At 43.5% G+C, this 61,565-nt stretch overlaps 1 protein-coding gene across 1 annotated transcript; it reads left to right on the top strand.

The window, feature by feature from the left end:
- The first annotated feature begins 3,455 nt into the window (after positions 1 to 3,455).
- LOC129812056 (calmin-like) lies at positions 3,456 to 48,168 on the top strand. The gene is made up of 13 exons (XM_055863965.1): positions 3,456 to 4,252; positions 31,218 to 31,279; positions 34,583 to 34,678; positions 34,956 to 35,039; positions 35,260 to 35,352; positions 35,520 to 35,713; positions 35,899 to 36,092; positions 36,397 to 36,479; positions 36,981 to 39,533; positions 42,234 to 42,418; positions 44,555 to 44,645; positions 44,798 to 44,856; positions 46,881 to 48,168. Exons 1-13 carry the CDS (start codon positions 4,162 to 4,164, stop codon positions 47,020 to 47,022), a joined length of 3,927 nt encoding a protein of 1,308 aa, XP_055719940.1. The 5' UTR covers positions 3,456 to 4,161; the 3' UTR covers positions 47,023 to 48,168.
- The last annotated feature ends 13,397 nt before the right edge of the window (positions 48,169 to 61,565 follow it).

Genomic DNA, 61,565 nt, shown 5'->3' with positions numbered 1-61,565 from the left:
ACCATGCCGGCAGACTCGGAGGACCTGCAGTAAAATCTCGTACACCCAAGTACTTCCCTGCGGCTGCCACTCTTTTCTGTGATTTACGTTCCATTTCTGCCGTACAGTTGATAGCCATGGCTATGAACTCTAAGAAACCAACCTTACTGAAGTACATTTCATTCCTATCACTCTTTATTGACCTTGGCCTACTCACAGGGAGCCTCTTAGGATCCTTTGCCCTGGCCCCATCTTCCTCTAATTCTCTATTCACCTCCTCAGCATATGACACCTTCTGTACTACTCTGACCCTGGCATCCTCAACCTGCCTTTCTCTCCCCGGAAACCTCTGATCTCCAGCACCATGGGTACCCCTACAGTTAACACACACCGATACCACACATTCCTTTGTCTCACGCCCTCCAGTACACTTCTCACAACTAGGAATCTCCCTCCTACACACTTGGGAACAGGAAGGGAAGAGGGGAGTTTTCTCACCTGCCCTCATTCCTCAAGACAACAACAAATTCTGCAAAAGATGTCAGGTTGACGAGGAGAAAGGTCATTAAGAAGGGTTCCTCATACCCAAGCTAGCCTCAATATAGTGCTGTGTGTGTGTGTGTGTGTGTGTGTGTGTGTGTGTGTGTGTGTGTGTGTGTGTGTGTGTGTGTGTGTGTGTGTGTGTGTGTGTGTGTGTGTGTGTGTGTGTGTGTGTGTGTGTGTGTGTGTGTGTGTGTGTGTGTGTGTGTGTGTGTGCGTGTGTGTACACTAAGCCTATCGGCTACTCTGAGGAGGTGACAAATGATTCATTCTGCAAGGCATTCTATACTGCTGTTGAGAGCTGAGTTGCTATGTTTCTGTGCTTCTGACTTTGCTGCCCTATCTGTCTGCTCTTTCAACACTCCTCTCGACGCATCTGTCTAACTGCCTGTCTGTCCTCTCTGTGTGCCTTATTCGAACCAGCAGCAGCTGGTGCCCCGCCTTAAGCTGTGCCTCCTATTGCCCAGATGGGACCTAGCTAGCAATGAGTTTGTCAACAAACAAACAAACAATGCTATACAGTCATAATGTAAATCCATTTCTACTGCGCCCTGCTCTCCTGAATTCTCCTGGACTTTCTTAATTAACGGATGTTGAAAAAAGATGTGTTATTCCTCTCATTTACCCAGAACAACATGTCCATGATATGGACATAAAAACAGAACCAACACTTCCTTATCCACTTTAGTTGACCCTCTCTGGCTGACGAATAATTGCTTCATAAGCAATCCTAACATTTCACACACACATGGTATGACTGCTCTACTGGAGCACAGCGTGAACTGTAGTGTGTCTTTAAAGCGATCAAATGTACCGTTTCTTATCAAAAACACTCTGACGCCTGTTTCTTACAGTACTTGAGCGACTGTCTCCTCCTCCTCCTACTATGTGTCAGACATTGTATAGGCTGTATAGTACTGTAGACATGGAAATAGCTGTCCTCGGGAACTACCCTGCCCTGCATCGTGCTGCATAAACACTCGCTTCACTAATTATTGATTCACATTTCCTGAGAGGCAAAGCACAGCACAGTACTGTACAAGCCAGACAGACACCACCGCTAAGGCTTTATGACTTCAGTCCTGGAAGGAGAGACCAACAGAATTGAATATCCACAGCTGACAAAATGTTGCTTATTTATACAGTGCCATTACAAAGCATGTGAACAGAGAAGAGATTAAAATACATTCTGTGAGTGCTTGGGGATGTAATGAATTGTTTAATTAAGTAACCAAGTGCTACTATAAAAATGTATAATAGAATATGTCCATGCTCCCTGTGGGAGAGGGATGTCAGCAGGAGTCTGCTGAGCTCATCTCCATGTAAGGGCTTTTAATCTAAAATTGATGAACCACCTGCAAGGTATAGGATTGTTCAGTGTTTGTAAACTGTGTGTGTGTGTGTGTGTGTGTGTGTGTGTGTGTGTGTGTGTGTGTGTGTGTGTGTGTGTGTGTGTGTGTGTGTGTGTGTGTGTGTGTGTGTGTGTGTGTGTGTGTGCACGCGTGCGCAGGGGCGTCATGCATCTCAAAACTCTGAGGGGGCACCAAATATGTGAGGATGGCTTTTTTCTGCATATCTAAGCATACCCCTTGAGCTGTATGTATCCTGGTTATAACAATAAAAAAATACAAAATATGCTTGCAACCCTAGTAGCAACGTTGCAAATTGTGTATATTTGCTCCAGCAGTTTCATATTTTCTAATGGGTTTACTTATTGTATTTACACTATAGAGTTCAATCATCCTTACTGTAAGAAAGCACCCACTATGAACAGGTACACACTGCACACTAGCCATTTAGAGGGTTGTTAGATAAAGATCTGAAATACTGTAAAACATTATACCAACAGGTGTTGGTTGTACATGATTCAGGTGAAGGCAGGTGTCAATACAAGTGGTAGTGGTACGTCTCAAGTGAAGGCACGTGTAACATTTAGACAGAGCGTTTAGAAAGAGTTGAAAATGGCATGCAAGTTCATATCAGTAATACAAGAAGGGCTTTCATCTGTTTCTTTAAATCTTTGGCTCTTTTCGTCGTTAACCACTGTTGCAAGTTGACTCCCGTCTACATTTTATTACAAAGTAGGCCTACGGTTTCCTCTGTGCATGAAGTTCCTATGGACTGGACATAGAGACCTGTAGTTTTTCAATATCTTACAGTGCATAATCCTGGTTAAACCTTATAATTACCAGGGCTTTAATAACTTTAGTAACTTTAATAACGCCTGCTGGCATACAGAGCACACATCATAAGGCCATTCTAATGACGTGGCCCTACACAGGAGCCAGGTTATATGGGCCAGCTACCCACAGAGACCTGGTGATATCCCAAATGGCACCCTATTTCCTACAAAGTGCTATACTTTTTACCAAAGCCTTCTGGGTTCTTGTCAAAAGTAGTGCACTGTGTAGGAAATAGGGTGAGTCTTTGATCCAAATGACCACTGAATGTAGTGGACTCTTTCCTCCCCTCAAGGTGGGATAAAGGTTCTTTTTACATTTCAGAATGTTCATACGCTCCTCATGTGGCTTCATATTTCTATTTTCCTCATAGCTTGATCAAAGGGGGCGTGCAGATTAAACCAACAGTGGTACAGTCAGTAGTTCTGTAATGTATTGCACTTGCAAGCCACCGAAATAGGCTACAGTAGGCCTACATTTGTTCCTGTACTAGTTTGTATGGGCTACAGTAGTAGGCTTAGGGGTAATTCATTGGCCAACATTCCTTACACCTGTTGGACATCTCCTTTATAGTGCTCCCCTGGAACTCTGTCTCTCTCTCCTCTTGACAATATCAATGTTGATGTGTGAATAGCAGGTTCTACTTTAAATTGTCCTTGATGGCGAGTGAAATGAAAATGAGTTGTTTGAATGAGAGAGGTATTGAGTACAGGATATAATGCAGTAACATACGGGTGGCGCCCATGCTCGTTTAGTGCTGATGCGGTATATAACTGTAGCGTTGTGGTCCATCAGTTGTTTTGTAACATAAACGTAGTCTACCGGCAGAAGAACATGTTTATTATTATCTCGGGCATTTAATCATACTAATGCGCAGTGCAATTTTAACATAATGCAATTATGTTTCTAGCGGGAACGGTCTATCTATGGTCTTATTCATAGCCATTCTGAGAACCATATCAGTCCTTTTCTCTCTCTCTCTCTGAGCTGAGACTGGCTCTCCTTTCCTCGACTATACAGTGGCGGGATGGTGGGTATATACACTGTAAGCTACAACAGCCCACCTCGAAAATATTATCCAGGTGCTGTTATTTCCCTTCCTCTTTCGTTGTAGTTTGGTCATCGGTGTCATTTTCCGCGTCCTCGCTTTGCGCCGTAGTGCTAGGTGGGTGCTTTCTACGTCACCAGGGGGAAACTCAACGAAAACAATGATCCTCGGCCAGAAACCGTATCTACGGAATAGCAATAGAGTAGATTAGACCTCCTCTATGCTATAGCCTACCCCACTCATGGCTCAGCGTCCGGCGACCGCCACAATAGCCAGCTAGACAAGGGTAGGAAGAAAAGGGGGTAAATAGGGTTGCCATCTCAATCGCCTCCAGATCACACGGGACTGGATGTAGTTTAGTCTGTTGTTTTATATCGAAGTCCAGACTGCAGCTTTCCCCAGGGTACCGTCCTGATGGCTGGACACGAGTGGGAGTATAAGGACTGGTTCGAACGGGAGGAATTTATCGGACAGATCAGCGACATCCGAGTGCAGAATCTGCAAGGTATGTGGGGCAACGGTGGCTACCATGTGAAATAGGATGGAACCACTGCGTTCATTAGGCTTTATGTTAAAGCTTTCCTTTGGTTGGTTAGATTGAATCGGGGGACCCATAGTAAGTCAACCTCATCCGAATACCTTTCATGGTTGTACAAAAAGGTTTGTAAACATTCCACCGGTGCCATGCACAGACGGCTGAAGTTTGAACTTTTTGGGGTTTGTATTTTACGACACTCCGTCCGCGGCTATGGTTGATCTCATATCTCCCATTTAATTTCATCAAATCAGTTCGCGACGTGAAGGAATCTGAAAGGGCGAAAACGTGACAATGGTGATAAACCGAAGACGGCTATGCACCACTAGAAACCTCAAAGATAGGGAGACCATGTTTTTTTTTTATAGCAGACAATACACTTTCAATGAGTGGGCAGCCAATCATTTCGTGCTAATTTACAGCTGCGTGTCTGTAAAACTTCTAGAGCTTGTTATTTTTTGTGTTAATTTTTATTACATTTTTTACTTTCTTTTATTTAGTAAATATTTTTTTAACTATATTTCTTGAACTACGTAGTGGTTAAGGTCTTGTAAGTAAGCATTTCACGGTAATGTCTACACCTGTTGTATTCGGCGCATGTGACAAAAACAATTTGATTTGACGTGCAACTTTGTAGCTCTAGAAGTTTTACAGACACGCAGCTGTAAATGAGCAAGAAATGATTGGCTGCCCCCTCATTGAATGGTACCGAGTCAATGTGCGGGGGTACAGTTTAGTCGAGGTAATTTGTACATGTAGGTAGGGGTAAAGTGGCTATAGATAGATAATAAACAGCGAGTAGCAGCAGTGTAAAAACAAACGAGGGGTGGGGGGGACGGTTGGTCAATGTAAGTAGTCCGGGTGGCCATTTGATTCATTGTTCAGCAGTCTTATGGCTTCGGGGTAGAAGCTGTTAAAGAGCCTTTTGGACCTAGACTTGGCACTCCAGTACTGCTTATCTTGCGGTAACAGAGAGAACAGTCTATGACTTGGGTGACTGGAGTCTTTGACAATTTTTTAGTCCTTCCTCTGACACCGCCTAGTATATAGGTCCAGGATGTCAGGAAGCTTGGCCCCAGTCATGTACTGGGCCGTACGCACGACCCTCTGTAGCGCCTTACGGTCTGATGCCGAGCAGTTATCATACCAGGTGGTGATGCAACCGGTCAGGATGCTCTCGATGGTGCAGCTGTAGAACTTTTTGTGGATCTGGGGACCCATGCCAAATCTTTTCAGTCTGCTGAGGGGGAAAAGGTGTTGTTGTGCCCTCTTCAGGACTGTGTTTGGACTATGATAGTTTGTTGGTGATGTGGACACCAAGGAACTACAGCCCCGTCGATGTGAATGGGGGCGTGTTCAGCCTTCCTTTTCCTGTCGTCCATGATCAGCTCCTTTGTCTTGCTCACATTGTTGCATGTGACATTGTTACTTCTCTTCACCCTGTTGCTTCTGACAGTTTCCCTGTGGTGTCAGTCTGAGTCGGTAGCCTATAGCCTGCCCTACGGTAGCCTAGTCTGTAATGACTAGGCTATGTGCAGTGAATAAACAAGAATTGGGCAGCAAAGTGGAAAAAAATGTATTTAATGAGTGTTGAGAATGAGAGCTTTGTCTCAGTCTCCAGAGGACGGATCACACATTAACTGAGGCCTCCGCAATGGACACACACACACACACATAAATATATATATATATATTTATATATATATATATATATATATACACACACACACATTTCTCCAGACAGACATATGAGCCTTCAAACACACTTTGTGGCTGCTATAGCCTGCCAAGTGATTTTCACTGTAGCCAGATTGAGCCATCCACTACAACAAACCATATGTCTGTCTCTGTGGTTCACCTAGTAGTGCAATGAAATAAATGTAAAACGGTCTGATAATGCATAAGATATGTAAGACGTGTTGGATTGTTTGTGTGTGTATGTGTGTAATGCACACGTTATAGGCCTATGCATTATATCCATGAAGAAGAACCTAAGACATGCTCATGACATTTGAAGTGTGAAATGGTACATGAGGAGGGGTACCTGTACCTGTTCTGCTCTGGTTCTGTCAAGCATCTGGGGTTGCTCCCCCCAGCTCTCTGTCTTTTTATCTTCCCCACTTTCTCTCTCCTTCCCTCTCATAACACCAACTGGTTTGACACTTCCATCTGATGACTAGCTGGCCCTGGAGGCTTTGTGGTCGGAAGAAAACATACTGAGGAGAACCCAGTGCATTAAAACAATGCTCTGAAGGGCCATACATAACTAATACTCTCTCACCCATCAGAGAAAAGAGCAATGTCCCCCCCCTCTCTTTCTGTCTCTGCATTAGAGCGCTGAAATCTCAGAACTGTACGTCCCACACAACACACACACTCACTCACTCACTCACTCACTCACTCACTCACTCACTCACTCACTCACTATGGTCCACGCACACCAACACAGTCATGAAGAGGGCATGACACGCCTCTTCCCCCTCAGGAGACTGAAAAGAGTTGTCATGGGCCCTCAGATCCTCAAAGAGTTCTACAGCTGCACCATTGAGAACATCTTAACTGGCTGCTTCACAGCTTGGTATGGACTAGAGGTCGACCGGTTATGATTTTTCAACACCGATACCGATTATTGGAGAACCAAAAAAAGCCGGTACCGATTAATCGGCCGATTAATTTTTTGTAAAATTTGTAATAATGACAATTACAATAATACTGAATGAACACTTATTTTAACTTAATATAATACATCAATAAAATCAATTTAGCCTCAAATAAATAATGAAACATGTTCAATTTGGTTTAAATAATGCAAAAACAAAGTGTTGGAGAAGAAAGTAAAAGTGCAATATGTGCCATGTAAGAAAGCTAACGTTTAAGTTCCTTGCTCAGAACATGAGAACATATGAAAGCTGGTGGTTCCTTTTAACATGAGTCTTCAATATTCCCAGGTAAGAAGTTTTAGGTTGTAGTTATTATAGGAATTATAGGACTATTTCTCTCTATACGATTTGTATTTCATATACCTTTGACTATGGATGTTCTTATAGGCACTTTAGTATTGCCAGTGTAACAGTATAGCTTCCATCCCTCTCCTCGCCGCTACCTGGGCTCGAAACAGAAACACATCGACAACAGCCACCCTCGAAGCAGCGTTACCCATGCAGAGCAAGGGGAACAACTACTCCAAGTCTCAGAGCGAGTGACGTTTGAAACGCTATTAGCGCTCACCCCGCTAACTAGCTAGCCATTTCACATAGGTTACACCAGCCTAATCTCGGGAGTTGATAGGCTTGAAGTCATAAACAGCGCAATGCTTGAAGCATGTGAAGAGCTGCTGGCAAAACGCACGAAAGTGCTGTTTGAATGAATGCTTACGAGCCTGCTGGTGCCTACCATCGCTCAGTCAGACTGCTCTATCAAATCATATTCTTAATTATCACATAATAACACACAGAAATACGAGCCTTAGGTCATTAATATGGTCGAATCCGGAAACTATCATTTCGAAAACAAAACGTTTATTCTTTCAGTGAAATACGGAACCGTTACGTATTTTATGTAACGGATGGCATCCCTAAGTCTAAATATTGCTGTTACATTGCACAACCTTCAATGTTATGTCATAATTACTTAAAATTCTGGCAAATTAGTTCGCAATGAACCAGGCGGCCCAAACTTTTGCATATACCCTGACTCTGCGTGTAATAAACGCAAGAGAAGTGACACAATTTCACCTGGTTAATATTGCCTGCTAACCTGGATTTCTTTTAGCTAAATATGCAGGTTTAAAAATATATACTTCTGTGTATTGATTTTAAGAAAGGCATTGATGTTTATGGTTAGGTACACGTTGGAGCAACGACAGTCCTTTTTCGCGAATGCGCACTGCATCGATTATATGCAACGCAGGACACGCTAGATAAACTAGTAATATCATCAACCATGTGTAGTTATAGCTAGTGATTATGATTGATTGATTGATTGTTTTTTATAAGATACGTTTAATGCTAGCTAGCAACTTACCTTGGCTTCTTACTGCATTCAGTAAGAGGCAGGCTCCTCGTGAGGCAGGTGGTTAGAGCTTTGCACTAGTTAACCGTAAGGTTGCAAGATTGAATCCCTGAGCTGACAAGGTAAAAATCTGTCGTTCTGCCCCTGAACAAGGCAGTTAATCCACAGTTCCTAGGCCGTCATTGAAAATAAGAATGTGTTCTGAACTGACTTGCCTAGTTAAATAAAGGTGTAAAAAAACAAAAAATCGGCGTCCAAAAATACCGATTTCCGATTGTTATGAAAACTTGAAATCGGCCCTAATTAATCGGCCATACCGATTAATCGGTCGACCTCTAGTATGGACACTGCTTGGCATACGACCGCAAGGCGCTACAGAGGGTGGTGCATATGGCCCAGTACATCACTGGGGCCAAGGTCCCTGCCATCCAGAACCTCTATACCAGGCAGTGTTGTCAAAGACTAAAAATTGTCAAAGACTCCGGCCACCCAAGTCACTTTTTTTATTAATCACATAGGCTGCTCCTACTGTTTATTATCTGTCACTTTATTCCTAGTTATATGTACATACAGTTGAAGTCAGAAGTTTACATACACTTAGGTTGGTGTCATTAAAACTCGTTTTTCAACCACTCCACACATTTCTTGTTAACAAACTATAGTTTTGGCAAGTTGGTTAGGACATCTACTTTGTGCGTGACACAAGTTATTTTTCCAACAATTGTTTACAGACAGATTAGTTCACTTATAATTCACTGTATCACAATTCCAGTTGGTCAGAAGTTTACATACACTAAGTTGACTGTGCCTTTAAACAGCTTGGAAAATTCCAGAAAATGATGTCATGGCTTTAGAAGCTTCTGATAGGCTAATTGACATCATTTGAGTCAATTGAAAAGACCTCAGAAAAAGATTGTAGACCTCCACAAGTCTGGTTCATCCTTGGGAGCAATTTCCAAACGCCTGAGGGTACCACGTTCATCTGTACAAACAACAGCACGCAAGTATAAACACCATGGGACCACGCAGCCATCATACCGCTCAGGAAGGAGACGCGTTCTGTCTCCTAGAGATGAATGTACTTTGGTGCGAAAAGTGCAAATCAATCCCAGAACAACAGCAAAGGCCCTTGTGAAGATGCTGGAGGAAACAGGTTCAAAAGTATCTATATCCACAGTAAAACAAGTCCTATATTGACATAACCTGAAAGGCCGCTCAGCAAGGAAGAAGCCACTGCTCCAAAACCGCCATAAAATAGCCAGACTACGGTTTGCAACTGCACATGGGGACAAAGATCATATGTTTTGGAAACAAAAATAGAACTGTTTGGTCATAATGACCATTGTTATGTTTGGAGGAAAAAGGGGGATGCTTGCAAGCCGAAGAACACCATCCCAACCGTGAAGCACAGGGGTGTCAGTTTCATGTTGTGGGGGTGCTTTTTTGCAGGAGGGACTGGTGCACTTTACAAAGTAGATGGCATCATGAGGAAGGGAAATTATGTGGATATATTGAAGCAACATCTCAAGACATCAGTCAGGAAGTTAAAGCTTGGTCGCAAATGGGTCTTCCAAATGGACAATGACCCCAAGCATACTTCCAAAGTTGTGGCAAAATGGCTTAAGGACAACAAAGTCAAGGTATTGGAGTGGCCATCACAAAGCCCTGACCTCAGTCCTATAGAACATTTGTGGGCAGAACTGAAAAAGCTTGTGCGAGCAAGGAGGCCTACAAACCTGACTTAGTTACACCAGGAGGAATGGGCCAAAATTCACCCAACTTATTGTGGGAAGCTTGTGGAAGGCTACCCAAAATGTTTGACCCAAGTTAAACAATTTAAAGGCAATGCTACCAAATACTAATTTTGTGTATTTTAACTTCTGACCCACTGGGAATGTGACGAAAGAAATAAAAGCTGAAATAAATCATTCTCTACTATTATTCTGCAATTTCACATTCTTAAAATAAAGTGGTGATCCTATCTGATCTAAGACAGGGAGTTTTAACTATGATTAAATGTCAGGAATTGTGAAAAACTGAGTTTAAATGTATTTGGCCAAGGTGTATGTAAACTTCCGACTTCAACTGTATCTACCTCAATTACCTCATACATTGACTCGGTACAGGTACTCCGTGTATATAGGCAAGTTATCATTCCTCATTGTGTATTTATTATTACTTTTATTATTATCTTTTTAGATTAATTATTTATTAATATTTTACTTTTCTCCTATTTCTTTTTTCTTTCTCTCTGCATTGTTGGGACGGGCCCATTAGTAAGCATTTCACTGTTATTCTACACCTGTTTACGAAGCATGTGACAAAAACTATTTGACTTGATTTGACCCTGAGAGGCTCCCAGCTCATTGAGATGCTCATGGACCTCTTTCTGAGCTGGTGGGTAGTAGTGCTGTTCTCTGTACTGACCTGAAGCATCTTTCATTTGAAACACTCAACTCCTCACTAGTTTACAGAGAAGAATGACTATTGAAACATTTCAACTGCCTGCAGTATATAGGGAATAGGGTGCCATTTGGGATGCAGACAGTGGATGGAGGGGGGATGTGTCTCTGAGCTCAGCATAAATAAATGACGCATAAAAGAGTTAATCAATATCGGACATGTTGTGCTGGTCACTTGCACGGCTCAGAAGTGCATGTGTGTGTCTGTTTTGTGTACGTGGGCACACCGGCTGCTAAGTAGAGAGACCAGCCGGCAACAGCAGTGTGTACACTCTACCTTTAGGGACTGGACATCTGTTGAAATATTTTATGAAAGTCCTCCACTGAACGGAGCCTTCTGCTGCTGCCATGCAGTACCTCACAAAACGCTCGTTGGTGGAATGAGTGGACCAAGGTGCAGCGTGGTAGGCGTACATTTTAATTTATTAAATGAACACCGAAAAAACAACAAATACGAAACGTAACGTCTAGTAGGGCTAAACAGCACAGTACCAAAAACAAGATCCCACAAACTACAGGTGGGAAAAAGCTGCCTAAGTATGATCCCCAATCAGAGACAACGATAGACAGCTGCCTCTGATTGGGAACCATTCCCGGCCAACAAAGAAATAGAAAACATAGATTGCCCACCCTAGTCACACCCTGACCTAACCAAATGTAGAATTAAATCAAAACAAATCAAGTTTATTTTATATAGCCCTTCGTACATCAGCTAATATCTCGAAGTGCTGTACAGAAACCCAGCCTAAAACCCCAAACAGCAAGCAATGCAGGTGTAGAAGCACGGTGGCTAGGAAAAACTCCCTGAAAAGGCCAAAACCTAGGAAGAAACCTAGAGAGGAACCAGGCTATGAGGGGTGGCCAGTCCTCTTCTGGCTGTGCCGGGTGGAGATTATAACAGAACATGGCCAAGATGTTCAAAATGTTCATAAGTGACAAGCATGGTCAAATAATAATCAGGAATAAATGTCAGTTGGCTTTTCATAGCGATCATTAAGAGTTGAAAACAGCAGGTCTGGGACAGGTAGGGGTTCCATAACCGCAGGCAGAACAGTTGAAACTGGAATAGCAGCAAGACCAGGTGGACTGGGGACAGCAAGGAGTCAGCATGCCCGGTAGTCCTGACGTATGGTCCTAGGGCGCAGGTCCTCTGAGAGAGAGAAAGAAAGAGAGAAGGAGAGAATTAGAGAGAGCCAAGATTTTCAAAATGTTCATAAATGACAAGCATGGTCAAATAATAATCAGGAATAAATGTCAGTTGGCTTTTCATAGCCGATCATTAAGAGTTGAAACAGCAGGTCTGGGACAGGTAGGGGTTCCATAACCGCAGGCAGAACAGTTGAAACTGGAATAGCAGCAAGGCCAGGTGGACTGGGGACAGCAAGGAGTCATCATGCCCGGTAGTCCTGACGTATGGTCCTAGGGCTCAGGTTCTCAGAGAGAGAGAAAGAAAGAGAGAAGGAGAGAATCAGAGAGAGCATACTTAAATTCACACAGGACACTGGATAAGACAGGAGAAGTACTCCAGGTATAACCAACTGACCCTAGCCCCCTGACACATAAACTACTGCAGCATAAATACTGGAGGCTGAGACAGGAGGGGTCAGGAGACACTGTGGCCCCATCCGATGATACCCCCGGACAGGGCCAAACAGGAAGGATATAACCCCACCCACTTTGCCAAAGCACAGCCCCCGCACCACTAGAGGGATATCTTCAACCACCAACTTACAATCCTGAGACAAGGCCGAGTATAGCCCACAAAGATCTCCACCACAGCACAAACCAAGGGGGATCTAAAATTAAAAGGATTAAATTAAAATCTAAATTAAAAGGATCTCTAAGGTCAGGGCGTGACATAGAGCCGCTGAGCCAGAGTGAAAGTCTGCAGTCACTGCTGCGGTGGACTTGACTTTCTACTCGGAGAGAGAGAGAGCGAGAAGGCTTTTCTTCTAAAGCCCAGTGACAGAACAGATTTTCATACAATGTGTGAGGCGAGGAACTGCCTCAAACACTCACACTTGTTTGAATGTGATGTTCTTGAACGCTCACCAGGCCAGTCGAGTCCCCCACATCTCAGCACTTATTCAACACAAAGTGATTAAGGGGGAGAGGCTGAGCACACACAGTGCCGCTTCCCTCACATTCTGGTATGAGTTTGAGGGGGGTAGGGTATAGAGAGAGATGGGGGTGGAGGCTAAAGGACAATGGTCTCTTCTCTTTTACTCACCCCCTGGCTTATTCTAATTTTTGTTCCTCCTAAATTCTGTGTTGGTACTCAGGCAAGGCAAGTAAACTAGCTCAGATGTCCTCTTGATTCAGAACAAATTCAATGTCCCTTTGATTCTCCCCCTGAAGCCCCCCATGTTTATTCAACTATACTGAAATCGTTGGTGAGACACACGAAACGCATTGAGTAATCACTATCAATGCACGCCATCCATCGCAGTGTTTCGGTAACCTAACAGCAGTACAACCTTACATTATTGACTGTGTTCCGAATGGAACCCTATTCACTATATAGTGCACTACTTTTGACCGGGGCCCATAGGGCTCTGGTCGAAAGTAGTGCACTTTCTATGGATTTGGGTACCATTTGGTTTCCATACGTTGTGCATGACCATCACTGACCTTCAGCTTGGTTTTCTCTTGGACAGAGCCATTATATTGCAGTGTAAAAAGGGAACTAACTCAGATTAAATCAGTGCAGAGGATTTTGATATTGCTCTGTATTATTGCAGCCTATCCTGTCTGCCTGTACAGAGTGAAGTTCATACAGTATTCAGACATTATCATGCAGTATTCATTTGCTTAGACAGTTCTGCTGCTGCCTTCGCCTCCTCGTCGTCTCTTTCTCTCTTTTTCTCTCTCTCTCTCTCGCTCCCATCCACTCTGAGCCTCTATGTAAAACCGTGGGATCCGCTGTGGGTAAAAGAAATTCAGAATTAAGGTCATGTGCACTCTCTCTCTCTCTTACAATGCAGTTCTTGGAAGCACAGGAGAAAGAACCACTTTCATCCTCCCCTGCTCCTCCTCCACCTGCTCGTTATTCGAGGATTGCCTCGCTGCATGGTTCTCCAGAGCATCACTGATGTAGCGAGGTTCCGGGAGGCCGTAGATGTACAGCAGTAGACTTCTGAGTTCTGACGTCTATATTTAGTCTATTTACCACTTTCTCTGAGTAGCATGCATGAGGGGCTGACTTCCCTGACATGTACCAAGTGTGTGTAGTGTGTGTGTGTGTGTGTGTTGAAAAATATGCAGCTGAGAGCTAGAAGCCTGCGTAGCAGAGCTATTATGTAAGCCATGTTAACCCTGTCATATCTGGATACAGTAGCATACTGTTGCTGACATGTACTAAGCGTGTGTGTGTAATGTGTGTGTGTGTGTGTGTGTGTGTGTGCATGTTAGGACTAGGTTGAAACCAGTATCGCGATACTCGTTAGTTTCGTGGCAAGGAAACAAAACACGAAGCGAATTCACATTGATTCATTTTCCAACTATAGCACACAATATTTTACATACAGAAGGTTTTTTAAAGGACTAAAGAGTTAGATCTGCTTCGTGTTGTCATTTTTGCCTTGAAAAAGATATTGCAATACTGTTTATCGTCCCGGCCCTAGCGCGCGTGTGTGTAGTACAGAGGTTCAGGAGCATACTGTCGCTGTAGCAGCCAGACAGTGAATGTGGAGTGTATCAAATATGGACGATTGCATCACTATTGCAAAGTCTCAGTGACATGCAGGAAGGGGAACAATGTTATTGTGAACTGAATACTGAATAAACTCAACTGAATGGTGTCTGTATCTTTGAAGAAGCAAGTATAATGTGGAGAACACTGTCCTCATAGCGGTGGTTTCCTAATGGGCAGAGATATTGCTATGGCTAGACCAACAGTTTCAGGATGATGGTCGGTCCAATCAATTGTTCTTATTTTATCTTGAGTGATGATAAGTCTAAAGTTACGGTTTATGCTTCAAAAAGTACTCCTTTTGTAAGAGGCCCATTTTCCACTCAAAAAATACCATGGCGCCTATTAAAAGGTCAACGGTTATATTGTCAAATAAACCTGCGGAGAGAGAGAGAGTGACGTACACGGGGTGAGTTCACTCTACTCTTTGTCTGAGGTCTGTATAAGTGCCAGTTTTATTAGACGCAGGTGTTTCTACCAATGGGCTGAAGAAAGAAACGGTCCAACAGAACTTTGAATATGTTGTGTAACTCTCATGGATTGCAGTGAGGATGACAAAGCAGGGCTGTGCTCTCTCTGCCTACAGCTCTGTTTTTATAAATAGCAATTAATGTTGTTCTCAGGTTGACCTGTAGCTGTCAGGGTAAGGTAATCAGGAACCAGGTTTCTATCCAACCTTTTTATGCGAGTAAAGTACATGTGGGGGGAAAAATGTAATGACAGGGCGGATGGAAACAGAACATTTGTCGGTAAACTTTTAAATGTCGACAAAACAAAATACGCTAGACGAGATGGGATCTTTTTGTGTCGGTAAAATGTATTATTCAAGAAATGTGAATGGAAATGCTTTTACGCATGTTGTGTGGTCCTCCCACTATGACTCGTGAGGAAAGCTTGCAATTTATTAGGGTACAGATTAAATAGTTTATGATGAACTTCACAGGGTGGTGAAAGTGCCAGGTGATGAGCATGATACTCCTTTGCAATAAATATCGGTGGTCTTATTCTGGTGGCATGATCATTGATGCTTGTCTGCCGTTGGACAAATACAAACAATATCGCTCTTTTGTCTATAATAATGTAACATAGATGCTCGGAGTCGAGAAGCAGATGCAGGTGGTAAGTTTAATTAATATAACAAGCAACATGGAACGATACAATGTAGGAGTAGTGTCTAGACATGAACAACAGAAACAGTACTGCCTGGGGAAAGAACCTAAGGGAGTGCCAGATAAAGGGGTGGTAATGAGTGAGGTAATAGAGTCCAGGTGTGCCTAATGATGAAGCGCAGGTATGTGTAATGATGAATGCCAGGTGCGTGTAATGATGGTTCCCAGGATCGGCGGTTAGTAAACCGGCGACGTCGAACGCCGGAGAGGAGGAATTGGAGTAGACGCGACAAAGAATCTCATCATGTAGGCTGTACCCGTACTGTATCTGTGAGCTGTTGGCTACAGCACACATGCCAATACCAGAGTGGTATCGCTATATAACACAACCTTTTTTTGTAAGAAAACCATCAGTAGAGTTGAAAATGCGATGGAAACCCATTTAACTTGTATTTGTAATTGGGGGGGGATTTAACCGTTCATTTAATTTTTTTGTACACTACGTCATCACAGTCTTTTATCCCAAACTATTCAATTTGATGGAAACACATCTCTGATGGGAAAATGCGCATATTGTTTTTATGCAGATTTTTTATTTTTTTGCATGAAAGTCTGTCGCTAATTGCATGGAAACCTAGCTAGTGAGTAGGTACGATCGCAGGAAAGAAAAACCAACACACAAAGGCTCTTTTTCATTACTTCTTCTTCTGACCAAGTTATGCTCTACTTGCATATGATCTGATGTGAACTTCTCTTTTAAAGTTTTTTGAAGGCATTACTGATTTATAGTGCACTGTATTTGTGAAGACAAAACAAATATTTTTTTCCCCTTCATATTTTTTTTACCAAAGATGAATCCTTCCACCTGATCCCTCGAAGTCATTCATGATTTGAACTTCACTTTTCATGTAGGTTACATGAATGTCATTACTACATAATTACTGATGCGGCAAATATTTAGCATGGGCCCTCAGATCCTCAAAAGGTTATACAGCTGCACCATTGAGAGCATCTTGACTGGCTGCACCACCGCTTGGTATGGCAACTGCTTGGCATCCGACCGCAAGGCGCTACAAAGGATAGTGCGTACGGCCCAGTACATCACTGATCACTGACCGACCTTCATGTGTTAAAGTAATGATGGACTGCTGTTTCTCTACTTATTTGAGCTGTTCTTGACATAATATGGACTCTTTTACCAAATAGGGCTATCTTCTGTATATCACCCCTACCTTGTCACAACACAACTGATTGGCTCAAGCGCATTAAGAAGGAAAGAATTTCCACAAATTAACTTTTAAGAAGGCACACCCGTTAATTTAAATGTCTTCACTATTAATCTACAATGTAGAAAATAGTCAAAATAAAGAAAACCCCTTGAATGAGTAGGTGTGTCCAAACTTTTGACTGGTACTGTCTATATTTAACATTTGTACCCAAATTCACCCTAACTAACTGATCTGTATATGAGCAAACAGCACAGTGCGTACAATAAGCATAGGCTACGTTGGTTTTTGTTCAAAATGCGGACTAGATTTGTATCTTTTTGGTCTAGTTTTGTGGAAGCTTGTCTTTTGCATCTTTGTGACTGTACTTATCTTGTTTAGATATTTCGTCTGTTTGGAATGAGGAAGATGCAGCCTGTGACATCAGCACGTCTTTTCTTTATCTTCTCAAACTATTCAATTGCCAGTGTGGCTAACATTTTCTGTAACTCAATCGTCTTTGAGAACAATCATCTTGTTCTTCAAGATAATGCCACTGTCAAAAAAGACCTCTGTGATTTGAAGAATCAATCAGCACATTGTTGCCATTTACGTGTCTTTCTGTCTCTGTTCTCCTTGGAAGTCTTTCTGTCGTCACCCAAAGCATGGAGAGGTAGAGCCCACACTTTTAACCCTGATCTCTGTAAAAGGAACCTACCTGCACATCAAACAAATGACACACAAAAAAAGGTGGGTTTCCTCAAGGGTTCTTTGTGAAGGGCGAGGGTTCTATGTGGGACCATAATGACTCAAAGGACCCTTTGAGCTCTTCAATGGTCCTTTACAGTTCACAAAATTATTTTTTGTTCTGTTAGTGATAATTCAAATGGTTTGCGCACGGCTCTTATTGTGAAACTGTGAGTGAGAGTGTCATTCCAGTTTTTCTAATGTGCTGTGGTATGCCGTTACGTAGTAAGTCTTGTGCAAGACTCATGTATGGGCTTGTGTCAATTGAGAACGGTTGACTAAATCAGTCAGTGGCTCTCTCCTCAGGGACCCCCAGCTGTTCCAGAGCTGCCACACCTGATTCAACTAGTCAATTAACACAATAATAACAGCTACGGAATTTTCCAATATAATATGGCTGACCAGAATAGGTTCTATAAAAAAACAGGAAAAAGGGTTCTACATAGCCCCAAAAAGGGTTGTATCCATAGTGGAACCCTTTTTTGGTGTTTCTTTATAGACTCTTAGGAAAGGGTTCTTTATAGCGCCATACAGGTACCGTATGAGCATGGTTCTAGAACCGTATGAACCGTATGAGCATGGTTCTTTACAGATCCTTCAAAAAAGGGTTCAATATAGCACCAAAAAAGGTTCCGCTATCTTAACAACAAGCCAAAAAAACCTTATCTGGTACTACAATATTTAGAACCATTTTTTGGGGGTGTGTAGCTTTGACCTCACAAACACACTGGCTGAGTCCCAAATGGGAGTCACATTTAGATGCAATACAAAATCCTGGAATTGTTTGCATATGGAAATGCTTCCGTGAGAGTGTTTTGGTTTCCCGGTATTGTCCATGTTGGATTCCCGGCACTCGCATTTAGGTAAGGTTTGAACAGAGGCTGTGTCCCAAATGGCACCCTAGTAGACGGTGCCTTTTGAGACACCGACAAAACTCACTTAATATGTTTAGTAATGTAAATGCAATTCCCTTAAAATGCCATGCAAACCTCTGTTGGGTCGGAGGGGGGTGGGGTCTTAGAATTAATCCTTGGGCTATGGAGTTTAATAAGCTACAGGTCTGTACTTCAAAAGTAGTGGACCCATGCTTTCAGCTATTCAACCATGTTGGACCAGCTACCTCAAGGAAGAACGCATGCCTTTCTGGTATGTAGAGTGATTCGTTCCAGTCGCAGGCAGCAGAGAACTGGAAGGAAAGGCGTCCAAATTAGGTTTTGGCTTTAGGGATGATCAGTGAGATACACCTGCTGGAGCGCGTGCTACGGGTGGGTGTAGCCATCGTGACCAGTGAACTGAGATAAGGCGGCACTTTACCTAGCATAGCCTTGTAGATGACCTGGAGCCAGTCCTTCCAGACTCATATCAAACATCTCCAATCCAAAATCAAATCTAGAGTCGGCTTTCTATTCAGGAACAAAGCCTCCTTCACTCACGCCGCCAAACTTACCCTAGTAAAACTGACTATCCTACCGATCCTCGACTTCGGCGATGTCATCTACAAAATAGCTTCCAATACTCTACTCAGAAAACTGGATGCAGTTTATCACAGTGCCATCCGTTTTGTTACTAAAGCACCTTATACGACCCACCACTGCGACCTGTATGCCCTAGTCGGCTGGCCCTCGCTACATGCTCGTCGTCAGACCCACTGGCTCCAGGTCATCTACAAGGCTATGCTAGGTAAAGTGCCGCCTTATCTCAGTTCACTGGTCACGATGGCTACACCCACCCGTAGCACGCGCTCCAGCAGGTGTATCTCACTGATCATCCCTAAAGCCAAAACCTCATTTGGACGCCTTTCCTTCCAGTTCTCTGCTGCCTGCGACTGGAACGAATTGCAAAAATCTCTGAAGTTGGAGACTTTTATCTCCCTCAACCACTTTAAAAATCTGCTACCCGAGCAGCTAACCGATCGCTGCAGCTGTACATAGTCCATCTGTAAACTACCCACCCAATTTACCTACCTCACCCCCATACTGCTTTTATTTATTTACTTTTCTGCTCTTTTGCACACCAGTATCTCTTCTTGCACATGATCATCTGATGATTTATCACTCCAGTGTTAATTTGCTAAATTGTAATTATTCGATTTATTGCCTACCTCATGCCTTTTGCACACATTGTATATAGATTCTCTTTTTTCTACCATGTTATTGACTTGTTTATTGTTTACTCCATGTGTAACTCTGTGTTGTTGTCTGTTCACACTGCTATGCTTTATCTTGGCCAGGTCGCAGTTGCAAATGAGAACTTATTCTCAACTAGCCTACCTGGTTAAATAAAGGTGAAATAAAATAAATAAATAAAAATTGTGAAACATAAGCAAATACTAGATAAGGTGAAGGAAGGAGTGAACACACTTTTTAGTTCAGGTATAGTTCAGGTTCACAGGTCTCTGTCTCACCCAGCTAATAATTGGTGATGTCTAATCACTACACCCCTATCTCCTTTTATAATGGTGTGAATGGCTGCGTTTAATAGGACCAAAAAAGAACCTGATTGATCTGGGCTCTGTGACAATGAATCTGCACCAAGAATCACAATGAATGCATCCCACACTTACTGCTGATTTGTTTGCTGTATTAGTGATTGTAGTTCAGAAGTTGTAGTTATTCTTCAGATTAAGTAGGCTAAATGTTGATTTCCTGGCTGTCAATTATGCAAGCAAAGGCAGCATTAATTCACAGTATATGCAGAAACTGGCCTGCAAGATCACATCCCTGGATTTTTTTTGTGTAGCCTATGCATGTGCACATGAATGTGTACAGTCTGTGTCTGTGTGTGTGTGTGAGAGAGAGTAACAACACTTCTAGAAGGATAGATAAGGAAATTGATTTCACAAACCTCTGTCTGAACTATTGGTTACCTGTCAAATAATGTTGAATCACGCTTGGAAAGAATCGAAATGTTCTTCTTCTTTTCTGTTCGCTAATTTTCCCCAGTGGAGGCATACAGGCAACAAATGAACACTTCCTCTTGAGTCATGTTCGGTTACATAAGTGTGCTTCATCAAAAATGTCTGCAACCATTTCATCTAAAGGGGCCATCCGGGATTGGTACAGTACATCCATTTCTGGACTTTTAAATTAATGCTTTATAGCCATTGACTCGAGTGACCGCTTTGTTGTTTTTCGAATCCCAGATGGCCCCTTTTAAGGTGTGAGCTGAGGTATTTTTTTATGACACTGGACTGTTTCTATTGTAAATCATATACTCTGTTGGGCATTGTTATTTGTATCCCATTATCTTCTTACAGGAAAATACACACGCTGCATCTATATTGGCTAATCCCAAACATGTAGAATAAGACAAAGTCATTTTTCAATTAGACGTGGATGGTGAGGCCTGTATAGAACAAGGAAAGGCACTCTAGAATGTGAACTAAAGAAAAGAGATATTATACACCTCAGCAACTCTTCTAGTTATATAACCCCTTTGGTTAAGAGTAAGACACCAGCAGCAGTGTCTTTAGGGAATCCCCTATCATGGCAGTTTTAGTTTTAATATTTTAATATAAGATGAGCTCCACTTTGTTCAGCACAGTTGTATTGTTACTCTACACGGTGCAGAACGCAACAGCAGTAATGTGGTGAATCCGAACCAACACGCCGGGCACAGACGTCAGTTCGTCCTGTAGTTTTACATTTGAAATCAACAAAATATTTCACCGTCTCGTTGGATTTAGGGTGAAAGTTGGGTGAAGAAAAATACGAAATCCCCTTACGTTGATGGCTTTTTGCAAATCCAAATCAGTTGTCCATGTTGTTTCAACGTCATCACATTGAATTTGTGTTGTTGAAACGATGTGGAAACAACATTGATTCAACCCGTTTTTGCCCAGAGGGGACCTCATCTTAATGCAAAGCAACATGAATCAACAGCAGGGATATATTGAGGGAGAGGGAACCCGGTACCCACCCGCCCAGCATATTTAATTTCATCCCTCTTTCTGTTGATTTATCCAGCACATTTATTTCATCTTTCTCACCTACTTTCAAACGGATTCTGCACTTTCTGTTCCTTCCCGACTGTTCTGAGGTGCGTAGGAGGTGGTGCCAGGCAGTCAACCATGGCTTCTTCCGAAATGGCACCCTATTCACCCTATGCCCCCATAGGGCTCTGGCCAAATGCAGTGCACTATATAGGGAATAGGGTGCCATTTGGTTTGAGATGCACCCCAGGACATCTGGAGACATTCTGTTACCCAGGGAGGAAGATTCCTGTACCCCCTCCTCCCCGTGTTTTTCCTCCTTGTCTTCACAGCCTCTAATTGGCTGGCAGTGAGGCGGAACTCTGGAGAGGCGCTAGCTGCCCACAGGATCGCCCACAGAATTGCCCCCAATCAGACTTTGTTTTGTTTATTAGTGGTAATTACTCTCAGATGGAGGAATGGGACTGTTTGTCATATGGTGCACTTTGTTGGTGGTGCTGTTGGTGTATCTATTGAACAGACTCCAATGGTCAGTGAAGGGAGTTATGTTGCTGAAAAAGGATGTCAGTATTGGATCAGATACTTTTCTCTTAGGCCGGGATTCAATCCGATCGCACTTTGTCGACAATGCACCATTTAGAGTTAACTTCCGGTTTAGCCATCATATGCAGCGTTTACCATGAATGCGGGAACAACGCTGCATCGCCGACAAAGCGCGATCGGGTTGAATCCCAGTCCTTAGTATCTTACACTTGTTTTTGCACACTTCCCTACTGAATATCTGCAGATTAGTTTGATGTGTTTACATCCAGAATGCTGATGCAGAGTTTGGTCGACTCTCAGCTCTCACATCTACTGTTTGTTCTTTTAAATGAGTGGATAATCACATGAACAGTAGGTGAATTTACACTGCAAAGAGACACAAACTAAAAAGCCTAGAAGAAGTGCATTTATCAGCACACAGCTAGTATATACAGATCTGTGCCAGTGTCATTATACACATCTAGTATATACAGATCTGTGTCAGTGTCATTATACACATCTAGTATATACAGATCTGTGTCAGTGTCATTATACACATCTAGTATTTACAGATCTGTGTCAGTGTCATTATACACATCTAGCATGTACAGATCTGTGTCAGTGTCATTATACACATCTAGCATGAACAGATCTGTGTCAGTGTCATTATACACATCTAGTATATACAGATCTGTGTCAGTGTCATTATACACATCTAGCATGTACAGATCTGTGTTCAATAAAAGCACTGAGTTAATTGCCTCCTAATGATATTTGTTCAGTCCTACAGGGTTGTCCCTTCTCTGTTCGACTCTCTGAGATGGTATAAAAGAGTAACATTATGACCGCGTACCAAATGGCACCCTATTTTCTGCATAGTGCACTACTTTTGACTAGAGGCCTACGGGCCCCGGTAAAAAGTAGTGCGTTATATATTGAATAGTGTGCCGTTTTGGACGCTGTTGTAATGTTAATCAGATCATTCATATCCCAGTTAAAGGCTTTCTCTACCACATGGTTGAGGAGTCTCAGACTTGCTCCCCCACTCTTTGCATGGCAAGCAAATGAGAAGGGCCTCACTGCTCCCACCGAGTCTGCGATTTTGTCTAGAGCCAGTGCCAACACACTGAGACAAAAGAGAGGGAAAGGGGTTATAGAACAGAATATGTACGTCTGGTTGACAACTTACTATATCCCATTTCGTTATATGATAATATAGGATTATTAGATTGCAATCATATGATTGTCTCTGCTTCTCTAGACAGTGTTGCTTCAGTTTCTCCTCGATACCGAGTTAAATTCGATCAATCCTAACAAAATAAATGAGTATCAACGGCAACAGCAGTAATATGTAGTAATGTTTGGTCTGCCTTCGAAACTAACAATAGCCCAGATAAGATTAGGAAAGATAGAGTGCATAGAGAATTGCTTGTCACACTGTGCACATTGACACGTCAACATTCACAGTAAGCTTGTGTTCAACATGCCAGTCAGACAAGAGGTACCGGTCCTTGGCAGTGTCCCAAATGGCACATTATTCCCTACATAGTGCACTACTTTCTACAGATGAAGAAAATAGTGCACTATTTAGGGAATAGGGTGCCATTTTGGATGTATCCCTCCTGTCAGTCAGTGTGGCCTTATTTCCACACAGAGAATGACCTCATCTTTAATGGCAGTGCAGCCAAGAGAGCTGAAATAATGACACCGCTCTGCATTCACCTGTGTTACTCAGGATGTGACGTCATCCACGTATACGGTATGTATCCTATTCATTGTGCTCTTACCTTCTGAGACAGAGCGGGGAAACCAAAACCAGACCACTGAGAACATTGCGTTCACGTACACTAGTGCTAGTCTATGGATTAAGGTTCGAGTTGGACTCTCTGTGGTCACTAAAGAACCCATGGCACTTAATCGCAAGAGTACGGGCGTTAACCCCCGATGTCCCGGATACATTCCCAATCAGGCCCATACCATCATGGCCACCTAATCACCCCCAGCTTCAAATTGGCTCATTCATCCCCTCTCTTCTCCCCTGTAACTAGTCCCCAGGTTGCTGCTGTAAAAAAGAACGTATTCTCAGTCAAATATAGGTCATATTTTAATAACATCCCCCCCCCCACACCCCTTACCATACTAGAATGGGGACCTTCCAGGTGACTGCTGTTCTAAGGACAGACCTCATCAAGGCTTTCCAAGAAATGTAAACTACTGTGTTGTACTGTGTCTATAATAGAAAACACCTCACCGGAGCTGACTCTAACGCTGCTCTTTCAGGGGGATAAAGCTTCGGCTCAGCATCCTGCATTGTTCCCAGTACAGAACCTGACCTCAACACTAGACTGACTTACTAAATCCACGCTCTGGCTTTACGGCGTTATCTCACAGTACGGTGTGGTGGGAGAAGAAACAACATTTCCACCCCTGAGTTCAAATGTCAAGGGCTCCTGAACACATGGCTCTTGGAAGGCAGTGTCCATATTTGCCTGTGGACTGTTGGAGGCTTTCATTGAATGGATGACATCTGGAGTTGACACATGTTGGTGGGCTAACAGACAGATTCCCTGGAGAATAGGGCCTGATTATACAAGCCTTTTGACAGATTGTCCCCAGACTGTCCCTAACAGGCAATGTTTCAACCAGCCGAGTCCACACTCCCCCGGACTTGTTAGTATTCGAGAAGTGTAACCTTTTGTGTCGTAGGAATCTGAATCGGACACATCGCTGTGACAGAGAGCGAGCGAGCGAGAGAGAGAAAGAAAAAAAGAGGGATCATTCTTTTCCATGTAGGCCTGTCTCTCATTGCCAAGACGTTAGGTGTCATTCCCTTTATTCAGCACTGTGCTGTCCACACATTTGTGGGGCCGGAAAAATAAACGAACGGTCTGGTTAGGAATTCTAGGCGCACAGCCACACACATGCTATAAATCACCACCAGCGCACAATGGTACACATTCACAGCAACACACACACTCCAACAGACTGAGGTATCCGAGTGGGTCCGGATGCAGCGTGCCGTAGTAAGTCTCTCCGTAGAGCCCTCAGATCTGACGATACGTGCACCTTTCTATTTGGCCCAGGCTCTGTTATTCCTAAGAGGAACCAATGCAGCGTTTTGGATAATGTACCTGGAAAATTAGATCAACACTTATGGATGGCCACGGTTATTAATATGTCCAGTGGGGCAGTTGGGTTTTCAGATGTTTTGGTGTGTTTTATTTAACTAGCCTTTCATGACGTGGGCATTTTCTCACATTGGCTAATTGACGACAGAAATGACTATCCTCATCACAGGGGAGGTGTACATGTCATGTACACTACTGTTCAAACGTTTGGGGTCACTTAGAAATGTCACTTAGAAATACACTGTAGACATTGTTAATGTTGTAAATGACTATTGTAGCTGGAAACGACAGATTTTTTATGGAATATCTACATAGGTGTACAGAGGCCCATTATCAGCAACCATCACTCCTGAGTGCCAATGGCACATTGTGTTAGCTAATCCAAGTTTATAATTTTAAAAGGCTAATTGATCATTAGAAAACCCTTTTGTTATGTTAGTACAGCTGAAAACTGTTGTTCTGATTAAAGAAGCAATGAAACTGGCCTTCTTTAGACTAGTTGAGTATCTGGAGCATCAGCATTTGTGGGTTCGATTACAGGCTCAAAATGGCCAGAAAAAAATAACTTTCTTCTGAAACGCATCAGTCTATTCTTGTTCTGAGAAATGAAGGCTATTCCATGCGAGAAATTGCCAAGAAACTGAAGATCTCATACAACGCTGTGTACTACTCCCTTTACAGAACAGTTCAAACTGGCTCTAACCAGAATAGAAAGAGGAGTGGGAGGCCCCGGTGCACAACTGAGCAAGAGGACAAGTACATTAGAGTGTCTAGTTTGAGAAACAGATGCATCACAAGTCCTCAACTGGGATCTTCATTAAATAGTACCCGCAAAACACCAGTCTCAATGTCAACAGTGAAGAGGTGACTCCGGGATGCTGGCCTTCTAGGCAGAGTTCCTCTGTCCAGTGTCTGTGTTCTTTTGCCCCTTTTAATCTTTTCTTGTTATTGGCCAGTCTGAGATAAGTTTTTTTCTTTGCAACTCTGCCTAGAAGGCCAGCATCCCGGAGTCACCTCTTCACTGTTGACGTTGAGACTGGTGTTTTGCGAGTAATATTTAATGAAGCTGCCAGTTGAGGACTTATGAGGCATCTCAACATTTTCATAGACTATGAACAAAGAGGATACAATAGAATAGAACAGTCTCGTAGAATGTAAACATTAGTTTATGATGATTGTCTATTGTCTTATAAGCGTAGTGTGATACTACAAACAGAAATACATGGAGAGTACATTGTTCATCTCTTGGGTTTCTCTCCTGGCTGAAGCTCTTTCTCAGAGCAAGAGCCTGCTTTTACTTCTCTGTGTGTGTGTGTGTCACTTTTTTTTCTGTGTCTGCATGTCTCTGCCTGATAGTGTGTGTGGAGTGTCTCCGTGTGTGTCTAAGTTTATGTGTAGGTGTGGCTGTGTGTCTGTTGTTGTGCCCGTCTGTGTGTGTGTATAGGGCATGTCGCTATAATAAGGGGGCCATTTCCCAGCGCTAGCAACCAGCCAGCAACCATAAAGACACAAAGAGCCTAGCTGCTCTGGTCTGGGCCAGGAGCTGGGTGACAGGTTTGAGCACTCAGCTGTGAGTGAGTGAGTGAGTGAGTGAGTGAGAGAGAGAGAGAGAGAGAGAGAGAGAGAGAGAGAGAGAGAGAGAGAGAGAGAGAGAGAGAGAGAGAGAGAGGCAAAGAACAGTGTCCAAACTCAGATGACACTTTGTTTGGATATGAGGACTAGCAGTACTTCTGTGTCTCAGCTGGAGTCAGCTGTTTGTGTTTTGCTGAATGGGGTGAAGGAACTCCTACATCTGTGAGTAAATGCCTCATTTTAGAACAAACACACACCAGAGGAAGGAAGCGATGACCCCATACTGAGAATTGCCTGGTGGCTGTTCATGGCAAATGAGGTTGTCATGAACACGAATGGTATTTCGAGAATGAATAAGGATGACGATTTCATTGCTGCTGGCAATTTTTTTCTTAATAAGGCATTTTATTAGCCTGGTTGCCAGTCTGTTTCTGCTCTCTTGCCAACTCCTTATGTAATTGTCATGTTTGGTTTGACAATGGAGTAGGCAAGAGCACAAACAGATCTGGGACCAGGTTGGGTTATTATTGATTGTCTCTCATTTTGTTTAATTTCTACTCACAGTATGGCTGTCTGTCTTTTCCCTATATCTATCAGACCTCAGGATAAGACCCAGATGCAAACAGTTCGACCAGTGTTGACCGGGGTGCACGTACCTGGTTGACCGGTGTGCCGGCGGTGGAATTCAGCTATGAGGGCTGGGTCCAGGATGTTCCTAGCGGGGACCGAGCATTCCTCTGGACCATAACCCTCCCAATCAAACATGGAATCCCCTACCCCGAGGTCGAACACTCAGGAGACGCCTCACTGTGTATGCCGGATGGCCATCGATGAGACGGGGGGGAAGGGGTGGGCCTGGAAAGTGGAGACAGAGGGCTGTAAGACAGAGGTTTAATCCTTGATACATAAAACGTGGGATGTATACGGAGGGTGTGGGGCAACAGAAGACAAACACCAGAGGGGCTAAGGATCTTGGAGATGGGGAAAGGTCCGATAAAAAGAGGGGAAAGTTTGTGGGACTCTACCCAGAGGGGCAGATCCCGAGTTGACAGCCATACCCTCTGCCCAAGATAATAGCGGGGAGCCGGCGTCCGATGGCGGTCCGCCTGTCAACGATACCTGGAGGTGGTTGGGAGAAGAGCGGACCAAGCTCTCTTCCAGCTACGCCGACAGTGGCAGACGAACATCTGGGTCGAGGGTATGTAGACCTTTTCCTCTATCTCCGGGTAGAGTGGGGGCTGATGCCCTTCGAGTGCTCCGTGAGTTGAGAGCCCAGTGGTCGAGCAGGGAAGGGTGTTCCGGGCATACTCCACCCACACAAATTGCTGGCTCCAGGTGGTAGGGTTGGCCGAGACGAGGCACCAAAGAGTCGTCTCCAGGTCCTGATTGGCACGCTCTGACTGGCCGGTGGATTGAGGATGAAACCTGGAGGACAGACTGGCCGACGACCCAATGAGCGTGCAGAACGCCTTCCAGAACAGGGACGAAAACTGAGGACCCCGGTCAAAGACCATGTCCACCGGATGTCCATGGATCCGTAAGACGTGCTGCACCAAGAGCTGGGCCGACTCCTTGGCAGAAGGTAGCTTGGGGAGGGGAATGAAATGCGCAGTTTTGGAAAACCTGTCCATCATTGTGAGGATAGTGGTGTTGCCATCAGATGAAGGGAGACCAGTGACTAAGTCCAAGGATATATGTGACCAGGGCAGGTGAGGGACAGGAAGAGGTTGAAGGAGGCAAGACAGAGCTTGCCGAGGAGTCTTGTTCTGAGTACAGACAGTACAGGCAGTGTCTGGGACAAACATCCGGTTAGCCAGAACCCCTCCAGGGTCCGGCTGGGAATGCTGCGCCTCACGGACCTGGTTCTATTCTCCAGACGAGGGTAGCCACCAGGCACGACGTAGGAAGGATGGTCTCGGGGTTCGAGGGTGTAGATGCGGGGCTATAGCGGCGTGAAAGCGCGTCTGGCTTAACATTCTTAGATCCTGGGCGGTAGGAGATGGTGAAGTTAAACCGGGTGAACAACAGGGCCCATTGAGCTTGCCTGGAGTTGAGACGCTTGGCGGTGCGGAGATATTCCAGGTTCTTGTGGTCCGTCCACATTATATATGGAAGTTCCGCCCCCTCTAACCAGTGTCTCCACTCCTCCAATGCCATCTTCACTGCGAGTAGTTCTCGATTCCCCACATCACGATTCCTCTCTGTGGCGTTAAGACGATGGGAGAAGAAGGCGCAGGGATGCAGCTTAAGGTCCAGGGCAGAACGCTCGGACAGGATGGTTCCCATTCCGACATCCGACGCGTCTACCTCCACCATGAACTTACGGGATGGATCAATATGGGAGCTGTGGTGAAGCGGTGCTTAAGGTCCAGGAATGCCCGGTCAGCAGCTGGGGAGGTGAGTACTGACAGGGGGAAAGCCAGGGTGCTGTAACCCCGGATAAAACGCCGATAGAAATTGGCAAACCCTAAGAAGCGTTGCAGCTGCACTCTGGACGTGGGTTGGGGCCAATCCACCACCGCTCTCACCTTTCCAGGATCCATCTGCACATTCCCAGCAGCTATGATGTATCCAAGGAAGGTGATGGTGGAGTGATGGAATTCACATTTTTGGGGTTTGACAAAAAGCTGGTTCTCCAGAAGACACTGGAGGACCTGTCGGACGTGGAGAACGTGTTCTTGAGCCAAGCGGGAAAAGACGAGGATGTCGTCAAGGTAGACGAACACGACCTGGTTCAACATGTCGCGGATAATGTCATTAACTAGGACCTGGAACACAGCAGGAGCATTGATCAGACCGAATGGCATCACCAGGTATTCATAGTGTCCGCTAGCAGTGTTGAAGGCTGTCTTCCGCTTGTCACCTTCCCGTATCCGTACCAGGTGGTGGACGTTCCAGAGGTCCAACTTAGAGAGGTAGTGGCCCCCTGGAGCGGCTCGAAAGCCGAGGCGATGAGTGGTAGTGGGTAGCGGTTCTTAACCTTGATGTCATTGAGGCCCCGGTAGTCGATGCACGTGCGCATGGTTTTGTCCTTCTTCTCCACAAAGAAGAACCCTTCTCCGGCGGGGAGGCAGAACAACGGATACCCCCTGCAGCCAGGGAGTCGTCGATGTATGTCTCCATAGCCTTGGTCTCCAGACCTGACAGTGAATATAGGCGTCCCCAGGGTGGTGTAGTGCCCAGGAGAAGGTCGATACCGCAGTCATAGGGTTGATGCAGAGGAAGCGAAGTGGCCCGGGCCTTGCTGAAATCCTCCTGGAAGTCCTGGTACTCCGCGGAAACGGCGGAGAGGTCCGAAGCTTCTTCCGAGCCCACAGGAAGACGTCCCAGGGCAGGCTGTGCCGACTTCAGGCAATGGGCATAGCAGAACGGGCTCCAGCCCATGATAGTACCAGCAGTCCAGTTGATAAGGAGTTGTGGCACTGGAGCCAAGAAAACCCCAATACCATGGAAACCTGAGGAGACTTGATGAGCATAAACTGTATAGACTCACTGTGGTTCCCAGACACACGCGGGTGGATAGGAGTAGTATTGTGGGTGACCCTGCCTATAGAGCGCCCATTCAGTGCTCTAACGTCCATGAGAATGGAGAGGGGCTGAGTGGGGATGCCCAGCTCAGACACCAGGGTGGCGTCCATGAAACTCTCGTCGGCCCCAGAGTCAGAAACCCAAAGAGATTTTGATTGCTCGCCCCACAGCAGGATGGCATGGAGAGGGGCGTGAGTAAGGGGAGAAGAAACATTCTCTGTATGTTCCACCAGAGTACTCGCACCTACTGATGAGCCTGGTCTTTTAATGGACAGGTAGACACATAATGACCGTCAGTTTCGCAATACAGACAACTCTGGGTGTTAAGTCTGCGTATTTAAATCCTAGTACCAAAGTTTTGATCCATTAAGAGAAACAGGCGTAGAATGACACTTCTCTGGCTAGGAAATGAGGAAAGATATTCACGAGGTTGTTGGATGGTACTCCAGTGAGACATTTAATGCACAACGACACACAGGTTAAGAGGTTTTTAATAATAGCCAAGGAGTGAGCATGCAAGATATGACCATGATTCACCAAATAGCTTCACCGTATTGTGTATGGAAGTCAGTACAATATATGATTGGATATAAATTGGTGTGTGTGTGTGTGTGTGTGTGGTGTATGCATGTGAGCATGTAGATGTGTGATGTTGTACGTTCATGCAAAGGTTCACATGCGAGGGTTGCATGTGTGTGTTTGCACGCTAAGTGCACCCCCTTGTTGCTATGGCGTGTTGACAGATCATGGCTGCAGGGTAGAGGTCTTGCTGATTAACGACTGGGCTGTGTCACAATTGGCAACCTATTCCCTATGTAGTACACTACTTTTGACCAAAGCCCTATGGACCCTGGTCAAAAGTAGCGCACTATATAGGGAACGGGGCTATTTGGGATGCTACCTGGTAGTAGATGAGGCTGTTGTCTTACATGAGTCAGTATTGATGCTGCTGGTCTCTTCTCTGTATTCCCATCTTTTATTCACAGCCACCATATTCACATCCTCCTCTATGTTGCTTTTCTCTTGCAGTTGAAAGAGAGGTCGTTCAGAAGAGGACGTTCACACGATGGATGAATCTGCATTTAGAGAAGGTAAGTCAGTCTACAGATCAGGGTTTGGGTCAATTCCATTTCAATTGAAAATGAAATTCCAATTTTCCTCAGAGCTCTATGAGAATTTTTTTTTGTATTTTTTGTTTACTTCCTGAATTGACTGAATTGAAATGGAATTGACCCTAACCCTGCTACAGTTCCCCCAAAAAATCCATCCCTCAAAATAAGCGTATCTTTACCCAACACCACAAACTGGAGTATGTATAGACTTATTCCTAAACCTGGGTTATTTTACGTTTCCGATGCGTTCTCATTTAAATTTTCCTGCCCTTTTTCTGACAACACTTTGAGTCTATCCCTCACACAAACCGAGTTGTAGCTTCTCCCTTTACCCTATAAATGATAAATGGAGCCAGAGGAACTGCTAATGCAGAGAGAGACAGTGTAAAACATTAATTTGTCAGTAAATGCTAATCTGATGTGTAGATGCTATCTGTCTGCCCCAGAGTAGATTTACTTCCACTTAATGCTGTACAGGTGGTACTGTGGGACTGCATCTCAAATGTCACTCTTTTTCTTATATAGTGCCTATAGGGCTTTGGTCAAAAGTAGTGCACTATATAGGGAATAGTGGGGCAGACTGTATATGCAAATAGTGCTAGATTAGATGTAATAGGGCGATTCCACGCCAGCATGGCCCAAAACTAGTTCTGGTATCACAGATTGTTCTGGCAATTCACATTAAAATCTTCATTGGGAGGAAGGACGTTTAACATTTTTATTACATTTGTATTTTTTAGAAAATTGTGATGAAAGTGGCAATTTCTATATGCCCTTTTTATATACATGCCTCCTGTAAGACCCTGTGATCCGTGAACCGTACATGGTACAGACATCATCTTGGTGTCATTATCAGTCCCTCCAGGATTTCGCAGAGGCAATTCTGACATTTTGCATGGCAACATGCGATGATTTTGTCCAATTTGTCGTGAAACTGCACTGACGAGGGAAACGGTTTGTTGACATTTGGCTTGATTGAACCATATTATTTTAAAAAATTTAACTACGCAAGTCAGTTAAGAACAAATTCTTATTTACAATGACGGCCTACCCCAGTCAAACCTGGACGTCACTGGGCCAATTGTGCGCCGCCCTATGGGACTCCCAATCACAGCTGGATGTGATACAGCCTGGATTCAAACCAGGAACTGTAGTGACATCTCTTTCACTGAGATACAGTGCCTTAGACCGCTGCGCCACTTGGGAGCCCAATATTATGCGGTAAATGGGTGGTGATTGGTTGAAATTGCGAGCCCTCTTTTTATACTGCGGGGATGGGTCAGTTTTGTGTGATAATATTGCGATGATTTGACTGTTTTATAGTGTGGTGATTGGTCAAATTTGCAAGCCCTCGCATAATATGCAGGTAAGTAATTTTAGATTTTGCACCAAAAAAATGTGATCGCAGAATCTGGACTGCTTTATAGTCCTCACAGTGTGCTCTTAAATATGGAGTATGTCTATAGTCTGACATAAAACATTTCTAATAAATGTATTAAACACAAAGCATAGTATTATTTATATCGCAAAAGTACCCCTTTAGATTTGATTGCTTATTTTTGACATATTATTTGGAACAATATAGTCTTTAAACACATCAGATTTCCAGAGTGGGTTCTCTGGTACTTTGAAGAAATGATCCATTTTATACATACAAATTGACATTATAGATCATTAACCAATCACAGCCCTCCTGCAGAATGGCACATTCAGCAAATCACAGCAGAGGGAGTTCCCTTTAAATCCATTTTCAAAAAATTGCTCATAACTTTAAAAGTAGGAGAGAGCCCACTCTGTAAATTTGACGTAAGTGTAGAGTATATTGTTTAAAAGAATATGTTTAAAAATGAACAAAATCAAAAAGGGTACTTTTGAGATAATAATATTAATAGTTTCAATGTTGAATAAATTAATGTGTTAAATTGTATTTCAGAATGTAGCGATACTCCATATTTTAGAGCACAGTATTAGGAGTATAATGACACCAAGGTGTTGCCTGTATCATGTACGGTTCCCTGGTTATTGGGTCTTATAGCGGGCATGTATAGGTCTGAAGAGTGCCTAACATGGCGCCTTTTATCGTGTTAAAAAATGGTTTGTTACAAAAGTAATTGGCATATCAAACATCCTTCCTCCCAATTAAGTTTTTATGTGAGAATTGCCAGAACAATCTGAGATGCAAAAATATTTTCGTGACATGCTGGCATGGAATAATCGCCATAGGCCTTTTTTGTACTTTTCCCCCCTCCTTTCTTCTCAGATTGCGTTGTGTAATTTGAAGAACTGCTTTATTTACTTGAATAGCATTCCTGAACAAATTACCAAGGAACTATGGTGAAAAGGCCCGCACATACGTTCTCTTTGTCTGCTAACCTACACGTACCCTCAGCCGTTCTGTGTTCCCTCCACTCTCAAGCACACATACACTTGTGCTCACAAATTGTTTACATATTTTTTTATCTTTCCCTTCCTTCACCCCCACCCCCTCCGCTCTCTCTCGCTCACAAGTGACACACACACACACACACACACACACACACACACACACACACACACACACACACACACACACACACACACACACACACACACACACACACACACACACACACACACACACACACACACACACACACACACACACTACTCTGCCATTAGTCATTCAGTAAGTTTCCCTACTCTAGCCTTACACCATTGTTTGCATTGGCAAGGCTGTTTTGTGCTTCTAAGGTTTCAGGCGACAGAGAGATGAGATGATAACAGAGCAGAGCCATAAGGCTGACAGAGAGAGAGAGTCCAAATAGTGATTAAGTCTTTGTTTCTCTCACACAATGAACCTCTCTTCTCTGACCCACTGTCTGGCGTTACATCAAATCTCTGACCCACTAATCGACAATCATACGTTTGTCCGCTGGGTTTCGATGGAACGTTTTGCTCACTCCCTCTCTCAAGTAAGCGTTCAGATGTAGAGCGATTGGTTCATGCATGGTTCGGTTTGATGTCATAGCTATTACGCAATAGCTGTTTTGACGGACTGCTCATTATACTGATAAGATCCATCTTTGACAGTTATTGGCAGTCCTACCAGCCAGCATAAAACCAACACCAGAGACATGTCAATGGTCGTTATACTCCACTACTTATGCTACATGTGCACTTAAGTCAGACATCAGACACACCCACTTTTAGCTGTTGCAGCGCAATAGCATCATCAAACTGAAATGTGTTTTTAACATCATCAGGTCTGTTGAAAGATTAACTCTCCTCTCCTCCTGTCTTCAGTGCACTCCCCCGATGGAGGTAAACGACCTGTTCAGAGATATCCAGGATGGAAGAATACTCATGGCCTTGCTGGAGGAACTGTCCGGATGCAAGCTGGTGAGATTTCCACCAACAATATCTCACCATCCACACAGTATTCAGATGTTAGTGATGCTTTGTTGATTCATTCGCCTGCATCACAAATGACACCCTATTCCCTATAGGCCCTGGTCAAAAGTAGTGCACAATGTAAGGGATAGGGTGCCATTTGGGAGGCAGCCGCATGGCTATGCTAGATATGGAGAAGTTGTGTGTTAAAGATTGTGCTTGAGTTCGATTTCGGTGGCTAACAATTCACCCAGCTGTTTGTTGTATGGTCGGTGTCCTCCTCCAGCTTCATGGATGGAAACAGTCCTCACATCGTATCTTCAGACTGAACAACATCGCAAAGGTCCTCACCTTCCTAGAGGAAAGAAATGTGAGTATCACAGCCAATCACCAATGAATCACCAATCACCTATTTAGGGAAGTGTCTAATAAACATCCTGAAATTATAGAAGAAGGTTCAGCGTTATTCCCTTCAATGATATTTATAGCTGAAGCTATTTTTTTCATATTGGGAGGAGCACCAGCACATCACTGTCTAAATATCCTGTTGATTGGTTGGATTGTTTACCTGGGTGTGTTTACCTGCACAGGTGAAGCTGGTCAGTATTGACGCTGCAGATGTCGCCGATGGCAACTCTTCCATCGTTCTCGGACTCATCTGGAATATTATCCTGTTTTTCCAGGTAAAATCTCTCTCTCTCTCTATACCGTCTCTTTCTTCTCTCTCCCCTCTTTCTCTCTCTCTCCCCTCTCTCTCTCTCTCTCTCTCTCTCTCTCTCTCTCTCTCTCTCTCTCTCTCTCTCAGATATTAAGTAATGAAATAAGTGCCTAGTCTTCCTCCTTCTCTCAGATCAAGGAGCTGACAGGGAACATTAAGAGCCAGTTCCCCTCGTCCTCCAGCCTCTCCTCGCTCCCCACCAGCTCCGACTCTGACACCTCCCACTCCAGCACGCCCTCCGATGAGAGGCCACGCTCCATCGCCATGAGGGATCATGGGAAAGCCATCAAGACGCTCCTGCAGTGGGTCCAGAGACGCACCAGGAAGTGAGTTGTGATTAGACAGCAATCATATGTCAAATTCATAAGAGACAAACTCACAAATAGGATATGGTATTTGATGAACCTGTGAAAATTCGGTAATACATACACACAAGTTTGAAAGTTTGACTGCAATCATGTTCAAGTGTTAGTGTCAGATGTTGCTGACTTGCCGAGTCTTGTCTTGTCAGGTATGGTGTGGCGGTGCAGGACTTTGGGAAGAGCTGGACCAGTGGACTGGCCTTCCTGGCCGTCATTAAGTCTATTGACCCCAGCCTGGTGGACATGAGGAGAGCTCTGCTGAGGACAGCCAGGGAGAACCTAGAGGATGCCTTCAGGACAGCCCACTACAGCCTGGGCATACCCAGACTACTGGAACCAGAGGGTAAATTATTCAATTAAATTCAGTTAAATTCAAACCAATTCAATTAATTTAGACTTTATTCATTGCCACAAGGGGCAATTATGCTAGCCTGATCCCAGATCTGTTAGGGCTGTATAGCTAACTCCTATGGCCGTTGTCTTGCCAAAATAGTTGACATGACAATGGCCATAGCAGTTGACAAGACAGCATAAAGAGATCTGGGACTGGGCTACAATTATGCTGTACAATCAGAGTGTTTTAGAAGATTTACCACTAGTCGATCTTAAGTTCCTCTGTTATCATTCCCGCATTTCCATCTCCACAGACGTGACCATTAACCCTCCAGATGAGCAGTCCATCATGACCTACGTGTCCCAGTTCCTGGAGCACTTCCCTGGGATGGAAGAGGTGAGAGAGACTGCATCCCAAGGGCTCAGGTCAAAACTAGTGCATTATATAGGGAATGCGGTGCCATTTGGAACACATTCAGTGTCTGCATAATATTCATCTCATGATCAATATATGATATATACAGTAGTTTATATAAACCACTAGATCAGGGGTGTCAAACAAATGTTACCCCGCGGGCCGCATTCGGTCTTCACCGAGGTCTGGACGGACGCACTTAAAATGTATTATGTTTCCCAAAAATGTTCCTTTATCCTTCGCTTTATCCTTCGCTTTTCGTTCCCCTGATTAGCTTTCGTTTCAATGGCTATTAGCAAGCTGGACAGAGTGAAGAGACTATAAATGTCGGTCTATTATGATTTCTACACAGCTTTGATTTGGTTTTTAGTCATTTCAATGTTGATTAAGATCGTACATTTTTTTTTTCGGCTTGTGGGCTAGATATTTGACACCCCTGCAATAGATGCACAAACCACAGATAACTCTCTTTCTCTCTCTCAGCCCCAGGAGAATGTATCTGATGTGATACAGAGGAGTGTGTCGTCGGGTAGACTCAGCTGTCGTGTCAACGACTCCTCCCACGACCTGAGGAATGGCGTTCACCGGAGTCGGGACCGAGAGAGGCCCTTTGTGGTCCGGAGAGACTTAGTCCAGCACCCGCCCAAAATCTTAATCTCCTCTGTCTCCGAGGAGCTCAAATCCCCCACATCACCGCCCGTGGTGGAGCGCTCCCCGGTCAACGAAGGCTCGTCGGTGGGGACCACCCCCAGCTCTGTCTTCACTGTCTCCACCTCCAGCTCTCCGCAGCCCTCGTTTGTCAACTCGGTCATCGGCTCTGTGTCCTGTGACTCCCCGATCAGTGACTCTGTGATCGGTTCGCCAGACTCCTGTTGGGAGCGCCTGCCGAGCGAGGCAGTGACGCCAGACAGGTCTGTGGGGAGCCGTAGCGATGGGTCGCTATGTGACAGCGGGGTATCCTGGGACATCCCTCCCTCCACACCCCATGGGGTCACACCTGATCTAGAGGATCCGTTGCCGTCGGTTATGGGGCCAAAGGCAGGAAAGCCTCAGGACGAGGAACAGGAAGTGATGCCGGAGCTGTTAATCGACGAGGGGAACTACTCTTTTAGCTCAGTGGAGAGCACACAGTACAGGGCTAATACACAGCTAGAAGAGGATGGAGAGGGACGGAAGAAGAAAGAGAAGGAAGACGAGGAGGAGGCGTATACTTACATTCTGGAACTGGGTGAGCAGGAGCCTGATCAAAGAGAAGGAAAGAACATAACAGAGAGAACAGGAAGTGACTCAGAAGGAATAGACACAACTACACGTCAGCGTAATGGCGTCAACAAGGAGCAGGGGCGGCCATCTTTAGAGTTCTCTGACAAGCCTCAGCATACTGACTCTGACCAGAAAAGGGAGAGTGTGTGTGAGGGTGAGAGTGTGTGTGTGGGTGAGAGTGTGTGTGAGGGTGAGATAGGTGGAGCTGTGTGTTCTCCTCAACACAAGGATATCAGTCGTTCACAGCAGGAGACCCCTGACCTGCATGAAAAGCCAAATCAGCAGGACGGTGTCCTGGAGAGGACAGACAGAGCATCAGAATGTGCCAAGAAGGAAACAGTGGAACCATCTACAGATTCCAGGAAGGCTGGAAACCCAGAGGAAGGGTTCGCTACGGAACGTTCTGATAAAGCAGAGGGTCAAAGTGATGTGACTGACAGAGGGGTGACGGAACACAGACCGACTACGTCACTGTCAGAGAGGGACAGAAATGGGGAGCGGTCCCAGGAGGAGTCAGAGGAAAGGCACAAGCAGGTCACAGAAGAGTCAGAAACACAAAAGAAGATGAAGGACGTTCTGAACGGCCATATAGAGTCGCAGGAGAACACTACGACGCAGGCGGATGAGGTCACAGAGCAGTCACAACTGTATATGGAGATGGACCAGAGTCAGACCATCCAGGGGGGATCCTCAGAACCAGAAGAGGAGAGCCATACTGGGAAAAAGGACCCTGAATCTCTGTCTTGCACAGACAATCGGCAGAGCTCCACACTCCCAGCAGAGGACAGAGAGGATAGGACCCAGAGCCCAGAGAGAGAGGCAGAGGTTGGGGATGAAGACCCAGACCTGCGTGGGCCCCCTGGAGGTGGCTTGGTTGAAAAGCGTGAGACAGCCCCTTGTGGTGGAGATGCTAAAGTGAATGTTGTAGTTCCTGAGAAGAAGAGAGGGGCAGAAAATGGCCATGACAGGGTGGATGCTACTGGGTCTGGGGCCACAGACAACAGAGAGACAGTAGTGGAGGTCCCCCATCAGGGCACGCCAGTGTCCATTATCCCCTTGGACATGGTGTACTACCCCCACTATGATGTCCCCATCTCCCATGTCACTGAGGCCTTCCCTGGACTGGTCCTCACTGGGCCGGTTCCTCGCTCTCCTCCCTCAGACACACACACCAAGAACCAGTCTTTATCCCTACCGCCTGGTCAAGAGAGAGACATAGAAAAGGATGCAGAGGATCATACTGAGGGTAGTCATAGTGAGACAGAGGCCTCTACTCTTGAAGAGAGAGGGGACAAAATGGCAGACACAGAAAAGAGTCAAACCAAGAGTGTCAATGTGGCCTATACAGACAGTGAGAGGAGCAGTGCAATGGAGAAGCCTGAAAGTGAACCAATGGACTTGTTCCACGCTGACATGAGTGGGGCCCTTGATCAGACAATGACATTGAGTGAGACTCTGGAGCCCATGGACCTGTTCTACCCGGATACAGATGACTGTGGTCCTGTAGAGGAACCAGAGAACGACGTGGAGACATCGCCGTGGTCCTCTTCCTTCAGCAAGTCAGTAGAGACCTGGCCCTCAACCTTCAGTGTTGCAGCGCTACAACCAGCACCGTCCTCAGAGCCAGAACCAGAGACACACACAGGCTCGCACACACACAGCCAGACAGAGACACATACAGAGACACACGCACACAGCAGTCCAGACTCACACATGAAGAGCCAACTGGATCAAGAAGATCTCAGAGAGGCAACAATGCAGAAGCAGGATAAGGTAAGCCAGTGTGTATGGACACAACAAGGACAGATCTGTGTATGTGTGTGTGTGCGCGCCTCCTGCATGCATGTGTGTGTGTGTGTGTGTGTGTGTGTGTGTGTGTGTGTGTGTGTGTGTGTGTGTGTGTGTGTGTGTGTGTGTGTGTGTGTGTGTGTGTGTGTGTGTGTGCCAGGCGATCCAAACAACATCAGAGTGACGTGACATTTCACACATACACATAGGACAAGGTCACTGTCTCATTATATGCAATAATCTGTCTGCATGTGTTATTATCTGTTCATCCTTTTTCTCGGGTTCTGTCTGACGTGTCTGTCTGGGCGTCTGATAATGTATGCATTGTTTTGGTGCTAGATGTTCTGCATACCAAGTCTTATTTAGCAGTCATTTCGTAAGCTGTGTTGACCAACCATGAATCATGAATCAATCATGAGAACGTTACCCATGATTTAAAGGAGGGACATTGGAGCTAATGTTCAAGACAGTTAAAAAGAAAGAGTGATATTTTTTATCAAGTGCTTTGTGCTACTCTATATGACTACAAGGGCTGGGAATTGAAAGGGACGTCATGATTCGATATTATCGCGATACTTAGGTGCCGCCGATATGATATGTATTGCGATTCTCACGATTCTATATGTATTGCGATTTGATACTGATTTGATACTGCGATTGTATTGCAATTTGATGTTGCAAACATACTTCTCACTATATGTCTTCTGCAGAGATGATAAAGCATGATAAATGAGTTTTGATCAGTCAGGGAAATAATAGGTGCTGAAAGCATGTTGGCTCACTATTTAAAAAGAAGATGAAGAACAAGCTATAGGATGAAAAATATTTGAGTTTTGGCACAGGTACAGCCGACCAGCGTTAGCTAATGCTACCTAGCAAAAACAAAGAAACAAACAAAAACATACATACACTAACGGTCAAAGTTTTAGAACACCTACTTATTCAAGGGTTTTTCTTTATTTGTACTATTTTCTACATTGTAGAATAATAGTGACGACATCAAAACTATGAAATAACACATATGGGATCTTGTAGTAAACAAAAAGTGTAAAACAAATCAAAATATATTTTATATTTGAGATTCTTCAAATAGCCACCCTTCGCCTTTATGACAACTTTGCACACTCTTGGTATTCTCTCAACCAGCTTCACCTGGAATGCTTTTCCAACAGTCTTGAAGGAGTTCCCACATATGCTGAGCACTTTTCCTTCACTCCGCGGTCCGACTCATCCCAAACCATTTCAATTTGGTTGAGGTCAGGGGATTGTGTAGGCCAGGTCATCTGATGCAGTACTCCATCACTCTCCTTCTTGGTAAAATAACCCTTACACAGCCTGGAGGTGTGTTGGGTCATTGTCCTGTTGAAAAACAAATGATAGTCCCACTAAGCGCAAACCAGATGTTGTGATAGCTGTGCTGGTTAAGTGTGCCTTGAATTCTAAATAAATCACAGACAGTGTCACCAGCAAAGCACCCCCACACCATAACACCTCCTACTCAATGCTTTACGGTGGGAAATACACATGCGGAGATCATCCGTTCACCTACTCAGTGTCTTACAAAGACACAGCAGTTGGAACCATAAATATACAATTTGGACTCCAGACCAAAGGACAAATTTCCACCGGTCTAATGTCCTTTGCTCATGTTTCTTAACCCAAGAAGGTCTCTTCTTCTTATTGGTGTCCTTTAGTAGTGGTTTCTTTGCAGCAATTCGACCATGAAGGCCTGATTCACACAGCCTCCTCTGAACAGTTGATGTTGAGATGTGTCCGTTACTTGAACTCTGTGAAGCATTTATTTGGGCTGGTAACTCTAATGAACTTATCCTCTCCAGCAGAGGTAACTCTGGGTCTTCCATTCCTGTGGCGGTCTTCATGAGAGCCAGTTTCATCATAGCACTTGATGGTTCTTGCGACTGCACTTGAAGAAACTTTCAAAGTTCTTGACATTTTCCGTATTGACTGACCTTCAGGTCTTAAAGTAATGATGGACTGTCGTTTCTCTTTGATTATTTGAGCTGTTCTTGCCATAATATGGACTTGGTCTTTTACCAAATAGGGCTATCTTCTGTATATCACCCCTACCTTGTCACAACACAACTGATTGGCTCAAACGCATTAAGAAGGATAGAAATTCCACAAATTCACTTTTTAGAAGGCACACCTGTTAATTGAAATGCATTCCAGGTGACTACCTCATCAAGCTGGTTGAGAGAATGCCAAGAGTGTGCAAAGCTGTCATATTTGAAGAATCTGAAATATAAAATAGATTTTGATTTATTTAACACTTTTTTTGGTCACTACATGATTTCATATGTGTTATTTCATAGTTTTGATGTCTTCAACTTTTATTCTACAATGTAAAAAAAAGAAAATAAAAAAATTAAGAAAATCCCTTGAATGAGTAGGTGTTCTCAAATTTTGGACTGGTAGTATATATATATATATATATATATATATATATATAATTTTTTACAAATCAATACTTGGAGTCAAAGTATCTATATCATTTTGTCCAAAATAATATTGTGATATCTAACTGTATCGATTTTCCACCATCACTGATGACTAGCCAGTAACCCTTTACCCCCACACCCACTACATCCATACCCTATTATCCTATCCAACAACCTCCACCTTCCCCTTACACTCTAAAGTAGTCCCCCCCCAATGTGTCCCCAGGTTGAAGTGAGAGGGGGCTCCAGGCTATCGGGCCCACAGGAATGGTGCTCCGTGCTGGGTGAGCAGACGGAGCGAGATGGGGGTGTGGTGGAGACCCACCGTGGAGCTGCTGAGAGCAGTGATCTCACCAGGACTGATGAGGAGAAGCCTGCCTCTGCTGCCAGAGAAAACAATGAGACCATGAGGTAGGATACTATTCTTAGGTTCCTGGTACAGCTGGGCTGTGTCCAAAATGGCACCCTATTCCCTTTATAGTGCACTACTATGGGCTCTGGTCAAAAGTAGTACACTGTATAGGGTAAAGGGTACTATTTGGGCCGCTGCCTGAGAAACACCGGACAGATCATTATTTTGGGGGAAAGCAATGTTAAGCAGCGAAAGACATGACTTCAGAACTGGGCCTCCCAGTTTGATCGAGCAAAGTGCCTTAAATTTACTCAATGAAATGTGTTTAGATCTGGCTAGTCATTGACATTAAGAGGCTCTAAGCAATTCAAATTACATAATGACATACAGTGCATTCGGTAACTTTTTCCACATTTTGTTACTTTACAGCCTTATTCTGAAATGAATAAAATTCTTTTCCCCCCTCATCCATCTACACACAATAACCGATAATGACGAGGCAAAAACAGTTTTTTAGAAATTTTTGCAAATGTATAAAAAATAAATACGGAAATATCAAATTTACATAAATTTTCAGACTTTGTTGAAGCGCCATTGGCAGCGATTACAGCCTCAAGTCTTGTTGGGTATGACTCTACAAGCTTGACACACCTTTATTTGGGGAGTTTCTCCCATTCTTCTCTGCAGATTCTCTCAACTCTGTCAGGTTGGATGGGGAGCGTCGCTGCACACCTATTTTCAGGTTTCTCCAGAGTCCAGGCTCTGGCTGGGCCACTCAAGGACATTCAGAGACTTGTCCCGAAACCACTCTTGCATTGTCTTGGCTGTGTGCTTAGGGTCATTGTCCTGTTGGAAGGTGAACCTTCGCCCCAGTCTGAAGTCCTGAGGGCTCTGCAGCAGGTTTTCATCAAGGATCTCTCTGTACTTTGCTCCGTTCATATTTCCCTCTATACTTACTAGTCTCCCAGTCCCTGCCACTTAAAAACATCCAAACAGCATGATGATGCCACCACCATGTTTCACCGTAGGGATGGTGCCAGGTTTCCTCCAGACGTGACGCTTGGCATTCAGGACAAAGAGTTCAATCTTGGTTTCATCAGACCAGATAATCTTGTTTTTCATGGTCTGAGAGTCTTTAGGTGCCTTTTGGAAAACTCCAAGCGGGCTGTCATGTGCCTTTTTCTGAAGAGTGTCTTCAGTCTGGCCATTCTACCATAAAGGCCTGATTGCTGCAGAGATGTTTGTCCTTCTGGAAGGTTCTCCCATCTCCACAGATGAACTCCGGAGCTCTGCCAGAGTGACCATCAGGTTCTGGGTAACCTCCCTGACCAAGGCCCTTCTCCCCCGATTGCTCAGTTTGGCCGGGCGGCCAGCTCTATAGCTCACCATTTTAGAATAATGGATGCCACTGTGTTCTTGGGGACCTTCAATGCTGCAGACATGTTTTGGTACCCTTCCCCAGATCTGTGCCTCGACACAATCCTGTCTTGGAGCTCTACAGACAATTCCTTTGACATCATGGCTTTTGGTTTTTGCTCTGACATACACTGTCAACTGTGGGACCTTACATAAACTGATGTGTGCCTTTCCAAATCATGTCCAGTGAATTGAATTTACCACAGATGGACCCCAATCAAGTTGTACAAACATCTCAAGGATGATAAATGGAAGCAGGATGCACATGAGCTCAATTTCAAGTCTCATAGCAAAGGGTCTGAATACTTATGTAAATAAGGTATTTCTGTTTTTTTTTTTCGTTTTGCCATTATCAATTATCAATCTATTGGGTGTAGATTGACGAGGAAAAAATTGAATTTAATACATTTTAGAATAAGGCTGTAGCGTAACAAAATGTGGGAAAAGTCAAGGGGTCTGAATACTTTCTGAATGCACTGTAATTCAATTATATAATCTATGCTGGTGATGACTGATTCTGAAGTGTTTTTTTGCAATAATAGTGGCTTTTTTCTCTCCGCTTTAATGGGTAAGATTTTTATTTCACCTTTATTTAACCAGATGAACAGTATGTTATGTCACTGTGTAAATAATAGCTAACAAGATGTTTCCTTTGTTCTGGATGATAGTGTTCGCACATTTTTTATCTAGTAGAAACATAAATATAGCTGTCTGTCTGTCTCTCTCTCGCTGTCTCGCTTTGTCTGTCTGTCTCTCTTTCTGTCTCTCTCTTTGAACAGGAGGGAAGGTGACAGTGATGGAACCACAGATGAACAGTGTTCTATGTGTTCCACTCCACTCCACCAGAGGAAGGTGGTTGGCTCTAATGAGGTTTGTTGCAAAGCATTTCAGATATTTAGGAACTGTCATTATTTCCTATGTAAGTATTTTACCATACGATGAGCCTTACAAAACAATACCTGTGCTTTTATCATCCTCACTCATGTATTTGGGATTGTAATACGTATCCCTCTGTCCTGTAGAAGGACAATCAGAAGAATGGAGCATCCAGCCGAACTCACAGTACCAAGTCTGACACCAGGTAAGAATATGAGTCAGTAGGCCTCTAGCCCCAAAGGGCAGGGTGCAGCATGACTGTTATACAGTTATAACTTCTTATGTTCAAAACAGAGGTTTGTTGCACAAACCGTTTCTCTCTTGCTCACTTGTCTGAGCGTAAGTCACCGGGTGGGGCTATCTTGTAGTTGCCGTGACAACCCTCCTGTATGAGTGTTGAGGTGAGGCATCGTGGGAATCAGAGACACACAATATTCGACTGATACCATCACCCCTATGAGGCACAGCTTGGCTGGTGTTGTAATTGTGTGAAACATTTACATCATTACATCATCTATAGCCGTCTGGGGAGGGAGATGCCATACAGATACGGTGTCATTTAGGACGTAGACTATCTCCCTTTATAGTACACTACTTTTGACCAGGGCCCATAGGGTGCCATTTAGGTCACAGCCATAGAGATAAAGATACCCAGCTGTCTGTAGCTCAGGAACAAAGATGTTGTCTTAGTAGTTATTCGGAGGACCAGGAGGAAATCTGACCAAGAAAAACATCAGGTGCTAGTTGTATGAAGGGTATAACGAGGGCCCATAGTTTTTCCTGGTCGTGTCAAAATTCCCGTACCTAGTTACAGTATTAGTATGAGACAAACCTTGTTCCATATCTCTTTTTGCTCTTGCAAACTCCATTGCTCATGACAATGAGTGACAAGGAGTTGGCATTATAGCACAAGCAGACTGGCATTCAGCCTATCCCAGACATAGTTCAATTATTAGTATCAGAAAGCTATTCAACATGAAAACAACTCTTCAGTCTGGATAAATTAAATCCATCCTGGGCTATTGTTTTGGTGTCACTAGAGAAGCCTAACATATAACAGTTTTTTGTATTCTACATTTTTATTCAACCTTTGACCCATTATACCCTGAATTGTAGCTGTTTATGTTGACATTATCTTTTCCCAGCTAGCACATAACGTTCTCAGAACCATATGTTTCGTAGAGCTTGGTGAGAGCATGGTTGTCCTATGATTATTTTGCATCTAACCTTCTCACAACATTCTGGGAATGTTGCAGGATAGCCAGCTAGCGCATAACGTTCTGAGAACCATATGTTTCTTAGGTGTGAATTTCAGTACCTAAGCCTAACCTTTCCCACAGGTTTACTCATGGTTCTATATAATGTTCTCAGAACGTTCAGAGAATGTTAAGAAACAATGTTCTTCTGTGGGAATTTCAGTACTTCAGCATAGCGTATTCTGCACCTTTCCTCATGGTTCTATTTAAAGTCATGTTCTCAGAATGTTAAGAAAACTTTCCATAAAAAAACACAAGAAAACAGTAGTAACGTTCAAAGAACGTTCTAAGAATGTTATTTAGAAACATATTCATTCCGTTCGCAGCGTCAACAATACTCTCTTTAGCCTATCTTGTTAAGTGTGTTCAGGTGTGTTGGCCGCGCCCACTAATTGGCCACACATAATCTTAATGAGTGTTTGTTTCCTTGGAAATGGGGTCCGCTTGAATAGACTATAATGAACAGCTTTGTATGAGTTAAAAAACCATGGCACGCTAGCTCCATCCTGGTGGCGCAATGAACATTGACATAGAACAGAAGATCATAGGTTCATAATCTCACTGATGCCATGGCACAATAAAAAAATGCATGTGTTTGCATGATTAATGCCTAAGCAAATTAATTTCCAGGTGTCCTATCTGTGTTGGAGTTCCAAACAGTTAACCTAAGCTATCAGTATTATTAAAAGTCTTATTGAAACATGTTCTCAATTTCATTGCATTCAAATAACCTATTATTTCCGTTCTCAGAAGGTTAGTAAACCTCCTAGGAAAAATTTCAGAGAACCATTGTAGAACGTTTTCAGTGTTAGCTGGGTTTAAAGTCTGTGTGGTTCTGTCGACCTTCTGCTGAACCCGGTTTTCTCACTCTCTCTGCGTGTGTGTGTGTGTGTGTGTGTGTGTGTGTGTGTGTGTGTGTGTGTGTGTGTGTGTGTGTGTGTGTGTGTGTGTGTGTGTGCGCGTGTGTGTGTAGCTGGAGGGAGATGAGGACTCCTACTTCGTTGACAGAGTACTACATTCTCCTACTGCTGTGGCTGCTCCTCTACTGCCTGTTGGTGTTGCCACAGATCGACTACAGGAACCTGCCAAGCCTTCTGCTCAACCTTGGAAAATGAATACACACACATACTGCGACACATGTACATACTGATACACACATCACAAACATGTCACACACACACGACACATACACACGCACACAACACTTTTTTTTAAATTCCAGAATAATTTATAAAGCTGTTTAGAGATTCTGCTCATTGTCTTTTAATGTGGCTTGCATTGATATGCTTAAAATTGTAAAGACAAACCTATAACGTTGTATGTTTTTCTGAGTTTATTGATGTACAAAGAAAGAAGCACTCTGAGGGCTATTTAATCCGTAGCGCTGAAGAGCTGCTTTATAGCGCGATCGACAGTTAAAGTCAATGTTCCCGCGGTCGCGGAGACTGCATTCACGGTAAATGCTGCATATGTCGGTTCAATGGGAAATTACCTTTACATTTTTACGCGGATCTTCAGCGATACTTTGGCGCTACTGATTGAATCCAGCCCTAAGAATGTAGGATTGTACGGTGCACAATTATATATTTTTTGTTGTTGTAGGTATACAGTTCAGGAAGCTTTGCAGTTGCCCATTTACATAAATGGCAATTTGGTGAGTGGAATAACAGGTATGTTTCAGAAACGTCCCTGATGTCCTTTTGGATTTTACATGGAATTTGATAAGAAAAAGTGTGGCCAATGAGTTATGCAGAAATATTTACACATTTAAGATGATGCACAACCTCCATTGAGCGATTAACTTATTAAGGTCCTGCATTCTCTTGAAGGGACTTGTCTTACAAGCTCAGTGGATTCTGCAGAGGCTTGGGAGTGTGTCAGTTGCACTTTTGAACCAGAGTATGTGAACTGCCAAAGATACAGTGTTTGGAATGCTGGATAGAAAATACAAAACTAATTCACCATCAGCAAATTATGAAATATAAGTTTAACACAGTTGAAATAGTTTTGAAGTGACAATATGGATTTACTAATAATGTTGGTTTTATTTTAGGAATATTTTAAGAATGCTGGAGTAAATGTCTATGGATCAGTTGAAAATACAGTATATGAATGGATTTTTTTAAAGTGTGATTATTAATTCCTTTATTAAATGCTATGTTTGTATGCCTGTGGGTTGTTTTTTAAACTGCTGTTATTGATTCAGCCGTGCTTGAACTTGTTAGAGCCCTTCAATAAAAAGAGAATGCTTTATGAATAAATGTTTATTTATAAAATACCATTTTTTAACAACATCTGTAATTAAGTACAGTACTATCATCATTTTTTGTTGTTGCATTTTTAATAATTTTAATCGGATTAGTTTACAGCCACTTAAATCTTCGATATAATTCCCCTAACAACAAGCACAGAATTCCTACACATGGATAAACCGAACTGGAATTATAAAGTGTGTGTAGTTATGTGCGAAAGCCATACTTTACATGACTTCATGTCCAGCAGCTGTCCATATGAATTCTGTTTAATAGATTGCCTTACAGACACTGCATATGTTAATGAGATCTATATCTGCATGATTATGCCCAAGGGACACAATACATACTGCCTATCTAATTGTGAATGAAGTGACCTAGTACGGCCTCAGAGAGGTCATCTTGCTTTTGTATTGGAACCCATTCTGTTCAAAAGCACCAGTCAAGTACAACGGGTCGTTCCACGAAAAGAGTGCCTTTGGCTTCCCTTTGATATTTGAAGTAGAAATTGTGCACCAATATTGCATTTTAAAAGCCTGGTTTGTTAAATGAAGTGCAGCATTTTGGCATGTCATTCCATGTGCCCTCTAACTTCTAGGGAAGATTTTAACCCACTTAACCCCAACATTTCTCCAAGTTTTCACCATCATTGCAAAGCCCTAGTTATTTAGTTTCTTTGACAAAGTCCTTTCTGAAGATGATTATTTATTTCATGTGATTAGTAATTCATTTACGTCTGTCCCTCATTTGAAGGTCAACCCTGTTACGTGAACTGAACTCTCATTTTAATATGGTGAAACTAATTATAAGAATCAAATAAAAATCTAAAGAGACATTAAACACCTAACAGTGAAATAATAGTGTAAAAGCAGAGGAGCTAGTTCTACTCTTTCTGGCCAGTTTCTGTTGTTTTGTGGTGGAAAACTGAGCGGGTTGAGCATGAAACGTCAACCCTGTTACCCATAGATAGACAGGCTAGAAATGTTTCAAGAATTAAACATATTTTTGTGACGCTTGCATTCAATTGTCACTCCCTGTAGCGTCTATTCTCCCTGTCACAAGGGGATGTATCGTCAACCCTGTTACTTTATTAGGCACTTAATAGGCACTTACTATAGTCATTTTATAAAATTCAACCTCTTGAGATAGGAACACTTTTTTTATGAAGCTCTTTATGACAAGAATGTTCAAATGAGGTGAAATCTAAAGTTACTTTTTGAGGAACTTACACTTCTCAAATGGCACTGAATTGGTGGAATGACCCAATAAATGACATGTTTTGCCCTTTGTTGTATCGTTTATTTGATTGGTTAATCCAGATTGATTTCATGCCTGATGCATGAGTAGTAGTTACAACTCACAGAATTTTGTTCTAGTTTATGGTGAGTATTCCCATTTGGAGATATGGTTTGGGAAACATTGTAAACATTAGCCCCTGAAGTAGGAAATATTATATAACTGACTGGGTAAAACAACAAGTACCCTACAGTGCCTAGTGCCTTCCCTTGGAAGCAAATAGCACATTTCCTGAGTCCTTTTTGTTAGTAAATATAGTCAGAGTTAATCTGGGATGATTTATAAATCATTTTCGGTTCGCACTAATGTCGTAAGATAAATTGCCAAAATGCCATAGTCTACAGCATGCCGCGTTAGCAGGAAATGATCCAGGGCCATAATAATCTAATCAAATTGTATTTGTCACATGCTTCGTAAACAACGGGTGTAGACTAACAGGGAAATGCTTACTTACGGGCCCTTCTCAACAATGCAGAGAGAAATACAGAAAAATAACAACATGAGGAATAAATACACAATGAGTAATGATAACTTGGCTGTATACTGGACACGGGGTGCCAGTACTGACTTGATGTGCAGGAGTATGAGATAATTGAGGTAGATACTGTATGTATATATAGGTAGGGGTAAAGTGATTAGGCAACAGAATTGATAATAAACAGTAGTGGCAGTGTATGTGATTTAGTTAGTGTAAAAGGGGGTCAATGTGGATATTCTAGGTAGCAACAGTTGTAGTCTGAAGTTTACATACACCTTAGCCAAACACAATTAAACTCAGTTTTTCACAATTCCTGACATTTAATCCTAGTAAAAAATCCCTGTCTTAGGTCAGTTAGGATCACCACTTTATTTTAAGAATGTGAAATGTCAGAATAATAGTAGAGAATTATTTATTTCAGCTTTAATTTCTTTCATCACATTCCCAGTGGGTCGGAAGTTTACATACACCCAATTAGTATTTGGTAGCATTGCCTGTAAATTGTTTAACTTGGATCAAACATTTCGGGTAGCCTTCCACAAGTTTCCCACAATAAGTTGGGTGAATTTTGGCCCATTCCTCCTGACAGAGCTGGTGTAACTCAGTTAGGTTTAGTGGCCTCCTTGCTCGCACACGCTTTTTCAGTTCTGCCCACAAATGTTATATGGGATTGAGGTTAGGGCTTTGTGATGGCGACTCCAATACCTTGACTTTGTTGTCCTTAAGCCATTTTGCCACAACTTTTCCTCCCACTTTTTCCTCCAAACATAACAATGGTCATTATGGCCAAACAGTTATATTTTTGTTTCATCAGACCAGATGACATTTCTCCAAAAAGTACAATCTTTGTCCCCATGTGTAGTTCCAAACCGTAGTCTGGCTTTTTTATGGCGGTTTTGGAGCAGTGGCTTCTTCCTTGCTGAAATGTCGATATAGGACTCTTTTTTACTGGATATAGATACTTTTGTACCTGTTTCCTCCAGCATCTTCACAAGGTCCTTTGCTGTTGTTCTGGGGTTGAGTTGCACTTTTCGCAGCAAATTACGTTCATCTCTAGGAGACAGAGTGCGTCTTCTTCCTGAACGGTATGACGGCTGCGTGGTCCCGTGGTGTTTATACTTGCGTACTATTGTTTGTACAGATGAACGTGGTACCTTCAGGTGTTTGGAAATTGCTCCCAAGGATGAACCAGACTTGTGGAGGTCAACAATTGTTTTTCTGAAGCTTGGCTTGGCTGTTTTCTTTTGATTTTCCCATGATGTCAAGCAAAGAGGCACTGAGTTTGAAGGTAGGCCTTGAAATAAATCAACAGGTACAACTCCAATTGACTTAAATTATGTTAATTAGCCTATCAGAAGCTTCTAAAGCCATAACACAATTTTCTGGAATTTTCCAAGCTGTTTAAAGGCACAGTCAACTTAGTGTATGTAAACTTCTGACCCACTGGAATTGTGATACAGTGAATTATAAGTGAAATAATCTGTCTGTAAACAATTGTTGGAAAATTGACTTGTGTCATGCACAAAGTAGATGTCCTAACCGACTTGCCAAAACTATAGTTTGTTAACAAGAAATTTGTGGAGTGGTTGAAAAACGAGTTTTAATGACTCCAACCTAAGTGTATGTAAACTTCCGACCAACTGTATTTGGTTAACTATTTAGCAGTTTTATAGCTTGGGGGTAGGCCTGATCACCATCAATGATGAGACAGCTTATAGGGAGGAGATCAGAGACCTGGCCGTGTGGTGCCAGGACAACAACCTCTCTCTCAACCTGATCAATGACCCTGGGAGCTGTTCAGGATCCTGTTGGTTCCAGACTCGGTGCATCGGTCCTGCTTGCCGTGCGGTAGCAGAGAGAACAGTCTATGACTTGGGTGGCTGGAGTCTTTGACAATTTTTAGGGCCTTCCTCTGACAATGCCTGGTATAGAGGTCCTGAGTGGCAGGGAGCTCGGCCCCAGTGATGTACTAGGTCGTACTCCCTACCCTCTGTAGTGCCTTGCGGTCAGAGGCTGAGCAGTTGCCATACCAGGCAGTGATGCAACCAGTCAGGATGCTCTCGATGGTGCAGCTGTATAACTTTTTGATGATCTGAGGACCCATGCCAAATCTTTTAGTCTCCTGAGGGGGAATAGCCTTTGTCGTGCCTTCTTCACGACTGTCTTGGTGTGTTTGGATCATGATAGTTTGCTGATGATGTGGACACCAAGGAACTTGAAGCTCTCAACCTGCTCCACTATAGCCCTGTCGATGAGAATGGGGGCGTACTCAGTCCTCCTTTTCCTTTAGTCCACAATCATCTCCTTTGTCTTGATCACGTTGAGGGAGTGGTTGTTGTCCTGGCACCACACGGCCAGGTCTCTGACCTCCTCCCTATAAGCTGACGCATCATTGTTGGTGATCATGCCTACGCACTGTTGTGTCGTCGGAAAACTTAATGATGGTGTTGGAGTCGTGCCTGGCCATGCAGCCGTGGGTGAAAAGGGAGTACTGGAGGGGACTGAGCACGCACCCCTGTGTGGCCTCCGTGTTGAGGATCAGCATGGCAGATGTGTTGTTACCTACACCCACCACCTGTGTGCAGCCCAACATGATATCCAGGATCCAGTTGCAGAGGGAGGTGTTTAGTCCCAGGGTCCTTAGCTTAGTGATTAGTTTGGAGGGCACTATGGTGTTGAACGCTGAGCTGTAGGCAATGAAAAGCATTCTCACATTGGTTTTCCTCTTGCCCAGGTGGGAGAGGGCAGTGTGGAGTGCAACAGAGATCTGTGGATCTGTTGGGTTGGTATGTGAATTGGAGTTTGTCCAGGGTGTCTGGGATGATGGTGTTAATGTGAGCCATGACCAGCCTTCCAAAGAATTTAGTGGCTACAGATGTGAGTGCTACAGGGAGGTAGTCATTTAGACAGGTTACCTTGGCGTTCTTGGCCGTGGCAATTTTAGCATGTAAACCTTGGTGGGGCAAGCAATAAGCAAAAATATGGGATGCATGCCAGCAAAGCCTCTACACAACACTAGAAAATACATGAATTGCACTATAACGGCGACAAACGGTTCCCACAAACTGTTCAGGGGTACATTAAGCTGCCCCAACGCCGATACGTTTTATCTATAATTTCTCTTCATATGACAGGGATTGAAAAGGATTTGCCAGTAGATTGTCGACTTGATTCATGAGGATGACTGCTTGTCTAGCTTGCTAGCTAAGATTTTGAAGGTATCATGTTGACATGATCAGTCCAATCAAAAATACGGTAGATATATTGTGATTTGACGTCATTTTATCTGTGGCCCAATGACCTTGAGGCTTCTTGTATGGGCACTTCTAATGTAAATCTATGACAGCACCCAAGGGGCTTGAATATTTGAGCTCTCCCCTGCGGTGACGTAGTTTCCCCATGACTGACAGAACACTGAGCCAATGACGGGGCACTAGAGAACATTACAAACCCTTACACTTCGTATTTTCCCGCTGGCTGCCCCACCACAGAAAGCACTGAGCTAGGCTGGAACACTTGCATTTTGGAGCTGCCTTACTTAAGAAGTAAAAAAGAGACCCTGTTTGTATGCGGCTTTATTAACTCAATATTACATTTTTTGACATGTTTGCAAACTGATACGTGACATGTACCTCTCGGAGGACCTGAGCCCTAGAACCATACGTCAGGACTACCGGGCATGATGACTCCTTGCTGTCCCCAGTCCACCTGGCCTTGCTGCTGTTCCAGTTTCAACTGCTCTGCCTGCGGTTATGGAACCCCTACCTGTCCCAGACCTGCTGCTTTCAACTCTTAATGATCGGCTATGAAAAGCCAACTGACATTTATTCCTGATTATTATTTGACCATGCTTGTCATTTATGAACATTTTGAAAATCTTGGCTCTCTCTAATTCTCTCCTTCTCTCTTTCTTTCTCTCTCTCGGAGGACCTGAGCCCTAGGACCATACGTCAGGACTGCCGGGCATGATGACTCCTTGCTGTCCCCAGTCCACCTGGCCTTGCTGCTATTCCAGTTTCAACTGTTCTGCCTGTGGTTATGGAACCCCTACCTGTCCCAGACCTGCTGTTTTCAACTCTTAATGATCGGCTATGAAAAGCCAACTGACATTTATTCCTGATTATTATTTGACCATGCTTGTCACTTATGAACATTTTGAACATCTTGGCCATGTTCTGTTATAATCTCCACCCGGCACAGCCAGAAGAGGACTGGCCACCCCTCATAGCCTGGTTCCTCTCTATTTTCTTCCTAGGTTTTGGCCTTTCTAGGGAGTTTTTCCTAGCCACCGTGCTTCTACACCTGCATTGCTTGATGTTTGGGGTTTTAGGCTGGGTTTCTGTACAGCACTTCGAGATATTAGCTGATGTACGAAGGGCTATATAAAATAAACTTGATTTGATTTGATGTATTAATGTCAAAATAACATGCAAAACAAGCTCTGCCCCACCTGCCCTGAATGACGGGTCGACACTGGTTCTTGGGCACAAGGACTATGGTGTTCTGCTTGAAACATGTAGGTATTACAGCATAGGTCAGGGAGAGGTTGAACATGTCAGTGAAGATACCAGCTGTTCAGCGCATGCTCTGAGTACGCGTCCTGGTAATCTGTCTGGCACAGCGGCCTGATGAAGGTTAACCTGTTTAAAGGTCTTACATCGGCTACGGAGAGCGAGTGTCAAGCGTCTCAGATTAGAAGTGCTGATTTGGGATCAATTTAGCCGTTTGGTCACTATTAATAAGAATATTTGGACCGTGGGGATCTGATCCTAGATCAGCACTCCTACTCTGAGAAGCTTGATACATATGGCCACCAAAGATGCTCCGTATGGCCACTCTGCCTCAGTTACCTTGTGCATACTGCCATCTAAAGGACAACATTAGTCATGAACCATCATAAGGCTTGAGAAAAGCCTAGATTTGTCTATGGTCACATCATTTATTGTGTTAATATAGAGGCATCAGTGTCCCTTTTGAAACCATAAGGGAGGACATGAGGACATGAGTCACAAATGTCTTTGAATAAAGCTTTTATTGAAATATAAAAAGAATCCAGAAAGCAAGGAATTCAATGTCACTAATGACAGATTAACACATCAGACATTGTGTCCAATGGATGACGGTGTTGTCACTTTCTAAAGAGAACACCATGCTAACAAGCTAAACAGAAAGATTGTCCATCCATCCACATTGTTACAAGAGAAGAAATGAGGGTGGTCCACTGGTCACAACCTTACTGAAAGAAGGAAATATTGTCTCAGTGATGAAGTATATTACAGTAATCAAAGTATCAATCAATGTTTTGTCTCTTTGTGTTGTCTTCTAAGTGGTATTGTTGACAACCTTCCATTGTCAGTAACACCACTTTGAGCAAATCAAAATGGTAGGTTGTCTTTGAAATATGTCAATATGTAACCATTTGAATAGTATTTACCGATGGCCACCACCCACTTCCAGATACTTCAACCATGTAATTGTATTCTTACGATGAAAACCCTTGCCCTATTTAACTGCCTAGAATAGAAATGAGATTGACACCAACTCTGCAGAGGAAAGTCTCACACAAGAGGGTAGATGGAACGGCCTGCGATTCCACACTGGTTGTATCCTCTAGCGATGAGGAGATATCTTTATCTCCCCAAGTGGTACCCCAGCTGTAAAATGTAAAGACAACACAGACTTTCAATTACAACACAATTAAGTTCCCCTTTAATCAACTGAATAATATTTGTTTGTCGCTGATTTTACTTCATGGAATTTGTTGTCTTAAAACATATTAGATAAAGTTTCCATTATCATGCCATGCCTCTCTTGGATAGTGATGTCATGGCAACAAACTTCACACTCTGACAACCTGCAAAATGTGTATATCACTTGCATGTAATGTTTTATTACATTTTGGTGACTGACCTGTTCTTCACAATTCAGTAGCCAATGTTGCGTCGGCCATACCCAACAGCCAAATCATTATGATTATAATTTTTTGGAGCTTGCTGGGTTATAGAGGACTCCTAAAATGAATTATTGTGGTTGTTTTAATACACTTGTGCTATAATTCAGCAATGCAATGAAATGTAAAACCAACATTAAAACGTAAGGTCCCTCCCCTCACACCTTCTTCTCTAATGCGTTTTGAGAAGTAGGTGAGGAGAGGGAGGATGCGAGGAATCGAGAAAATGCTCACCGGCATGATAAAACTGGAAGGTCTGAGAGCTTAAATTCATGTGCACAGTGACTGGGCCCACATTGTACAGACCGTCACACATGTGCTCTTTCGTTGTCAACAGGAAATCTCTAGTATCCCTTGACACGTATTCCTGAAAAAAGAAAATCAAGAAATAAAGGAAGTTCCTATGAATATTAGCTTTTCTGACACTTTACCTTGGGGGAGTAAGGATATCCTGTTTCTGACATGATCTCATACTTTCTGATAAACTCATAACAGAGAGCAATATGGCCCTCTTTACAGCCCATGTTACCCAGTGGCCTGGTACAGTCCAGCAGGTTCTTCGCACTGAGGGAGCGCAGCCTGCCAGTCTTCCTGTACACTTGTCCCTCCAGAGACCCAACGGCAGCAAATGTGTAAGTAGGGGGGGGGGGGGGGGGGGGGGGGGGGGCATGCTTTTTGTATGTCATGTGTCAATTGTCCGATTCCCTCTCATCTTTAGTTACCTTGCTGCGCTTTTCTCTAGCTGCATCATCAGTGTCTGTTTACATGTGAGCTATATAAAGAAAGTATTGTGAGTGTGTGAAATTAAGGAAATGTTGTTGTTGTGTTCTTCTAAGGTCACATATTCGTAATTATGCCGGTCCCATGATGACGCGACTTTGACAATACAGTGGGTATCATAAGTATTCACTCCTTTTGGATTTTTTTCACATTTTGTTGTGTTACAAAGTGAGATTGAAATAGATTTAATTTCGATGTCTTGTCATTGATCTATACAAAATTGTCACGCCTGCTTCTGCTCTTCCCCCCTGGCGCTCGAGGGCGCCAGGCTCCCCAGCATTACGCACTCCTGCCACCACCATTACGCACACTTACCTTTCCCCCGTCGCGAGCATCAACGATTATTGGACTCACCTGGACTCAATCACATCTGTCATTACCTTCCCTATACAGTATGTCTGGTTCCCCGCTCTGTTCCCTGCTTCAGCATTGATTGCATTATGTCCTTGTTTACCCGTGTGCCGACGCTGTGCCTGTCTTGTTACCTGTTTGTTCCTGATTAAATGTTGACTCACCGTATCTTAATAAATCAAATAAGTTACTTAATAGGTGTTCACGTGATTTTTTTTCATGACTAACCCTTCCTCTGTCCTCCATCCATACAACAAGTATCAAGTATTGAATTTCAAGCACAGATTCAATTACAAAGACCACAGAGCTTTTCAAAAGCCTTGTAAAAAAGGTCAGTGATTGGTCGACGGGTAACTATAACACATCAGACATTGAATATCTCTTTAAGCATGGTCAAGTTAATAATTATGCTGTGGATGATGCATTAAACCACCCAGACACATCAAAGATACAGTTGTCCTTCTGAACTGAGCTGCAGGACTGGAAGGAAACTACTGAGGGATGTCACAATTAAGCCATTGGGGAATTTAAATCAGCTACAGAGTTCAATGGCTATGATGGGAGAAAACTGAAGATGGATCAACAACATTGTAGTGACCCCATAATAATAACCTAAATGAGTGAATAGAATAATACAAAATAATACAAAACATGCATCCTGTTTGCTACAAGGCACTAAAGTAATACTGCCAAAAAACACAGCGAAGAAATACACTTTTTTTGGTGGTGCCTGCATCATGATATGGGTATGCTTGACATCGGCAAAGACTGGGGAGTTTTTCAGGATAAAACGAAATGGGATGGAGCTAAGCACAGGCAAAATCCTAGACGAAAACCTGCTTCAGTCTGCTTTACACAAGACACTGAGACACATCTACACTGGAGTTGCTTACCACGAAGACAGTGAATCTTCCTGAGAGGCCAAGTTACAGTTTTGACTTACATTTGCTTGAAAATCTATCGCAAGACTTGAAAATTGCTGTCTAACCATGATCCCCAACACCATGACAGAGCTTGAAGAATTGTGAAAAGAATAATGGGGAAAATATTGCACAGTCTAAGTGGGAATCGATCTTGGGGCCCGTTTCAGACACAGGAAATGTATGCCTTTCTTACGCACGCCTTTCCTGTACACCTCCTAGTAGTTGATATTCAGACTTACCTTATACAGGTGTGTAATGGGCTTTGTTGGCATGGTTCCCTTGCGCGCGCTGAATAAATACAATTCAACGCTGAAAAACCCTCCCACTTGCTGGCCAACAGAGTTTTCATTGAAGGGGTTTACAGTACAGTTATCAAAAGCCATCCCTTTAAATTTGGTGTAACTTTAATTAGAATTTTCTCGACACACTCACTAGAATACAATACGGTTCAGAATATTAGAGATCAATGAAAGAAAGCCATGTAAATACATCCAGATACATAGTATTCTGTCCTTGAATTAATACCCTCATAATTCCACCACCTTTAAGTGCAATGAAACAATGAATAAGGTTGAGCAACCTGTCGGTACCAAGTGGAACAGCATCTACTTTATTTTTTCCAATAGAAATAACACCATTCTCCATGCACTGTAATTTACAAATTGATAAGAGCTATTGATAAGAGCTAGGTACATGAGTAAGCCATTTGGATAAGGTCGATTGTAAACATAAATATACAATTGTTTTAAATGTATTTTATCGCGCTGAATAAATACAATTCAATGCTGAAAAGTGCCTATAATAAGTATTCACCCCCTTGGATTTCTTCACTTTTTATTTTGTTATGAAGGGGGATTAAAATGTATTTAATTGTACTTTTTTGTCAACAATCTACTTGGTCTCTGCCGATATAACTGACGGTGGCTACCGATACTGGCTCATATTTAACATGTTACAAATTGTAAAAAAATACAGTGAAAAGTACGGGCATATAATTAAAACATTTTAGAAATCCAAAATCAACTTGGTAGGTTTGGCGCTAAACTGTCATTTGTGCATGGCTACAGAAGCCTATAACTCCTAAGGCCAGCATATCATAAACTTCAATGTGGAAAAGGTGATCTGTTGATATGCTTTAGTTTACTGCCATATTTGTCTCCAGCAGTCTTAAGGTAAAATACATTTAAAACAATTGTATATTTATGTTTACAATCGACCTTATCCAAATGGCTTACTCATGTACCTAGCTCTTATCAATAGCTCTTATCAATTTGTAAATTACAGTGCATGGAGAATGGTGTTATTTCTATTGGAAAAAATAAAGTAGATGCTGTTCCACTTGGTACCGACAGGTTGCTCAACCTTATTCATTGTTTCATTGCACTTAAAGGTGGTGGAATTATGAGGGTATTAATTCAAGGACAGAATACTATGTATCTGGATGTATTTACATGGCTTTCTTTCATTGATCTCTAATATTCTGAACCGTATTGTATTCTAGTGAGTGTGTCGAGAAAATTCTAATTAAAGTTACACCAAATTTAAAGGGATGGCTTTTGATAACTGTACTGTAAACCCCTTCAATGAAAACTCTGTTGGCCAGCAAGTGGGAGGGTTTTTCAGCGTTGAATTGTATTTATTCAGCGCGCGCAAGGGAACCATGCCAACAAAGCCCATTACACACCTGTATAAGGTAAGTCTGAATATCAACTACTGGGAAGTGTACAGGAAAGGCGTGCGTAAGAAAGGCATACATTTCCTGTGTCTGAAACGGGCCCCAAGATCGATTCACACTTAGACTGTGCAATATTTTCCCCATTATTCTTTTCACAATTCTTCAAGCTCTGTCATGGTGTTGGGGATCATGGTTAGACAGCAATTTTCAAGTCTTGCGATAGATTTTCAAGCAAATGTAAGTCAAAACTGTAACTTGGCCTCTCAGGAAGATTCACTGTCTTCGTGGTAAGCAACTCCAGTGTAGATGTGTCTCAGTGTCTTGTGTAAAGCAGACTGAAGCAGGTTTACGTCTAGGATTTTGCCTGTGCTTAGCTCCATCCCATTTCGTTTTATCCTGAAAAACTCCCCAGTCTTTGCCGATGTCAAGCATACCCATATCATGATGCAGGCACCACCAAAAAAAGTGTATTTCTTCGCTGTGTTTTTTGGCAGTATTACTTTAGTGCCTTGTAGCAAACAGGATGCATGTTTTGTAATATTTTGTATTATTCTATTCACTCATTTAGGTTATTATTATGGGGTCACTACAATGTTGTTGATCCATCTTCAGTTTTCTCCCATCATAGCCATTGAACTCTGTAGCTGATTTAAATTCCCCAATGGCTTAATTGTGACATCCCTCAGTAGTTTCCTTCCAGTCCTGCAGCTCAGTTCAGAAGGACAACTGTATCTTTGATGTGTCTGGGTGGTTTAATGCATCATCCACAGCATAATTATTAACTTGACCATGCTTAAAGAGATTCAATGTCTGATGTGTTATAGTTACCCATCGACCAATCACTGACCTTTTTTACAAGGCTTTTGAAAAGCTCTGTGGTCTTTGTAGTTGACGCTTCAGAGCATGCTTATGGGGCAGTTTCCTATCTCCGAAGGGAGGATAAGGCAGGCCACACCAAGGTCTCCTTTATCTTAGCCACGTCCAGGATCGCACCCAAGAAGCAGTTGTCAATGCCTAGGCTGGAACTCAGCACTGCCCTTTCCGGAGCCTGGTTGGCCTCCACCTTGCGAGCCGAGCTCACCTTGCCAATCCAAAGGGTCGTCTACTGGAGTGATTCGACCACTGTAGTGACCTGGCTCAAGTCGGAGTCCTGCAGGTATAAGGTGTTCGTCGGAACTCGCATTGCGGAAATCCAAGACCTAACAGAAGTCAATGACTGGAGGTATGTTGACAGTGTAAACAATCCTGCTGATGACATCACTTGTGGTGAAACACTTAAGGAACTGGCTCAATCCCATCGCTTGAGCTTGGGACAAGCATTCTTGTCCCAACCAGAGAACAAAGGGCCGACAGACCCCAGGCCCTTCCGCAACCAACTGAAGCTCATGAGTTAAGGAAGTCCGCCCAATGCTACAGCTTCTCTACGGAGCCAACAACATCTCTCCCTGACTCAGCACAATCCCAAACACTGCAGGATCTGATCGCCGCCACAAACCAAACCTCAGATGGGGTGGCTTCCATACCCACCTCCCTCGCTGCAGAGACACTACTCCTACAGTATGCACAAGCAGTCAGCTTCCCTGAGGAGCTAAAAGCTTTGAAAGCCGGTAGGGAAGTGCCTAAGGACAGCCGTCTTCTCTCTCTTGCCCCAGAGTACGACCAAATCTTCGGAGTGATCAGTGTCGGAGGGAGGCTGCGCCAAGCAGAAGTCTTGGATCCTGATGCTATCAACCCAATTATCCTCAACTCCAGACACCCTCTCACCAGGCTCCTCATCAAGCGTTATGACGAGAGGCTTCTCCACCCAGGGCCAGAGGGTCTATGGGGAGATGAGGCGGAAGTACTGGATACTTGGAGGACGAGGAGCCATTCGTAAGCACCAATGACAGAGATGGCTGGCCGGAGCAACTGTGCCCAAAATGGCAGATTTGCCCCCTGCTCACCTGCGCCTCC

The sequence above is a fragment of the Salvelinus fontinalis genome, chromosome 15, assembly GCF_029448725.1.
Source record: "Salvelinus fontinalis isolate EN_2023a chromosome 15, ASM2944872v1, whole genome shotgun sequence".
NCBI lineage: Eukaryota > Metazoa > Chordata > Actinopteri > Salmoniformes > Salmonidae > Salvelinus > Salvelinus fontinalis.
Note: the sequence above shows the minus strand (reverse complement) of the source record. Positions and strands in the feature narration are given on the sequence as shown.

Coding starts and splice junctions, on each gene's coding strand:
- LOC129812056 (XM_055863965.1), top strand. CDS start 4,162: ATGGCTGGACACGAGTGGGAGTATAAGGACTGGTTCGAACGGGAGGAA. Junction 36,093..36,396: donor CAGACTACTGGAACCAGAGG/GTAAATTATTCA, acceptor CCATCTCCACAG/ACGTGACCATTAACCCTCCA. Junction 44,646..44,797: donor AGGTGGTTGGCTCTAATGAG/GTTTGTTGCAAA, acceptor TCTGTCCTGTAG/AAGGACAATCAGAAGAATGG.